The sequence below is a fragment of the Limanda limanda genome, chromosome 11, assembly GCF_963576545.1.
Source record: "Limanda limanda chromosome 11, fLimLim1.1, whole genome shotgun sequence".
In the NCBI taxonomy this organism is placed as follows: Eukaryota; Metazoa; Chordata; class Actinopteri; order Pleuronectiformes; family Pleuronectidae; genus Limanda; species Limanda limanda.
The window spans coordinates 23,098,237-23,170,325 of record NC_083646.1 but is presented as its reverse complement, the minus strand read 5'-3'; the positions used below and the strand labels follow the sequence as shown (position 1 = coordinate 23,170,325).

Below are 72,089 nucleotides of genomic sequence, written 5' to 3'. Positions count from 1 at the left end.
TGAATGAAGAGGCAAACATATTTGTTATATATATATGTGTGTATATGATTCGTATTATCAAACTCCATGATAAGATCTAGTGATTTATAATTGATTAGGAGGTGCTTTATGTTGAAAATGGCATTTCCATCCATCTGAATATTTTCCACACCCCCTGTGTATCGATGATTCCAGCTGAAATCTCATCACAGGATGTTTCTACTCACTGGGGGAAAATAACAGCTTGTCGTTACACTCTTCGTCGGTACAGGAGCAAAGGTGAGCCATCCCACTTGTTGTGTTCTTCTCCTTCATCACACAGGTGGAGCTGTTGTAGTCATCCAGCATCACGCCATACAGCGGCTTCGAAGGATTGTGGCAGAGAGTTTCGATAGAGAAACCTGTGTCGTTCTTCCTCCTTTAAGAGACACAGACAGAGTAGAAATGTCATTATTTAACAGTGTCTCCATCAAGAGCTGATCCTTTATCTAATCTATTACATTGAAGAGACAGTCATTTGCAGCTGTTAAGTACCTACCAGATAGGGACACAGACCTCGTTGGTTTCTGTGCAGATGGACGTGATGGAGCAGTTGGACATGCAGGTCCCTGTTCCACTACACACAGACAGCTCCAGGTCACAGAACTTACAGAGCTGACTGAAGGGGTAAAAATGCGACATATCTGCAGGACACACACAGAAGTATCCGTCAGGTTGGTTTCATGTCAGGACAGTTATCACAGTGAAAACCAAACAACCCCTAATACCTCTTTTCTCAAATATGTAATTCGACCTGATGCGGAAAAATGATGGTTAACTAATAAGTAAATGATGCAACAAATTAAATCTCAGTTCAGTTCTGCCGACGGGGTCCACTCGGCAAACAAACTTGGAAGTACGTGGCCCCTGGATTGAGACACAGCTAAAGGCTCAGACTTAGAAATGGCAGAGACTTAACATGACCTCATTGAGTGGAAGTTGTTGTTGACATGGCTGCTACTTGCTGCCATGTCTTCATTCACACGTCATAAAGAAAGCACACTCGGTCCTGGGGTAGAGTTGTTTGATCTCATCACTCTGGCAAGTTGGAAAGTATTACATGGGGTTAAATGGATGCATGCTACCTGTGCTGACTCATAATCAAATCTCATCTCCTCATTCTTGATAGAATGACTTGAGCCGCCTACGCCTCCAACCCACATTCTGCAGACTTTATCTTGATCGGCTGGCCGGGGAAAGTCCGCAGAAAGTCCGGAGGCTCTCACTTGGACATTTGTGTTTCACACATGCAACCCCCCCCCCCCGGTGAATGTCCACTGGATCCTGTTAGAAAGCAGCCTAACAGACACCACTTCACCATGATGAAAGTGGCCTCTCTCTTACAAACAGCACGCCACACAAGATAAATCCAAGACCTAGACAAAACAACTACTAGCAGTGCAGTCTGTGTTATCCTTAAATCACCTGACAGAGAAGCACGTCTGCAGACCTGACCTGTGAAACCCAACTGGGGGAGGACATCATGTTTAACATGCATGAATCTTCATTACCCTCCCTACATGTCATCAAACTCAACCTCCCTGCTACAGTCTGTGTTTATATGGGTGTGTGTGCATAGTCTGCATAGGCCAGGTTATTCATTTAACAGGAAGCACGGTAACTGGAGTGTGCTTTCAAAACCCATTCTGTCACACTGTGTCTAAGGAGTGAGTATGAATGAGCAGAAAGCTGAAACCCACAAATGACAAATCAGACCTGCTGATTGAGTGCAGCAAAGGGCCAAAGAGACCGAAAGAATCTGAATGAGCAGCAGGAGTATATAATGAAACAAATTGAATTAGACTTGAGTCTGATTATATTCATGGTAAAAAAGCAAAATCCTATATTCCCTATAAGTAAATTAATATATTTAATTTCGGATTTCAGGCTCCCCAGAAATGCCATTAAGTAGCATGTCACTGGTTTGTAGGTGTCTTAGGACAATTTATAAATCGCTGCAGTGCCGTTAAGTTTGAGTGCCTTGTCAAAAGAAAACATCACTCCAAAAATGCCAGGTGAATTTTCTTGATTTATAATAAAATAACAGTGCTGTTGATCGTAGAGGCCGCAGCTTTACAACCTACTTCACTTTGAAGTTTGGGCGTATTGTGCCGGTTCACAAAGTCAGAGGTAACTGTGCACGCAGGTCTGCGGTGGTATGTGGGTCATAATTCCAGATGCTAAAGCACTTTGACTTTCTCTTTTATTACTGCTGCACTTTTTCCTGCTGATGGTCCATGAGGAGAAATTACCGTATGAAAACAGCAGTGACCTGTGTGCGTCACAGGAAAGTGTGGACTGTCATTAACTCGACTCTTGATGGCTCCTGAAGGGGCTATAATTGAAATTTGATATTTCTTTCTGCTGCTGTTGCTGCAAAGGTGAAATCACACTACAGTGACCTGTGGCCAACTGGCACAACAACCGATGGATAACCTCGATAAATACCAATGTTTGAATTGTTGCACGAGAAAAGGTGCAGTGTCTAGACCGAGATGATTAATGGTGTATTAAACTCCAATAAAAATCCTCCAAATAGCCATAAAATCTGATTTTCTGACATGACAAAGGAAATTAGAAGCTCAGATACACAGCTCAGTCTAACATACATCCAGCAAACAGTTGATTCATATGTCATATCAATTTGTTAATGTTAACTATCTGTCATTGCAAGAACATGAATAGTCTTTCCTCAAAATGCAAAACCATTCCTCCCATATTCCCCCAAAAAACATTCAAAATATCATTATATTTTATCCCATCCAACTTCTGGAAAGCAAAACTTTGTATTATCAGCACTGAAACTAAAGACACCCTTCCCGTCAGCGCATATATCCCCCTCTATGTCCTGTCCCCTCCTCCTCTCTTCCCCCCTTTCCTCTTTTCAAACCATGGAGGATGTGAGCTCACAGTGGGCAGAAGGACAGACAGGAAACTTGACTCTAATTTATCACCAACATACAGGAAAGACTGCTCCACACTGCTCAAATGTGAATGGAAAAAATGAAAAATCTACACACCAGATCCATATAAAGCATAGTGTCATTAAACACAGGAGGTTGAGTTTTAAAATCCATGTGTCTGCATTTTAAAAGTATAGTAAGTTTAATAAGCATCATTTCCGATGTGAGGATTCCTCCAAATTAGGCTGGAAAAACCCTGCAAAGATGATTTTTTTCTGAAGCACTGCAACATTGACACTACATTGAAAATAAGAATCCTTTTTGATCACTGAAACAAGGGGAGAAAACTGGAGAGAGGCAGCACAGGGCCACATAACTGCCCCAGCAGGAGGTTGATCTCTCTGCCTCTGCTCCTGAAAGTTATCCTCCTACTTTTCTAACTCCGACTTAATCCACCTCGTTCAGTCTTGGCCCTAATCCTCTCATTCCTCCCGTCTTTATCCTCCTCCTTTGACTTTCTCAGGTTCCATCCTCCATCCCTCCTTCCTCCCTTTGACCCGGAGATGCAGCGAAGTGAGTCGCAAAAGGAGAAGTTGACTAATATGGTGAAAAATCAAAGGGAGTCCCATCTGAGTGGTTAAGGTGAACAACCTCTTCTCTTCTCTTCTCTTCTCTTCATTGATCCCAGTAAAGATCATTAACAAAGTAGGAATCAGGGATCTGCAGGACTGCACTGGGCCCACACACACATCACAAAGTTACAAGGGCTCATCAACATACTGACTTCTAATCTAATTTACAGTTAAATAAACACATGGTGAAATTTGATTTAAGGCTGCTTCACTAAGAGGATAATCAGGACGATTATAGAACTGATTTAGACCTTCTAACAATCGCAGGGTGTTCCCAACCGGCGGTTACTCTGTGCCGAATATCTAATCAAATAATCCTGAAGTGTGGGGTCTTTACATAATAATCTTAATGCTTCCGATTGAGTCGGAGTCTCCCCATTCTCAAATCAGTTTGGAGAGAAACACACAAGCTGACTGGGAAACATCACCAACCGGTAGTTGCGTACTTGTACAGCTGTGACTAAAAACCAACTCAACTCCAGCGCACCTAGCAAAATATATAGCTACGCCTTCTCAGCCACGACTTCATCCATGTTTTTTTTTTAATTTACTGCTAAACAGAGCACACAACTCTCGGTCCTCATCCATATTTGTTTTTCTTCTTTAGACACTTTTAATCCCACGAGTGCTACGAACTCCAGTTCAGAAGATGGTGGTAAAGTGCCTAAAAGTTGTGCCAACCACCATAAAGAGCTGAAGAGGAAGAAGAAGATAGGCACGTTTCTGTGAGATCTCAAGTCTTTGGAAACTCAATTTTTTTTCCTACAAACGGCAAGTGCTTGGTCTGACGTTGTGGCCAAATCATCCAGTGTGTGTGTTCATGAAGATTATAGGATTAAAAACTGATTCAATCTGTCATTATGTCTGTGGTCTCCCACATTTTAAAATCAGTCAAGAGGACTCCCCCTCAAGAATGCTTGTGCTTATTCGATGTTTGTCTTGAAACAGGAGGGAGGTGGAGGCACTGGAAGGTGAGCAGCAGTACTGTCATTACACACTGGGGTGCATCACACCGACTATGTTCCTACTTTATACATTGCTGTGAGAAGATAGTTTCAGATTTGTATCAATGGATGATAGATGGATGGACGGATTTATTAATTTATTGATCCCAGACTGGGTAATTCCTGAACATTTACTCAAAATGTACGATTAGATCAAGGGACCACATGATTACAGTTTCTTAAAACAACACCAAGCCTACATCACCCTTGTGAAAAACAGTTTTCCCCTTTTGTTGTTTTCGATAAAGTTATACCTGAGGTAGTATGTCAGCCATAGTAGTACATCACTGAGAGTACTCATGTGTTGAAAGACAGTAAAGCCGTTGATGATGTTTTTTGTAGTGGAACTGAATTCGGAGCATGCTCAGAAGGTGGCGGAACTGGAGCAGACCATGTGCCAAAAACTGCGAGACCGACAGAAGGTCTATGAAGAAGCCTTTAACCAAGACATGGAGCAATACCTGTCCACTGGACAGATACAACAGAGAGGTAAGGTATTCCAGGCAAGTTCAAGTGACAGGGACCATTTACACACAAAATTTTTCATTCGCACTAAGCTGATGATTTCAGATCAAATCTCCAGATTGGAGGACAACAGTCATGCATTGCAGTCAGAGATGGGTAAATGTATACTTTTAATGTTTTAAACGTGGTCTCATCTATTGTAATGTGATATATTAGGATTATTTTATTGTTCAGGAAAATAAATCGGTGTTCTTGAAATCTGTTAATTCCAGTTCCTGATACTAACAGGGATAGTTCAACCAAAAATTAAAATTCACTATCTACTCACAACTATGCTGATGGGGGGGTGGGGGAAGTGTTTGAGTCCGCAAAACACTTTTGGATTATCAGGGGTAAAGAGAGTTGCAGCCAAATCCACGAAATTGAAGTAAATGGTAAACAAATCTTCTTCTTTAATTATGTGAAGAACACTATTATTGGGTTAAACTTTTTTAAATGTGTGTGTTATGCCTGTGTTTGTATTTGTAGAACCATCCAAACCTGATGTGGGTGTTCTGGATCACATGACGGTGACCAACATGTCAGACCAGGAGGCTTTGGATGACTTCCTTAACTCCAGCGGCGATGACATTAGTACTGGATCATCACTGACCTCAGGTAACCCCGACTTACTTATTCTACAACCTCAGGAAAGTAAAAGACAAACAGGAGCTGCTTAGATATTGCACGTTATCAATGTTTAACAAGTGTATCAATCATCTTTTGATCTATACACCCGTCAGTGTTTCAGTAGCAGTACTGGCTAATGTGTGTGTTCAAACCTTGTAAACATGGAGCAACTAGCAAGTATTTGTTTTGGTGTTACGCTCCCTGTAATGACTGTAAGAATAGCCCTGTAGCTTTGTTTTGTTCACACACATCCTTGGTTGTTCTGATCCCTCAGTAACCTCTGAATCTTTCTGGAGTGCGTTGAAAAACGGCAGGTTAAGGGCTCTGAAGATACAACTGGGGACAGTGGGGGGAACACACTTAAATTTTTTTCTGACGATGATTTTAATATCAAAATCTCACCACCTTCCCAGGAGAAGTGAATTTACTCACCGCTGATCTATCCCCAATTTTATCTTACCACACAACTTAGATGGGACAGGTTGATCTAGATCTCAGGACTCAGGTAATACTAGTCCATATATAATCGGAACACCACTTTATGAAATAAACAAAGTCTTCCATACAGGTCCAGACCTCGAGTCCTGCTCCTCTGAGTCTACAAGAAGCCAAATGAACCAAGCCCCTCCCACTAACAACAAACCATCCAACCAGGATGCAGTATGGGGGTGAGAAGAGGAAGTAGCCAGTGAGGACAGTGATGAACCTGTGGTGCAGTCAGATGAGGACGAGGTTCAGCCGGACATGTCCTTGGTTGGCCTGCAGGATGTCGAGAGGGCCTCTGTTAAGTTGTGGTGCACTATTGCTGCAGCTACCGTTGCATTCGGAGGAAAGAATAAATGATGGCGTTATCTTTAGCCGTTGTTGGCGTATTTATTAACAGGCTGCTGACACATCAGTCTCACGGTCAGAGCTACTTTAACTGAAGCACTAACATATAGCAAGTTGGCTCTTATAGCCTGTACCTTAGCGCCATCCTGTGGCGTAACCATATATACATATTACAATACAGCATTACATATACATCTGAGTACATAATGAATATATCTCAACACCCCCACTTGTACTCAGGTTGCTATACTTCAAGCAAAAGAAACACAGGAAAACAGAATGAATGTGAACCTCTGTCATACACATATCAATCTCCAAAAAGAGCAGTTGCAAACTTCTTCAGTTTCAACTTATTTACAGGTTTGGTCATTACATCAGCAACCATGTCATCAGTAGAACAATACATCCAAATCACCCTTCCCTCAATCACAGTTGACCTGATAAAGTGGTACTTTATGTCAAAGTGTTTACACCTCTGTCTGTGTACAGGGTTTTTGGCAAGAGCTATTGTCCCCTGATTGTCCTCATGTACAATAGTTTGTGTGTAATTGTAGTTATCTATACCCCCCAGTAACTGCTCCAGGTATAGACACTCCTGTATGGTTGAAGCCAGTGCCATGTATTCTGCCTCGCAGGTTGATAGCGCAACTGTGGGTTGTTTTCTAGTCTTCCACGAGACTAGAGAGCTGTTCTGATTAAGACTGACACAGTATCCTGTGGTACTGCGTCTGTCACTGGTATCAGCCGCCCAGTCAGCATCACTGTAGGCTTGTATACCTAGCTCCTCACTGTCGTTTCTCTTAAAGCTTAACCCTTTCTCTGCAGTGCCTTTGAGATACCTTAAAACATGCTTCACAGTGACCCACTGCTCCTCTGTAGGCTCAGCAAAGTACTGTGATAATCTGCTCACCACAAAACTTAAATCCGGTCTGGTACAAGTAGTCAAGTATATAAGACTACCAACAGCCTCCCTGTACATCCTGACATCTTCCATTTTTACTGCATCTTCAGTATACTCTAGCTTCTGCTCACAGGGTGTTTCTCTGGTCCTACAATCTTGCATATTAAAACGCTGTAGTATCTTGTTAGTGTATCTTTCCTGTGACATCTTTACACATCCATCTGATTGACTGAAATCAATACCCAGGAAATGTTTGAGTTTGCCTAAATCTTTCATCTTAAACTTTTCTGCGAGCATCTCTTTCACCTTTTTCAGTCTCTCTTCATTGCTTGCTGCAATGATCAAGTCATCGACCCATGTGATTATGATCACCTTCCCTTCATTTGACTCTTTGGCATAAACACAGTGGTCGGCTGGGTTTTGTGTGAATCCATCCTCAGTTAGGCAATTGTGCAAAACCCTATTCCAATTTCGGCCGGACTGTTTAAGACCGTAAAGGGATTTCTCTAGCTTATAAACTATACCCTCTTTTTCTTCATAACCCTCTGGTGGATTGATGTAGATCTCATAATCTATGGGCGCGTGCAAGTACGCAGTTTTCACGTCCATTTGGTGGAGGAGTAAATTCTCCTGTGCAGCTTTTTGTAGCACCACCCTTATACTCGTCATGTCTGCCGTGGGTGAAAACGTCTCCCCATAGTCTACTCCCATTCTTTGGCTGTAACCCTTGGCCACAAACCTTGCTTTGTCTTTGTCTCTCCCATCTACATCAGTCTTGATGGCGTAAACCCATCTACCCCCCACTGTTTCCTTGCCTATTGGCAGTGCTGTCGGGGTAAAGGTCTTGTTCTCGTCTAAGGATTGGATTTCCTCATCCATGGCTTTTGCCCATTCTTTTGAGTTATCTGACTCCATTGCCTCCCCAAATGTCTGTGGAATGCCACACACCGCTCTACAGCAGTAGTCTACTGTGATATGAACCGCATCACTAACACAGTTTTCAGTTATGAAGTCATTTAAGTGACTCGGCTTCCTTCTTTCTCTAGTTGGATACCTTCTACTCTCTGGTTCACCACTTGTCACACTTGACTCTGGAGCATTTTCTGTACTCCTACTGACCCCCTGCGTGGTTCCACTAGTCCTGGGTCTCACAGTGTCATCATAGCTATCACTTGGATCTGGCTCACCTGTCTGTGTTGGTTTTTCCACAGCTGACTCACAAACTTTACTAGTCTGTGTTTTTGTACTTTGTTTGTATCTGGATGATACACCAAATACGCTGGGCTGTTCTTGTCGTGACCTACAAAATGCCCCTGATCACATCTGGAATCAAGCTTCCCTTTGCTCTGTTTGTACGTGTAACATACAGACCCAAACTTTTGCATTTTGGATACATTGGGCTTTTTGTCTGTTAGCAGCTCATAAGGAGTCTGCCCTGTACGTCTGTTAAAACATCTGTTCCGTACCATTGCTGCTGTTTGTACAGCGTAGGGCCATAGCTGCTTTGGTAGTGCACTTTCAACTATCATGCACCTACCCATCTCAAAAAGAGTACGCCAACCCCTCTCTGCTGTTCCGTTCTGGTGTGGGGAATAAGGAGCTGACGTTTCATGTCTGATCTTATTCTTCATCAACAGTGCTTGGAAATCACTGCATGTAAACTCTGTTCCATTGTCGGATCTGATGCACCTCACCTTCCCATAAGGGGATATATCTGCTAGGAACTTTTCTGTAGCCTATACTGTGTCACTTTTCTTCTTTAGAAAATAAACAAACACTGCACTTGAGTAGTCATCAGTAAATGATTGCACATATTTGTAACCATCTCTCGACTCAGTGGCTACGGGACCTGCAAGATCTGTGTGTACCATCTGTAAGGGAGCCTTTGCTCTGGTATCAGGGTCCCTATTTCTGGTTTGAGCAAACTTTCCCTGAATACACACCTCACACTCTTGTTCCGGCCTACTCGTTTTGCCTTTGATCTGCATACCTACAACAACATTTTGCAACTTAAGAACATCGTCATAGTTACAGTGGCCTAATATTTCATGCCATGTCTGTATGTCGTGACAGGCATTACACTTATCATTAGATTCAGATTCAGTATGCAAATAATACAGCTTTCCATACACATGAATGTTAAATCTGTTATGTTGTGTTAAATTGCTGCAGCTACCGTTGCATTCGGAGGAAAGAATAAATGATGGCGTTATCTTTAGCCGTTGTTGGCGTATTTATTAACAGGCTGCTGACACATCAGTCTCACGGTCAGAGCTACTTTAACTGACGCACTTACATATAGCAAGTTGGCTCTTATAGCCTGTACCTTAGCGCCATCCTGTGGCGTAACCATATATACATATTACAATACAGCATTACATATACATCTGAGTACATAATGAATATATCTCAACAGCCTCTGATGAGAGTGACTCTGCAGGGGACCTGGCCTCTGGGTAACTAAACAACCTGGACTTTGAAACTCACTGAACACTGGAACACTGACTGCTGTTGCTCTGGTGCCCTGTGCTTTGCCTGGCTCTCGTCTTCGGCAAACATGTGCCACTTTTCTGCTTTGAGGTCAAACTGCTCTTTTCTGATTTGACTTGAAAACATGCCTCCAACACAAATGCTGGATTTTCATATCGAACACTTGTGATTGGAGAAAATGTGGTCAGTCAGTAATGCCAACTAACCGTTGATGATTCATAGTTTTCCCAATAAAATATAGTAGCATGTGATCCCTGACAGGAAACCTTGATCATAGATGGTGACAAATCCATGCCAATCAGAGGTAGTTCCTGACATGCATTAGCGGAGGAGAAGGCAGTTGCCACAGTGACAGGAGTTTTTTTAACTTGTGTAAGGCTTGGAGCACCCAGGCATTCACAAGATAGAGGAAGGTCAAGTCTTTTTAGTTGGGAGCACATATATCACTTATACATGCTGGGTGTATAGAAAGCTAACTTTTGCAATGCTCACTGTTAAAAGTCCTCAAGACGTTTGTTGTTTTTCCCCCAAAAAACATATTTGCCACCATAACTCTGCCTGGGTAACAGCTCCAGTGCCTGAGCCCATACTGCAGATGGAACAGCTGGAGCCACTGTCAGATCAAATCTAGATAAGACGTTTGGATCAAGTTTCCTTAGTTCTGACAGAAACTGTCCAACAATGACAGGACTTAAAGTATCGTGGTGATGGATGCAGTATGTTATCCTCTATTGTGGCAAAATACAGGTAAACAGTAGAGTACATTGTTCACCATTGAAGAGAATGCATGGTTGGGTTTTGTTCTTTTCATTGAATCTGTTGAAACACCAGAAGTATGCTTTAACATGTCTGTCAAGTTTTTTGGTTCAAACCGGACCATCTGCTCCAGGTTTTTGTTTGACAATCAGGTGTGTTTTTGTGTCCTCCTCATTCAATAAAGTGTCAATATGTCTGTATCGTATATTTGTGTCTTGTGAGGATTATTGCAAAAAATACTGTCCAGTGTGTAAGATTCACGTGAAAGGGATCTATTGGCAGAAAGTGAATATAAAATAATTCTAGTGATGTCTTCACTGGTGTGCTTCATCTAAATTGTACGAATTGTTGTTTTCTTTACTCTAGAATGGGTCCGTTATATTGAAATATTTTATATTTAGGTCTAAAGCAGGTCCTCTCTACGAAGGCTGCCATGTTTTTAACAGTAGCCCAAACTGGACAAACCAAAAACCTTTTGTGTTTGATAGACTGGCTGCTCAGACCTAGTCAGTTGGATAATGATCGGAGCTTAGGTGGGAATTTATGCCATAGAACTCTCAGGGGCTGAATGTTTTGGAGGACGTGGTCTATGGTCCACAGGGACCTCCTCCTTTGTGGGCTGTGTAGACTATAACGGTTGACCTGAAATGAGACGGGTTTTTTTTCTTACTACTGTTGCCCACAAACAGATATGAAGTTGGACACGCCGAAAAAGGTTTTATGCCCCTTGATTTTTAAATGTTTACCATTATCTGCTCTGTTGAGCTGAAGACTGATTGTCAGGTGTTGGACATCTCATTGCTTTCAGTTGCCATTACCTCTTTGAAAAACGGATACATTTCTCAGGGATGGAAGGACGCATTGGTCATCTTCATTTGAAGGAACTCTCGAAATGTGACAGTCTAGTTGCGCCGCTGTGATGCAATCGGTATTCAAATGCAACCTTCAAAGGACGCAGCTCTCTATTGAGACACAACTACTGAGTGATTTTGACTCTGAATCTGCACTGAAAGTCATGACTGTAGCAGTCAGAATATAATGGAGTTAGTAAAACTTTAAAGTAACAAGTTGTCCAGCACTGCAGATTTCTTTATCCTAACTCGTATGCATGTACAAAATTGTATTCCGGTTTCTTCTCATCTTCACATGGTCATTAGTCAGCATGCATGTCTACAATGAATACTGATTCCTACCCTGATTATGGTTTATATTCTCACAACCAGAATTTCTGTGTTAAATTTTGAAGATACAGAAACTATTTCATATGTGTTTTTTACTTGTGCATCTTATTTCTGCGAAGCTCTTTGTAACTTTGTTTTTAGAAGTGCTATATAAAAAAAGACATTGCTATGTCAGTGAAATTGTACAACAAACTATACATAGATATGTACATCAATCACAGACACAACAGATACTGCATTAGCCAAAACTGAAATGCAATGTAGAGTTTATTATATATGTGAGAGGAACAAGCAGAAGGACAATCATTAATATAATCCTCCACATTTACAGGAGAGTAGTGACAGCAGTTCCATTTTTCCAGTAGGTGTGTGTTGCGGTTACACAGGGAGCTGTTTGTGTTATTTAGCCTGTTTTGAATAATGTCAGTACAGTATCATGCAGTTCAGCTCAACAGCTTCAAAAAGGTCCATTCAACAAAATGAATGTCTCTCTGTTCCCACTAAAATATGATTAAAAACCCCATATAGAGAGTTGTTATTGCACGGCTGTAGTATCAGGCCGCATTCGTTTGAACTTCTCATGATTAGTTGTATATACCTTAGTGTACATAGTAGGTTATATAGGGTACATTATGTAACCTGGAGTAAATTATGTTTGATTTACGAATCGATAAGGAGGAGACCTTAGAAATGGACAGTCACCACAGAAGAACATCTGATTAGAATTGATTGCATACACAATTAACAGAATATGTGTTTGTGTCCTGTTCTATCCCTTTTTCTGACAACTCCTCACTCCCTTCCTCACTTCACATTTTTTGTTCTTATTGCAGGGTTTGATCTTACAGGTCATCACCCCTCCGTGACACACACATCGGCGCTGGCAGTCAGAGTCTGCGTAGAATGTCAGTCCAGACTTAACGTACTGACCCTCGAAGAAGCAGCCGCACTTAGCCTTTGGCACACAGCGATCCTAGAGGGTCAGAGTCATCATTAACCAGCAGTTACATCTTTCTGACTGACAATACTCACTAAAGCACTTACATGTACACTGAATACAACGTTGGAATAAATGTTTTCCGGTGTAAACACTATAGCTCTAAGGCAATAAGTGTCCCTCAGAATCAAGCCTTTCCATGTCAGGCTAACAAGAAATACCAAGGACCTGCATGATCATTTTAATGTATTAAATAGTTTATGACTGTAAATGACCTTTACTTTGTAGTAAACCGAATGTACTACTGATGTAGTTACTGAACAAATTTGATCACTCTGTTTAACTTCCAAAAACGAGTCTTCACATCTTCTAACAAGATGGCTCAGCTCCCACTGAGAACAAAGCACACATGATCACCTCTTCCTTAGTTTCACGAAATTTGGATTTCAAAAACTCGTGATTTTTACACAAATTATGCTAGATCTAAAAATACAGGGATTTATTATTTGTCCGTTAGAGTTAGATTCCTCACATTTGTGACAGGACTTTAAAACAGCTTTAGAACAGTGACGAAGTTCACAGAAAGTAGAAGCAAGAATAAAGCTGTATGTTAGTTGAGGAGGGCAGGTAGTGTTGAGGATTACCTTACTGAGCAGGAAACCAGGGTTACACACACAACCCTCACTGGGTTTGGCTTTACAATTCTGTGGAGAAGACCGAGAGGAGCAGCTGCGTGGACAGCCAGGAGCTGTTACACTGTACTTGCTGTTGTCTGGACACTGCATCCCTGACACACACAAACACACACACACACACACACACACACACACACACACACACACACACACACACACACACACACACACACACACACACACACGCACACAGAGAAATACACATATGATTGATACTTTTTATGACACTCACAGTGACTGGTCAGGTAATGAGGGTTTGAACTTCTCCCTTAAGGTTTCCATTTTCAGTCATTACTCAACTAGATTAAATGAGTGCAACACCACATCTATGAGAGACTGTCTCCACTCTCCATATGGCTGTCAGCTTCCAATCAATGAATTCCAGGACCAGCACAAGTGTTTTATAGGTAAACCATAGGGCCTGGCTAGGTAGACTAGAATGTCTTAAGTAAATATCCATGCACCTTGACAGCAGGGGGATCATTCCTCAAACATATATGTAACAAATGGATGGATTCATAGAGAAGAGAGGACCAGACCGTCTTATAAACACACAAGCATCATACTTACAACACAGCTTCTTCGTCCTCCATGGCTTCACGGGGCCGCCTTTTCTCTGACACTCCTCCACATAGTCACTGATGATGTCACATTCTGACCCCTTTTTCCCCTTATTAAACACCATGTCACGTATGCAGTCGTCATGGAACTGCCTGGAATCTATGCGGCCTACAAAGTCCGCCAGGGGCCCATCCTCTGCTGTTATGACCTTGCAGGCTGATGTGTAGCTGGGTGGTTTGTAGTCAGGGGCGAAGGGGGGAGCACAGTCTTTACCTGGGAGCAGAAAACCATCAACATTATTAACAAAAGTATTAGACACTTGTTCGCCCACATATGACTAAAAGTGAATGTACTGTGAATGACAATATGTCTGAATGTTCTAAATCTCTGTGTAGAAGCTTATGTTAGATGTGACGTAAAAGCACTCTACCTCCTGAGCCACAGCAGTCGCAGGTATCCCACACTATAAGAAGTCCTAACTCATTACAAACTAATCTGGCTCTTTTAGGCTGTGATGTGAGAGGGCTCATTTACGGTGATTCACAGAACGTTTCGTTTTTTTGAGCGTAAGTGTCACAAAAATGTCATAAGGTCCAGCTTAGGATTTCACCCAAAATGGACAGACTCTAGACGTGAGACTCATCTATGTAAAAAGGGGCATATCTAAAAGGGAGTTATGATGCAAGGTCCAGTAGGGAAGATGAATTAAACTGCATCGGCTGCTTACACTCAAGAGAGCAGCCTTTCACGTTGGCCAGCCATTGGCTCACTCCAAACTCATTGGCGTTGGAAGCCATGTTCCCATTGGGCAGCATCAGGTCATCAGCAGGGTCATTGTTAAAGTTTCCGCAAAGACCACAGGTTGCACCTTGATAACTGGTAGCCAGCTCCACCCTCACTGCACTCGCAAAGTCAAAGGAGACCTAAAACAATGTGGGAGATAAAGAAAAAGTTTTGTAAGTTGTGTACAGTTCAACAACATATTGGCATTATTGCATTACAGTCATGGCATGGTGTAGCTGTGTGTGTTGTACCTCAAGAAAGTCTGTCTCAATGACAGTGTGTCTGTATCTGTGATAAACTTGGATCAGTGATTGATTGAGTGAGAACGGTAGAGACTGTTCAACCCCGTCCACCTGTGGAAAATAGGAAAAATGAGAAAAGATTAGTCCTGTCGTCCACTAAGACAGATGAGGCAAAAAACTGAAGTGTATAGGACTTTGAGTAGTGATCAAGACTAGAACAAAGCAATATGAATACAGACCACTTACCATTATTTAACATAAATAGAAATTAAGATAATGTTTTAGCCAAGCTGTTTAACAACACATACAGATATTCTGAGTAACTCTTGGTAGATTTTAGAGAAATTATATGGATCGGGGCTACAAATGATAAAGAGTACGTTATCTGGATGATTATTTGTGTGTGTGTGTGTGTGTGTGTGCATGTCTCTCACCAGTACTCCACCTGGGTGGTCCTGTGAAAGTGTGTATGTGACACCATAGACTTTGACGGTCACCACTTTAGCATATGACGCTCTTTTTTTGCCACGGTGGTTGTTCCCCAGGTTGACCTTCAGTTCCCCAAAAGAAGAGGAGAGAAGAAGACAGGTGGAAGGAAGTCAATGGAACAGCACGAGGAAATAAGGGACAGTAGACAGGACAGTGCAGGCATAAAGGAGACACATAGATCAGATAATGGCATCGGGATGAATTCTTAGTTGTTTACAGGTGCAGGATGAGATTCTTCTTTGTTTTTCGGCTCACTGACTGACTGAAGTAAAAGGCCTTGACTTACATATCACTGAAGTGACAGCACAAAACTATTTTCAGCAAAATGTACCTTAAGTAATGATAACACACATTCACATTGGATTTAATAATGTGGTGTGTATATATTCTTTGTGCAGAAGACAAGCGGTTTCTGGCTGGACAACATCACCTGCTACATTACTGTTCTGTGTTGTTCTACCGTCAGCTCACCTCGAAGGGCTGCAGACCTTTCGTGTCTCCACACACACTTGCCAACTTGAAGACACAGTCGCCCCTGAAATCGAACGTGCGTCCATCGAAGGTGTTGAAGTGGTGATCTCCATGTGCGGAGCAAGTTTGAAAGCTGACTGGATAACAGTCTTGCACTCCCTCCACAATGCCGCATTTCTCCCCGGAAGGACACTTAGTCTTCTTACATTGCACCTTTTGTGTTGTTGCATCACACACACACCTCTCCTCACACTGTGAGTCAGCCCAGAACACCACCCCTGGCTGGTAGTACTTGTCAAGATAGTTACAGCCACAGCCCGTCTCCTTGACAACACACCTGACAAAAAAAAAGCCGCCCCAGTCAGCAGGTATACACTGTTACAGTTGTTGCCAAGATGTCAAGAGGTAATGATGTCACCAAGCGACGAGACGCCAAATGCTTGAACTCAACCAAACATCTGAGGGTACACATGCTAAAAAACTAAGGGGTATTAAAACTTTCTTGTCATGTCATGGGCCGGGTAGACCACACCCTCTGAATGATGCACCCCCTGAATTGAGACGCAGCAAAATGTACAATCAAAACTTACAGAATTCAATTTACTAAATGAGATGAAGAGAAAACAAAATGATGCTCATCTGATCGCAGGAAGATGATGTGAAAGGAAGACAATTGTTACATGAATAATATACATGGGTGAAAATGTACTGACTTAGTTCCACTGCGGACATATCCAGGGTCACAGGAGCAGCCTTCCACACATTTCTGGGGGCACACCACTTGCTGAGGACCACAGCTGGGTGGACAGGCTGAACCACACACCTCGTAGTGGCTGTGGGCCGGACATTTAACAGCTGGAGGCACAGACAAGTGTTATGCACAACAGACAGAGGGCAGGGGGTGGGGTATGGAAGAAGCTACTGCTGAACAGTACAGGGGTATAGTCGGCAAATAAATCACCTGCCTTTATGTCTCGAAACTGAAAATCTGAGTTCTACCTCGATCAACCTTGGAATACACATTCACATACGTAATTACCCTCAGAACTTGAATTTAGACACTGACACCACTATGAAGTTATCTGACAAGAGGGTGCACTATGGCAGATCTAAATAAGTGTCTGTCTGTATGTAACTCACAACAGCTGGCCAGTTGTCTCCACTGTTTAATGGATGCTCCAGCTTCCTGGCACTCTGTGAAGTAACCGTTCAAGGCGTTACACAACACTTCAGGTCGTCCTTTGTTGATGCAGACGTCATACAAACAGTCAGACACAAACTCTGCTACTGGCACTTTATTGTGACAGCCAGAGAAAGGCCCCTGCTTATCACTCAGAATGCCGCAGTACTTTGGACCAGTGAACCTGGAGGGGACGGAACAAAGGAAAAGATGTTGATCGATTGAGTTGATGCCTGACTGCAATGCATGAAACTGAATTTTCAAATAGTTACTTTATATTGCTGTATTCACTTATGAATGAATGTATTGATTGTACTTGTTGACGAACCGCTCTTTAATTTGAACTATTTATCCTTGATTTATATTTGAATATTTATATTATTGCCCATTAAATGTTACAATCTACTTAGCAATTTATCTAGTTATTGTTTATAAATTAATTTGTTAAAACATTTATCAATGCCTGTTTTTACTGTAGAATTATTCTATAATTCATTAATTGCTTTATTTTGGTTTCTGTGACACTTGTGGTCCCTCCCTACCTTCCCCTGTTATTCTGCCTATCTTAAATTATCTGTATCCTGGAAATTGACATTCAGCCCTTATCAGCTGGATCCATTTTTGGGAAAACTCTTTCTGTGTCTAACATGTAACAGAAAATGTAAGCACTGATTGAACATTTCAAGCCGGTTTTATATGTGAGCACACAACATCACTGCTGGGTGTGAGTGGGTCTGTTCAGGCATGTGCTCTGTTGTATCTGGAACCACAAGGGCCGAAATACACACTGTTAAACCAATGGAATTCATATTATACAGCAACCCTCCAACGATTTTCATTATATAATTAGAATCAGTTAAATATCTTTGTTAATATTATAGTCAACATTACCTGACACGGTCCTCCTCAGAGCACTGAGGACACACCCCTTTGCAGTAATGGTAACAGAATGGGTCACCATCAGCGACACTCAATGTCTTGGCCCAGTCGGTCACATTAACAGCCGTGACTCTGGCCGCCGTCAGCTCATCCTCCTTTTTGCCATTAAAGTTTCCACAGAGTCCAACGACGTTACCATAGTAACTGCTGCTTAGGGATACCATGATAAGTGTGGACCAATCAAAAGTGACTTCAACACCAATATCACTCTGGATTATTCCTCTGATTCCCGACTGTATTATGGAGAGGCTGCCGTCTTCAAGAATAACAGGAAGTTCTGTCTTAATGCCGTCCACCTTAAAAGTGAAGGAAGTGACAGTGAGCCATTCTAAAATGTGAAGTTTAGCTATTTTCCATTAATTAAAATATTGAATGAAATTATAAACTTGTTGTGAAACAAACAGATCAGTTCAGAAAAGTGAAAAAGTTGAGGCAGTTTTAATCAACATATATAATTTGAAGAAAGACCCACCAACATGTTGCCTTTGTTATTATTTGGGATGGATATAATGTGGCCCATCATCTCCACAGTGAGTAAACGCACATAGGAGTATTTAGAGTTCCCACGCAACTCGTTCTTGGTGGTCACAGTTACCTCTGGCAGGGATGGATCGAGACCTGAGTTGGTCAGAATAATTCATGTGAATGTTAGGCATATGTGAATGTGAGTTTGGGCTGATTTGTAGATTAAATGAAATGCCTCATAGCAGGTATTTACGAACCTGTAGTGTTGACGAGGACATAGGTGCAGGTTCCCTGGAATGAATAACTCCATCCATCAAATGTGATGTAGTGTGGGTCACCGAAGGCCGAGCATGAGGCCTTAAAATCAGGGAAGCAGCCTGCTTGGCCTTCTGATACCTCACAGTGCTCCTTCACCCTGCACTTAATCTCAGCACAGGGGTCTAGAAAACACACACACGCACACACACACACACACACACACACACACACACACACACACAAACACATACGGTCAGATTTCCACATGCAGTTAAGTTGCTCTACAAAGCTCTAAATAATAAAACAATGGGAAATCCCATTAGTAGAAGCACAGTACAAATTATGCATAAGGACTAATTTCTGCACAAAGGCAGAAAAAATGTAAAGGTACAGTTTGGACAAGGTAAGCTAACATTTAAATAACATTTTCTGGCAGTAAGTATATGACCTGTGGGGTAGCAGCCAATTGTTCCATTCACATTGCGACACTCCTTCCCCTCCTGGCAACTTGTTGAGCTGCAGCTGAATTGTCCAGACTGACAGAGACAGAGCTCTGAACAGTCCTCCTGATATTCAGATTTACCCGACTGAAAAGAATCAGTTAAGTTTTAGAACACATTTACACACACTCATACATATATAATGTAATATTGCCATAGTAAGATTGTAGTATGCTTTTAGCAGAAATCAATGATTGCCTTTCATTATTTCATGACGTATTTCTGCTGTTCTGTGGATTTTCCGTTCAAGAGCAATGTTGGTCCAGACTAATATTGACCAGAATGATTACGTAAATGCCGATAGTTACCTGATAGTAAAGTCCATCCACTACACAGCCACATTCCTCCACAGGGACACAGCGGACTCCATCAGACATGAGGCCCTCGTCACACTGGCAGCCCTCCTGGCACACTGGGCAGGGCTCTGGCTGCTCCAGAGAGAAGCAGGTGGAGGAGCAGGAAGAGGAGCACAGCTCATAGTGACTTCTTGTTGGACATGTCACAGCTGCAAGGACAAACAAGGCCAGGAGATGCAGGAATAAGATGTTTTCTATAGTGTAAAATTAATACTTTTATAATGGCAACTTTTCAGATTTTGGTCGTGAGAAAATCACAACTTGCTGGTTTTAGTTTGGCCCATTTAATCACAATCAGGAACAGAACCCAGAATCTGCACTAGTGAAAAAATGTCACACATTTTCATTTTTTTTAACATGAGACAAGAAATCTACAGAAAGTAAGCTGGGCTACAACCGTTTCACCATGCTGCGAGTTGTTCCGTCTGCAGGGTGTAGATGCCACAGCTGTGGTGCTGGACTCAGGTGGAGTCTCATTGAGACAGAGACCTCGAGATAATTTTTTCTTCTGCCCTATAGTCTTAGACTTTGCTGGATATCTCGGGTCGGCTAAATGTGTTGTCACATATTCTTAAGATAAGATAAGATAATACATGATAATCCTTTGTATGTCCCACAACGGGGAAAATTTGTGACGTTACTGCAGAATGAGGGCAGTCCAAAATAGACCTCAGCAAGTAATTGCAAATAAACAAGCACTTTTGCATACTTGCAATAATTGCAGGGGAATGTAAAACATTTTTTTACATATAAATAATGACAAATATATACAGTGTATTACAGCAAACATCAGTCAGTCAGATCAGACTCACGACAGAAGTCCTTGCTCCTCCATTTGCTTATCTTTGTGCCAGCTAGTTGACAGGCAGTGACATAACTCTGGATGTGACGGCACAGGACGTGCATACCCCCTTCGCCTGTGGACATCTCCCTGCAAGCAAAATGTCATTCAATTACAGGAAACACCAAATATGGTCGTCACACAGAAAATCCAGTTTTCTTAAGAGCTGTTGCATTTTATTACAATTTATTCATTATCAAAACAAACAAACAAACAACTTTGTTGAACAAGTCATGATTGTCTACTGTGTATGTTATTACGGCTGGTCCAAATTTCAAGCAAGATTGAATGTGTTCAGGATTAAATAATAAAGAAAATACACTTTGAAATGAAAAAGTCCATTTGTTAAATTATATAAATAATAACTTATTTTATTAAATATTTCATAGTTCTAGATTTATGGAAATATCTTTATGTGGACCAAACTGAAATAAACTGAAATTCCCTATTGAACCATTGACCAGATTTTGCCAGACCTTTCAGGGACCTGGAATCTCAAGAGAATCTAGAACTACATTTGTGCCAATTCTTCTGTTTTTGTCTGTCCTACTGCATACCTTAGTTGTATACCAAACACAACAAAAAAGTTAAATAAATGGAAGAACTGTGGACATTTTGGTCATAGGAAGCTGCAGTTTATAGGTTGCCGAGTTTGTGCAGTGGAAAAGGCTTCAGACTATAGACCATAAACAAGATAACATATTTGTATCTCCTTAATATAAGGTATATCCTGACCTGACACAAGCATCGTAGTCTGGGGTTGGGGGCACTGTGGAATGGCACCCTGCAAATGGACCGTTTTGGGCTTTGATGATGTCACAGGCCTTTTTGGCTTCTGGGACCTTCTCTTCATCAGGACCAGGGCAAGAACTGGCACCACAGCCTGTCTCACAGGGCGTTCCGTCACTCATCTCTACCCAAGCTGCCACCATATCTGCTGGCTTCTTTTCTGCTGATCCCAGGTCATCAGAAACTTTGCCATTATAGTTGCCACAGAGACCGACTGGTGAGCTGTGATAGGTGGATGGGATTTGCAAGAACACGCCTGCCATACAGTCATAGGTCAGCTTCAGATCAAAGTCGGTCTCGATGATGATGCTGATGCCATTTTGATAAGCTCGCACTTTTCCGTCAACCAATGACACAGGAAGGGGAACTCTGACGTCATTTACCTGAGACAAAGAGAAGAGAATAGACACAGATACATAAAGTATTTTAAGATGAGCTGGGTTATGATAGTGCTGTATCCATCACTCGAGGCTAGTGCTCTTCTGAAAAATGACCATCACCACCCAGTCCATCTCTGACAAAAGAGCTACAGCACATTGACATAAATGTTTAATTGAGAGAAATTTGGATGGGTAATTTTTCATTTAAGGTAGAACACTATTTTTCACGAAAATTGCCATGTGAATTTCCGTGTTAGGGTTAGACACATAAATAGACAGATGCAGTGTCTTGGTCGATTGTTGTATGATTTGACCTTAAGTTTCAGCGTGTGGATGTGGGCCACTTCATGTAATGATGCTCTACTTCTGACCTTCTTGTTGCCCAGACAAAATGGATGTGAGCCTTAAGTTTCCCACTTGTAAAAGAGACATTTTTGGCCCAAATATCCCTAAACAATTGTGGGCCTTTTTGCCGAAATGCAATGCTTTTGAAAAGATGTAATCTGAATGTGAACCTACAGTGACCCATGTGGTAAATGTTAAATACGGACCAAATAGCACAAAGCGAATTACACCACCGTTGGCACATTTGGTATTGCTGTGGCTTAATTGGAGCCCAGATCTGGCAAACAGGAGCAAAGCAACCAAATGCCATCATTCCATGCAGTATGTGGGCCAGATGTGGGATGTGTAAGATGTGGGATGTATGCCAATCTGGCAAAAAAATCATTATCACTGCATAGTTTTAATTCTGTTCTACTGAAAATGGTTATCACTCTTTGTGGGAATACAAAAAAAATCGTTCAAGTCATACAAAAAGGTCAGACATACCTTGACTTCCCATTGAACCCCAGTCTCCATTGTGATATCAATATTGTAAACCTTGAGCTCCACACTGCGACTGACACTGCCACCCTTATAGGTTTGCTGTTGTACCAACACAGAGAAGGCTGTCAACCCTCCTTCCGTCTTCTCCACCTCTGATAACTTGAACACACAGTTTCCCCACAGAGGATATGCCTGGAGGGAGGATGGAGGGGGTAGAGACGTGGAGAGATTAGAAGATGTGTAGCATTATGCCTGAACTTGCACTGCTTGTCTTAAAACCTAACCAAGAAGGGTCAATGATGTAACAAAGTAATTTGTTTTTGTTAACAATTCATTGACATTGTCATCACCAAAAACGCTCTCGACATCTTCATCTATGTGTTCGAGTGTGTGCACCGCTTCTTCATCCTGAGATTTTTGATTTCTTTTTGTTATATTTCTGACTCTTGCGTGTTAAGAAACGTGCAGAGGATCGAACATTTACAGTCAAAATGATCATTTGGACACTTTACTGGCTCATGGGCCAGAGGATGACAGTTCTGAAGAACACGTGTAATGTAGGTGTGCTCCCTTTAGGGGCTAAGTGGGAATCAAGTGGATGTTGAGGAGGTAATTAAAACGTATAAGTACAAGTGTTGACATCAAAAGTACTGCTCATCTGTGTTTTTCTTAAAAACAAAATGTTTACCACATTAGGTGTGAAAGAATTATAACATTATATTAATGAAAAGGATTATTATTACATCCTATGACAAGCTGTAATGACGGAGAGCAAATCAGAAAATGACAATCATTAACTTACGTTACATGATTCTGAATGAGAAACAATTCATGTTGATACAGGACACATGTAGCATCGAATTCAGATGCTCTGATCTGACAAGTCACTATTGATATAGATAATAATATAAATATAAAATTAACCTGTACAATTCAATAAAATTGTCACACATTGTCCTGGATAACATAATTACTCTTGTCTTACAAATAAAATATTACCTGTCCATCAAATGACCTGACTGTCCTGACTCCACTCACAGAACAGGAACCAACCCCTTTGGGATAACAGGATGCTAAACCGTCTTTCACAACACACTTCTCATTGACTGAACACTGGAATTCAGGATCACACTCTACTTCTCCACTGTCCGAACAGACACAACGAGTTTTACAGGACTCTCCTGGATAAAACACCTGAGAAAACAGGAGGGAGCAGAGAATCAATAGCAGTAGTAGTGAGAAGTGGCAGAAGAGAAGGGGACATCAGTAAAATAAGCTGCAGTTGTAGCAGCAGTGAGTGCAGCAGCTCACCTGTCCGCTTTGATAATACTGTCCTTCGTACTGACAGCCACACTCTGCCAGAGGTACACACTTATCATGACTCATCATGAAGCCATCGTCACACACACAGCCTTCTGTGCAGGGCGAGCTGTCGTCACAGCCCTCAGGGGGCACGAGACCACTGCAGGTCAGCTGGCAGGGGGGGGCACACATCTCGTAATGACTGTCTGCACCACATGTGGGAGCTGGAGGAGAGACACATGGAAATCAGTCAAAAATAAAAGCTTCCAGAAGTGACTTATTTGTGCAACAGAAAAACTGACATTTTGGTTAAGGGAGTATTTCTTTATCACCAACATCTGGACGTAGTACACAACACTAGCAACAACAATCCTGCTCTCATTCTGCTGTTCCCAGGTTGGTGAATTGTCTAAAAAAGTTACTCTTGAATGGATGGATTAATGAATGGATAAATAAATGGAATGGAATGGAATGGAATGAATGGATGAATGGATGAATAGATGCATAGACAATGTGACTCTCAGTTTAGAGTGATATGATTGTCAGTGTGTGGATGTCTTACGACAAAACTGCTCGGTTCGCCAACTTTCCACTGTAGCTCCTGCATCTTGACAAGCAGTGCTGAAAGCTGATAGGCTGTTGCATAGAGCGGATGCATGGCCTTGGTACATACACAGATCAAAAACACACTCTGTGAGGAAGGGCGTGTGATCTAGTTTACCGTGACAGTGTCTGTACCAGCAGAGAGAGAGAGAGAGAGAGAGAGAAAGAGGGCACAGTCGGTTCACACAACTCCATCAAACAGAGAAATAGAATGTAAATGTTTACCAACCCTTGAGTTCGGATGATTCGTATATTTGATTTCATCTATTTGTTTTCTTTTGAACTGTGTAACCTTATCAGGTAACAAAGGTACTGTATGTTTTGTAATTGTCTAATCCACACCTACTTACGCAACAAAACACTGTGACAATTAATTACACACGTAACACCAGTTTGTCAATGTATATGTGGATATGAATATTTCTTATATCGTTATTTAAAATGTTTTTATGGTCTGGGTATAACTTACATAATTCCCCACACCAGAACCTACCTGAACGGCCCTTTCTTGGAAGCTATGACACCACAGTAGCGCTCCTGTTTGTAACGTTGCAGCAGAGCAGGCTTGCACTCCGGACATTTACCATCAGGACAGTCACTAGTGCATCCAGGGTCTTCTCCTATCTTTGTACAATGACATTTATAGGTAAAACGGTTAAAATATGTATAAACGATTTAACTTGCAAATCAACAAAACAATTTATGTAAAGATGTCGACTGCAACATGCCTTAAAGTAAAATGAAGGAATTTTGGTCACGTGCAAGCATATTTCAAGTCGGATCCAGTATGAGTTTCTACAATTTGCAGTGTGACTCAGTGGAGTTTTCATGTTTTTTTTTTTCTGCTCGATTTCAGGTTTATGCAAGATTCTCCAGAGTCCTCCAGTCTCAGCTAATACACACCTTCCAGCTGTGTCCAAAGGCATTAATTTGTTCAGCCTGGGTACCATCAGGTTTCAGTAAATCATCGTCACCTTTCCCGTTATAATTTCCACACAAGCCTGATAAGGAGAAACAGGCAATAAGCACAGCAGTTACATGGAGATTTAACAGTTCAGTTGCATGAGGCATGAAAATAATAAATGATTAATAAAATAATTTGAATCAGGACAGATGGTGAGTTGGTTGCGCACTGAATTATTTCTTAGTGCCTTCACTTTTAGTCCTTCATTGCTTGTAGATTTAAAGCAAAGACAGAAGGGATCTCTATAGTTTCTGAATTCTCTAGTCGGGAAATAAATATCCTGTCTGTAAGTTAAATACGAGGAGTAGAACTGATTTCCACCTATAAACACAAAGTTACCTCATGCTTGCCTGAACTGCCTTGATGGACGAAGTGTGTAAATGTTTCACATATTTGAGAATGGCGAATATCACCCAAAGAGTAAAAACCTAATTCAGGTCACCTCATGCACCGTTGGTTAAAATGCAGTATTGCTATGGCTTACTTGTGGCCCAGATCTTGCAATGATTCCACTTGGTACATGGCCCAGATGTGTGATGTACGGGACATGGACCAAATCTGGGCCCAAACTATTTTGCTATGTGGGATATGATTAGGTATAAAAGCTTTGCTTTGCTTGTGTTTGGCTTATACAACCACAGTCACATGCTCATTACATACACTCAACTTACCAGATGTTGCAGCAGAGTATGAACTGGGCAATGTCAAGCTGACATGGCTGTTCCAGTTGAACTTGAGCGTCAAGCCAAAATATGTTGTCACGATGCCAAAGTAGCCACGCCGGAACAGGGAAAGCTTGCCATCCTCCATGGAGTAGGGCAGATTCACCGACTGACTGTTTACCTGGGTAGGGTGGGAGGGGGTTTCAATGTAATATTACTATAACCACATTATCCGCAATTTGGCGCTTTGCCGTTGCAGAAACACAACAAGTCATTCCACAGTAGCATTGACAGTAAGCTACATTAACTTCTATAATAATTACCCAGTTCTAGTTACATGAAAATCAATTTTTTTTGTTTTTGTTTTTAGGTTGATCGTGACAACACAAACAACAGCACCCTCACTATTAGAACATAAATGAAGAAGTCTTTCTCTGTTCTTTCCCCACTGGTTGAACAAACCATAGTGATGGAGTAATGTATTTACTGAAGGCAGCCTGATCTTACCAGTATTTTCCTTGGGCTGGCACGACTCATGCTGATGGTGACATTTCCAAACACATGAAGTGACACCGACTTGGTGAAGGAAACAGCCTTGTTACGACCCCTGTTTCCATTTTGGACCAGCACCTGAAATGGGACCAGATCCTGGTCTGATCCCTTGGTGAGTTGGGACAGAATATATGTACAAGTCCCCTGGAAATCGAACCGGCGACTGTCAAAGGTTCGGTAGTGGGGGTCACCAGTGGCCTTGCATGTTTCATAGGATGTTGAGTAGCAGTCCCTCACTCCCCCCTTCATGACACAGTGCTCCTTCTTCTTACAAGTATGTGATGCACACTTCACCAGAAAGACAGAAGACAGCAGGAAAGAATATCAGTGAAAACATTTATCCACAACATTTAGTTGATTGTGTGCACACCAACAGAGGTGATGCCTCACAGGTGATTTCACACAGTATGACAGATATAGCACACACAGTCAAACAAACCAACCTTGGCTTTCCCATTATGGCATTTACACCTGCTGGTGCAACTGTTGTCACCCCAAAAAGTGGTGTCTGATGGGATATATTTTCCCTCATACTGACATCCACAGCTGGACTTGGGAACACATCTGAAACACACACATGCACACATATGAATGAGCTCTAACAGTGCGTAAAGCTGCTAGCTGTGACCACAGTATGATGGTGTAGTGGTTGTTAAAATTTCTTTATGATAGGACCACTGTAGATCACTCTCTGCAGTCGTCAGTAGCATTGTAATGGGCGAAACACAGGGGGATGTGCAGGTTATTTACTATAGTAAAGACTGTTTTTTTTAAGTATAATGTTTTGCTCAATTTGTTTTCCTACTTTTCAAGTACTTACCTCTCTACGACAGAGTTTAAGGTCACTTACAATGTGACACCAAAACCAGACATGAAACTATATAAACCAATGACTTTGCTGTATGGATATGGGACATATAACATAAATATGGCAAAAATGTATTTAATTTCTAATGGCTGTCTTTGCAAAACTATTATAAAGCATTTCCAAGAACCAGCAATAGTAATAACATCATTAATATGTTACCTGTTTCCACTAAGCACCAGTCCTTCATTACACTGGCACCCCTCCACACAGGGGGCTTTACATTGCTTCTCACTGTTCAGGGACACACAGGAGGCCGGGCAGGCTGAACCACAGGCCTCATAGTGGCTGCCTTTTGGACACGGAAGGGCTGGGGAGGGGAGAGTGGATATCATCATCCTAATTATCTGTGAGAACCAATACTGTAAATCTAATTAAAAAACATACGTCATACACATACGAATCAGTGTGGTAAATTTATATTGATCTGAACACCATAATTAGACAACAGACTTATATTCACTCACATTTTCCCCATCCTATAGTGTCTATTTCCATAGGAACATAAGTGGGGACAGCCAGCACAGTAACTGTTTACAGGGTGAATTTGTTTTAACCTAGATCTTCACCACACACAGCTGCATGGCTATTGGCTAAACAGAGTTTCATGAAAACAACTAATTTGAGATTTCTCTCCAGCACCATCCTCATATGATAGGCATTGAATTGGCTTCATGCAATAGTTACATATGGTGTTGAGGCCCTGCCTAATGTATTGGATCTATAGGGTCTTGACTGGCGGTTCTCTTTCTGCCTATTCTTCTGCGCCAGTAGCAGCGAAACTTTCTCATCCCCATCATCTTCTGGCACAAGCTAATTTTAAAGAAGCTGCTGGCACATGGGATGATAGAGGCAAAGGCTTTCCTCCTTCTTCTCTTAACTCCATATCTTGTCCTTTTAATGTTCCCTTTTTGTGGGTGTATGGTCTTTGGGTGTAATTTAAATTGTTTGTGATGTCAAACGGAGTTCAGAATTGTCCAGCCCACAGGGAAATCTCCCCTGTCCTTATTAGCTTCTCCAGGCCTGCTGCCAGACCCAACATGGCGTGCATTGTGGGTTTTTATAGATAGCACTTACAGATGTATCCATATTTTTTCTTAGTTACTTACGACACTTGGAAACCATTCTCCACTGTGGGCTGACTTGGGCTCCTTCTGTCAGACAGGTGTCTGTATAACTCTTCAGGTTATCACACAATACCTGTCTTGCACCTGCAAACAAAAACATGACCATATCATAATTTACAGGAAGATAATTATTTATTTTTGCAGAAAAGAAGGCCAATCTTCAATCAATCATCAAACTTAAGCAAAGTGCAAACATCTAACAACCAGATGACAAGAAAACAGATTCATGACTAACATCCAGAAGTTAAAATCCATTAAATGCACGGAAGGCAAAATACAAATTTATCTTTTAATCAGTGACAATGTGGCACCTCACAACTACATATCACAGTTGCCTGTTGCAGTGCGAAGTTATGACGTAATGTCCATGTAGTGAAAAAATGCCCTAAAGTTTTCAATAATTGGCTTACCTTTGTTGACACAGACATCATAGACACAATTGTCCAGATACAAATTTGGGTCAACTTGTTTGTGGCAGGCTGAAAATGGTCCATCTTTCTTATTCAGAATCCCACAGAATTTGTGCTGGCTGAAGTGGGCCTGGTCCTTTTTTGAACAGTATGGACAGCTACCAATACAGTTATCATGACAGAACTTATCAGAATCTTTCACCTTCCACTGCTGGATCATCTTCAACACAGCAGGGAGACCGGAGCCTGAAAGAGACACAAAGAAAACTAAGATTACTATTTAGTCACATCTGGGTGTTTGAGAAGTGCACTAGGTGGTAAGCACATCACAAATCACAACAGCCATTGGGGATATTAACTTCAAATTGGAAATCATGATTTTCAACATAGGTGGAAAAGGCCACACACTTATCAAGATATATATATATATATATATATATATATATAGGCTAAGACACTTGCATTGCGCTTAGCATCATAAGACAGCCCCCCCTCAACTGCCAGCACCTAACCCTAACCTGACCATATCTCCTCCTACTATCGTTTTATGTCCCCTCCTCACCTTCAGGCAGGTCATCCTTCCTGTCTCCATTGTAGTTTCCACAGAGGCCACCCAGGTTTTGGTAGTAGGAGGATGGCACTGTGATGTACAGCCTGATGTTCCAATCATATTTTAAAGTCAGGCCAAAGTCAGTGTTGAGTACTGCATAGATTCCACTCTGCTTCACAGTGACCAGGCCTCCCAACAAGCTGATAGGTAAGTTCTGAAGTTCTCCATTAACCTACAGGTAAAAGCAGAACAATAATAAAAAAAAATGATAAATTGTGTCAATGTCATTTTACAGTATTTTGTATAAAATAAAAAAATACAGGAATCTTCTGTAAAAATTATTTAGTTATTGTCTATAAAATTAGGATTCCTTTTGCAGTGTAGTAGACAGAGTATACAGTAATAGTACATCTACTATTATTTACTATCATTTAATGGTTTTAGAATAGGAAAGCTCTAGAGGGGCTGCAACCATCACCAAGGCTCACCATTTGCTGCATGTGCAACCTATAATAGTATCAAGCAGAAACACTGCTATTTCCGTCCTGTTCTAATTGCATGAAAACCTCATTCAAAATTATAGTTATGCAAATTCCTAAAAGTACAGTTCTGGAACATTGTGGAATTTAAACTGTGGTGTGTAGCTTATTATAAATTGTATTGATAGGTATTTCTCACAATCTTACTAAATGTAAGTCACATCTGCATGATCATTATTGAAGGGCAATTTCAATTAAATTTGAGGAAGGTTTGCTCGTCTCGGTTTATTACTCTCACTGCTTGTCACGGTCGGGAATTGCAACATGAACTTGTGAGGGAATCTGTTACCTGTGCTCGTCCTCTGTGCTTGCCGATGATAATTGTCTGCTGGTGAACACTGACAGTTACAGTCCTGACAAATGAAACTTTCCCTCTGCCTCTGTGGTCATTCTTGGTCATCACAGTGAAAGGCACAAGGTCGGCCGCCATCTTTGTAACATTTGCCATAATGTAAGTACAGGTACCCTGGAAGACATGTTATTGTTCAGGATTTGTGGCAAATCATCTCATACAGACATCACACAAACTGAGCTCTAAATATGATACTTTTCTTACACTTATGTAATAACTGAACTCCTGAACGTTGCTTGAATTATACATCTTAATTTATCACACTATCAATTTTGTGAATTGTAAATTTTAGTTATCAATACCCTGAATAAAAACTGCCGGATGTGTCTTTTAGGACATGTTGTCCTAAGCCTTCAACGACAAAGGATGGAATTAAATGGATAACCATGTTTTTAATATGGTCATCCCCTATCCTAGGATTCATTTGACTTCAGTGACAAACCTTTTCAAAGCAGTAATGGTAATTGGGACTTTAAATGCTTGAGTATTATGCTGCAACTCAAGAGAACAGCTAAAGCTGCACTTGTATAAAAACCAAGGGGAATTTTGACTTTCTCAGCGTGTCCAACCTCAGCTCTGATGCAAGGCAACAGCAGTAAGGGCTGGGTATGCCGATTAAAGAGATTCTCTAAAGACTTTGTGGCCCAAAGAGACCAACCCTTTGTAGGCCATGTAGACTGCGTCCTCCGTAGGATGCAGCCCCTGAATTGAGACACAGCTATGGTTAACACTCTAACAGTTGAGCTAACGGGGCCCCCCCATGACTGCACATTCAGTTCATTAGTGTCAGTATTAGCATGTCTCAGTTCAGGGTGTCCTGAGTGTATAAATTAGATATACTCAATGGCTGGGGATGGCCGGTCAAGCTTAAGTCCATTCCAATAAGACAAGTTCCAACCTTACCTGAAAGTTATAGCGCTGACCATCAAATGTCAAGTAGTGGGGGTCACCAACCGCATGGCAAGTTGCTGTGGAAACGTGGACGCATTTACCATTCACACAACGTTCCTTTACTCGACATTTCACCTCTTCACAGGGATCCGTGGGTGGTGTAGGCGGAGGGGCACCTATAGGAAATACAGATGACACATGCTACTCATTTACAGTATATACACGTGGCACCTTGGTGGTTACCAAGTTAATCATGTCATGATTAACTGTATTACTTTAGTATTTACTTAATACACACTACATGGACAAAAGTATCGGAACACACCTCTTTATCATCAAATTCAGGTCCTTTACTTTCAGTTAAAGGGAAATCTTAATGCTTCAGTTTACCAAGACATTGTTGGTTCAATTGGATGCTTCCAATTTTGTGGGAACAGTTTGGGCAAGGCCCTCTTCTGTTCCAGCATGACTCAGCAAGGTCCATAAAAGCCTCGTTGGCTGAGTTTGGTGTGGAAGAACTTAACTGGCCTGTACAGAGCCCTGACCTCAACCCCATCAAACATCTTTCTGATGAACTAGAACAGAGATTGCGAGCCTGGCCCTCTAGTCCAACATCAGTGTCTGACCTCACAAATGCTTTTCTGGCTGAATGGGCAAAAATTCCCCCAGACACTTAAAATCTTTTAGAAAGCCTTCTTGGAAGAATGGAAGCTGTTATAGCTGCAAAGGTGGACCAACTCCATATTTATGCTTCAGAATAGGGTGTCATAAAAGCCCCTGTAGGTGTAATGTGGAGGTGTCCCAGTACTTGTGTCCATATATAAGAATATCAACATAAATTGTTGCATAGACATTTGGATATGCTGTTGCTGAGTGTGTGTGTGTGTGTGTGTGTAAAGGAATCTAGATATGTAAGTTTGTGTGTGTACCTTCAGAACAGATTCCAGCAGTTCCATACGATCTTCTGTGCTTCCCACCGTAGACGTAAACTGCCATCTGGGCGTCACCTTTCACTGTCACATGACTCCGCTTATTCCCCACATCTACATTAGACCACACCCAATGCTTTTGGTTCAGGAAATGACGCCACTTGGGTGGGGAACACTTTCCACTTACACACACCTTTACACTGCCTGACCCCTCACTCTCTGAAATAATAGCGACAGTAGTTGGAAGCCCATCCTCAGTCTCCACTGCCCAATCAGTGCCAAGCCTGTGCGTTGGGATCAGTCTTATTAGTAAAGGGTCATGTGGTACATTGTCACTGAGAAGCAGCACCATAACTTTCTTGTCGCTCTTTACAGACAGTGGATGTTCAGAGGTATATTTCTCGAAGGCGACGTCCCCAGCATTTAGATTCCTGTTGGCATTAGTTGAATATATCCATTGGTTAGATACAGTACAGGTAGATCAGAAAATAATATTTTCATAGTTACATTTATAGTAAATTATTAGTATAGTTATTAACAAATTTACATAGATTTTAGAGCATGGCCAGTCAAGGAGATAGTATACAGATGTGGGCCACTTCAATGGTACCATGATATGTAAATTCTTTCCAACTTTCGCCCAAACGAAACGGATGTGTAATGGCCCAAATATCCCAAAACAATATTGCTATGGCTAACTTGTGGCTATGGCCAGATGAGGGTTGTGTGGGATGTGGAATGTAGGACAAATCTGGGCGAAAACATTTCACCTCCCCCATTCTGTGATTCTGTTGGAGGTTTTCTTGCATCTTAAAGTTTGTTGCCACCTGCCATTAAACCAAAGATTAAAGAAGAAGAGGTTTCTTCCTTTACATGGAATGTTTTCTCTCCATTCATCAAGTGCCTATTGTGGGAACTGTTGAGTTTCTCTATAATATTGTACGGTCTCGACCTTACTATGTTAACTGCTTTGAGATAATGTATGCTGTGATTTGACATTATACGAATAAAAATGTAACTGAATCGAGTTGATCAATCTGGAGCGTTTGATTCAAAAATTTAAGGGCAACTTAAAAACAAATTTTCCTGTGGAATTCATGGATTCATAATGGATAAATTATGCTCAGTTGTCATGGAGTTAACCCAACTGTTGTTTGGAATATGGACTCCTTTCTTACTTGTCCACATTCAAGCCTGCACATCAGTGTGTTTACTGTAGACTAGACTGCGCTTCTGGTTAACTCAAACCACGCCAACTCTCTTGCTCATACATCTGAGCTGCAACTAAAAAGTAAGCCCCTCTTGTATAAACAGACTCTTTCAATCGCCCTAGACTCTTTCAGATCATGGTTCACCTTTGCATTAGAAACGCCTTGGCTGACCTCGCTGCCTTTTAATCTTGGAAAATGTGTTACCCAGCCTAAACTAAAACTTTGGGGACTGATATGAGTGTGTGCAATTTGGTGCGGATCAAAAGGGAAAGTGGATAAGATCTGGTAATAGTGACCCTTTCTTCTCGAAATTATGTGTGCATATAAGAAATTTGCCAGAGCTAATACGTTCATGAGGAAACATCTTGACTACTTTAGATTTTCTAGCATTATATTTGAAAAGCCACTTAACGGAATGCATCAGTAAAATGTTTACTGACAATATATTATTTTTTTTATTCCCCTATTTAATCTTCAAACACAAAATCTGTTTGATGTGTCTGCATTATTATTAAGTTTGGTTATGTTGAGGCATTTTTAGCACTTGGTTAAGGTTAGGAAAAGTTTATAGATGTCATGATGTCAGATAATGTGTGCTTATTGACATTACAATTCTCTTTAACACTAACCGAATTGTTTTTGTTGCCTCAACCTAAAAATAGATCAGTATGAACCCTGGACTCTGCGAAGAGTGGTGGGCAGAAGTCAATAATGTGCACTATAGTTTTTTGTGCCACAATCAGAGTTCCTGCAGTATCGACCAACTCCTAGCCTTAAGGATCACTCTATATATAGTTTCCACACATTGAAAATTACTGTATGTGTCTGAATAAGAGCAAATAAGTTATGTCAGAAAATGTTTCTAATATAATCTGGAAGAAAATACTGAATGACTGACAGAGCTCAATGCAACTCAATTTAAGAAAAAACATGTAAAACTCGATCATCATTTAGACAACACAGAATTTAAAAGACTTGCTGCTCTGCAGATAACAAACAGGAATAAAGAGGAGAGCAGAGGTTTCATTCTTTAATTTTCTTCTAGAAAACTGTTATAACTTTAAAATGTTTTAATATTTACCTTAACTTTCGGGTGAAATGTTGTCCCCTTTGTACTGTCACCACAGTGTTGTCTTCAGTAGCTACTATTACTGCCACGTTTTTGGCCTTAGAGTTGCTGATTGGTAAAACATATTCTTTCCCCAGGCTTGCCACTGGAGGGAGCTGTTCATACACATGATCACAGCGTTGACTAATCGCCAAACATTGGTGGCCTGCTAAGACAGCAACAGGCTGCTGAGATCGAATCTGTGTGCCGGTCAAACTGCTATCACTGCGCACAAGGTAGGATGCATATGGTTTCAGGGTAATGGTCACTGCCTTCTTCTTCTTCCACCTAGTCTTGTCACGTAAAAACACATCACCACCAGGTATGATCGTGATCTGGTTGTGGCTATCGCCATTTACAATGGCGAATAGCTTGTCTCGTTGGCCTGAGGGTGTGAAGACAAAGTAATTAGTGCCCAGTCCTTCTTTTGGAGAAACCACGGTGCTGTCTCCTGTAAAGTGGCCATGATTGAAAGAGACCACAGAGATCTCAGCACTAGATGAGATTCGAACAGCAGAGTTTTCATTATTAAACAGCTTCTGCAGCTCTGATCCAATTGGTAGAAGAACCCAACGGCTTGTGCTTGCAGGAAGTGTCAGCCGCTTGGAGAAACCCTTTGAGGCCACCTGCAGAGCAATACAGACAAATCTTTTAAATGTTTATTAGCTACATTAAAACAAACTGGACCTTCTTGGAAATGCCAAATGAGACAAATACTAACACTCGAAATGAACTCAGAGAACGCATACCTCCGACAAGGCCACTTTATTCTCCAGGAATGCGTTCCAGAGACAGACAGACAAACAGATATACAATAAGTAGGTATTCTCACCTGGATGGTAACATTGGCTTCAGAGCCCTGAGTCGTCACAGCCACATGGAGCTCGTGGTGATGAGTTGGCAAGTAGTTAGGAAGAAATGTTGTTATGAACTCCTTTCCTGTTGAACAACCATGACATACTGGAGAAGAGAAGAGATTTTTCAATTACAGGATTTATACTTAATACTTACTATACTATTTACTTTATATATGTCTGACCTCCTCAAGTAATACCTGACAAGAGTGCAGCAGCCAAACACATCAGGATATTCGTTATTTCCATAGCTGATGGCGAGAGAGTCATACACAGTATTAAAAACTAATTTTAATGCAATGGGTTTCAGAATAAAAGGTAAAGGTAAACTATGTTATACAATCAAGCTTGATTATCAGATTACTTGGAGATACATCGATCTTTGAATCCTTTTGATGACAATGTTGCCCATTTGATGCGTTGCATGTAATCACAGCTTGTCTAGGAATACCTTTCTCAATCGTGATTTGAATGGATACCAATTACAATTTTGTAGCAGTTTGTAAAAGATCATTTAGAATTACAGTAAATGATGAAAAAAACAAACTGAAATGACTTAGTCTTAGCAATAGCCGCACCAAGAAGAAATAAACTGTAGCAATTGTATTACTGACATTGACACAACCATGAGCAAAAGCTGTGATTTTAATGATTTACACAATTCATGTTATTAGCAACGTATGCACTGTATATTGTTAATGCAAGAGTAATATTATGTATTAATGTGCTAATGTTATGTATTAGTGCAGAAAAAAATCTTAGTTATAATATATAACTATACTTACAATACATTGAAAAAAGAAAAGATGTAGAACTCTGCACAAACATATATATGCTAAAACATATCATAAAAAGAAAACAATACAATTTTAAATAATGCTTAGGCTCCGATTTTCAGACCAAGTGCTATATGCAATAGCATATTAATATATATGTTTATATATATATTTACACACACTTTTATCTTTTCCATGCTTTGGAAACTAAATTAGCACTTAAAAGTAAACAAATGTTGCATTTTTAGCCCTATTATACAAATAGTTTTCCAGCCACCACAATAATCCCTAGAGGCATGCATACAGTACCTGCAGTTGACCATGACAGGAGGCTTGGTGAATGGCAAGATGGAGAGATACTTATACTGGGGAGAGTGTTTGGGAGAGACATTGACTGCCAATCATTTTAATTGTAGGCGTGTTTGTTTGTTGTACAATTATTGCGGGAAGACACAGGTGAAACGTCTGACAGGAGTGTGCCAACATAATCACTAAATCAAACATCATAAATAGTGTTCTAAAGAATAGCACCGATGTCTTCGGTCATTCCGATCTTTTCATTTCTTTTTTGCTACTTCCTCCATACTAATAATTAAATTGGTGTTTTTGCTCTATTAGCTGAGTAGAACAAACAAGAAATTTGACAGAAATGTGCTATTGTTACCCCCCCCCCCCCCCCCCTCAATATAGGTCAAATATAGGCTCTTCATGAATATCATTTTCAAATCGTGATGTTGGCTCACAAGGGCATGTTAAAAGTAAAATAAATTCTGTATATATGTATATGTATATATATGTGGTGAACAATGATGAAGCAGTTTTTTCTGGATGTCTTATTCTTACTGTTATATTTTTCTTGTTTTGTCTCAAATTCATCTATATATTTTTCCGTTATTTAACTACGTATTTATTATTGTCTGTATTGTTCTTTAGTGAATACAAACATGGACCCTTCAAAACCATGACATGACAGATGACCTTGCTTTTCTCTGTGTATAAGTGTATTAAATACAGTCATAGCCATTCAGAACAGACACACTGGCAATAAAATGCCAATGTAACAAATAGATTTTCAACACTTCATTATTGTAGCTAAGTGATTAGATCTTTGTTTGACTGAACTGTTTGCTCTGTAAATACATTGTCTCTAGGTTTTTAATGAATCAAGTCACGACCTGCCTTTGTTCTCTCCATTAATGACCCTGTTAATCCATAACATCACAAAGAAATGTGACTGCCTGTTAAACTAATATGTAATAAAGGTGAAGTTGGGAAAGCCCAGTGCATAGTGTACACAAGAAGAGGCTTACTATCCCAACAAGATACTTTTCACAAACCTAAAGACAACTTTGTCTGTCATTGTGACGTTACTACAATAGTCATTGTTGACAATCCAGGCCCTTGAATAGGATGTGGTGTCGTGGTGAGTTTCCTTTACAGGAACTGATATGAGTCAAATACTGCAGGATGAATTATATTGTATAATATGTGATGCGTTATTGAATGAATTGCACTCCAAACATCAATAGATCTTAATTTACCTGTTGAAACACTGAGCCAGCACTTCTCAGTTAAAATCAATGTGTGGTTTAAAGAGTAAAAACTAAACATTTTGCTCCACCAGTGGGCAGATGATATCTTTGTCTCACCATGACAGCTCTGAGCCAGTGGGAAGCTGATATTATAGTTATTTAAGAAAGGAGAACATTTTTTCCATGTAGCTGCATTAAAATAATAACCAATGATAATAATTATTACATTTGTTACAATTGTTACATTTGTTAAACATGGGCTAGAATCCTCATATTTGAGGAAGGCAGGTTTCTCACCTGGAGGTAATCCATAAATGCACCAACCGTAGGAGGACGACTGAACTGTCTGGTGATTCCAACACAGACCAGATAGAGAAAATACATAGGCACTTAACCACTGAGGCCTTAAAGAGTGAAAGAGAGGTCAGGAGTTAATTCTGGACACAGGATGTTGGTCACTGATGCCAGGAACACACCAGCAAGGACTGGGATTTTAAAATGTAAAGAACAAGAGAGAGCCAGGGCACAGGAGGGGAAGGTGTGTGTGTGTGTGTGTGTGTGTGTGTGTGTGTGTGTGTGTGTGTGTGTGTGTGTGTGCCCTCCTTCAGGAGGCCTTTCATTACATTTCTGGTACAAATGTTGGTCTGCAGAGGAATTTGTCTGCACACATACGCACACGTACACACACACAAACATTTTTTATCCTGATGATAAACCATGGGTCAACAAAACGGTAAAATCTGCATTACAGAGAAAAAACTTGCTTTTAAAATCGCTACCAAAGTGCTTAACATAGGAATTTTAAGAGCAAAACTAAACTAATTAAATTTTAAATCAGATATGGAAAGGAAAATGGCTGCAAACAACCTTGGCTCAGCATTGCCGTGCATGAAAACCATTGCAGGCCTCCAGAATAAAACAAAAAAGTTATTTTATATGGTTTGAATTCAGACTCTACATTTGCCAATGTTCTTAACTGATTTTATAATCGTTTTGACATTGTTTGATTTTTTTTTTAGAAGATTTAAAAGATTTTAACCAAAGTTTTAATATTGTGGACTGGATTTTAGATTTTCTAATGAACAGGTCACAAGGAGTGAGAGTGAATGGATTTTTATGAGATAAAGATTGCCCTTCCACTAGCTCACCACAAGGGTGTGTGCTCTCTCTTTTGTTTTGTATCCATTATACAAATATGTGTCAGAGCTCTTTTAAAGATAGGATCATTTTAAAGTACGCACTGTGAGTCTGCTTCAAGCAAATAAAAACAACCAGTTGTTGAGCACTTTGTTAAGTGGTGGAGGAGTCATTCCTCCAACTTAACATTTCAAAAAACAAGGATATGCTCATCAATTTCAGAAAACTTACCTACTAACACAGAGACACTTTTATCGAAGGCCAAACTGTTGAATGTGTGGAATCGTATAATTACCTTAGGACTATTGTTGACTCCAAACTGAACTTTGAAGCAAACAGTGAAGCTTTGTGTAAAAAGGGTCACCAGCGTTTCTACTGTTTAAGGAAAATATCCTATTTTCCTGTTGACAAAACCACGCTGGCACTATTGTATCATGCTTTTAATAAGTCTGTTTTATCTTTTTCTTTGGTGTCATGGTTTGGTATTGTGTCTATAATTCACAGAAACAGACTGAGTCAGATAGTGAAATGGTCCAGTCGACTGATTGGTGAGCCTCAGATGAGCCTAGAGTCCCTGTACACCAGACAGTTACAGAAGAAAGCCAGCTCCATTACCAATGATGACTCGCATCCTCTACATGGGGAATTTCAACTTCTACCCTCTGGTCGAAGGTTTACAGCCCCAAGGGGTAAAGCGAAACACTACAGAAATATTATTTTATACATAAATATATTTGTTCTATCTGCAATTGTTCACTTGAACGGGTTATGGCCAAATTTGTATATTGTCCCTAATCAGTTTTCTATTGATAGCAATGAATTTGAGCACATTTTGTCATGGTTTTTGTGGTCTTGCCTTCTGTCTTTGTGTTCATAATTTTGTACTGTTTTGGATCAATGCCTTCTCTTTTTATTGCTGCAAAACAAATCTACCTACGGGTAAGATTAAAGTAACCTTAACCTTAACCTTAATTTTAACCTTAACCTTAACCTTAACCTTAACACACTATGTGTGTGAACTATGTCAATCATCTCTTATCTGACATCTGTAAATAAATATAGATACAGTATTACAGCAGCACGTTTAGGGGCACAGGCATAGAAGCTTGTTTGTGTCTGATTGCAATCACAGTAATTGCTCCTGGAGATATTTAATATTTCAATTATTAAACACTCTAAGAAAAACTGGCTCTTCACAAGTTCTCTGGAGCCCCGCTGAGTGCTCTGGGGAACATTTTCTCGCTAAAGAACCGTTATTTTTGCTGCATATGGTTCTTTTGGAAACTGAATTCAAAAGAAGAGTTCTTCAAAACACACCTAACTTCTTTGAGTGCTTTGAAGAACCTTTTCATGTTAAATCATCTTTCTTAGAGAGAAGAAGAATGTCGCCATTGGACAGTCAACAGTCACGGTAAATTCAGTCAAACATTGTGATGAAATAATTTATCTGTGGTGGAATCTTAGTTAACTGTGATTTACAGAGAATCACAGTTTTACCTCATTGTAATGTTTTTTTTATCTCACATTGTTTGATTAAAGAGCGAACTATGCATTAGCTTGCTAGTTATAGTTAGCCACATTAGCTTAACTGATATTATCACTGATTTGCTATTTATTTAGGGTTTGGGCAGATTTAAAAGGTTAAACTTATGTGTGATAACAGCAAATGCATATTTTAAAATAATAACATAACTTCTAATGTTTTTTTTTACAATTACATTGTTTATAATAATTATCAGTGGGATTTCTTGCCTGATTTGCTCAACCTGCAATGAACTAGTCAGGAATTGAAACTACCACTGCAGATCACGGAGGAGCAGGAAGCTCTGCACTGCTGTTTGACCTGCAGTCTGCTCTGCTCTGTGATCTTTCCTTTATTCTGTCAAACTTGTTCTTCTGCTCTCTTTACCCTCATTCCAGTCTTTTCCTCCTCCTTTTTCGGCCTCTTTTTTCCCTTTCCCTGCATCCTATTCTATTTATTTGTTCAGATTGGCCTCTGTAGGATTGCCATAGGAAGTGCACCCGCCCGGTCTGTTGTCGGCATACTAGCAATGATGGAGGAATCATTCAGTGGTAAGAAATACAACTTTATTTTAAAGTTCTGTGTGGTTGAGGTCAGTGGAAAGAAGGAGAAACAGTTTGCAGCAGTGTGATGAAAATGTTCATGTGCTTACTCCTGTGGAATCATACATGATCCTCTTTAGAGTTTATACTTTTTTCAGACCTTCTTTGGATCAAGAGTTTTAATGGAAATATGATTGCCATTTGTACAATAATTAAATTCAAGATGTTACTTCGATCGTCCTCTTGCATTATAAAATACATAACAATTTCAAAAACATGTAATTTTAAATATTTTAATATTAAGGCTGTTTGCATCTTGTTCAAAGTGCTGCTGCTCCTATTTAATCTAAAACAAACCATAGGTCTCATACAACGCCAATCCTTGCATCCCTTTACTGGTTGCCAATTAGATTCAGGATTGATTTTAAGATTCTTTTATTATCTTTTAAAGCTCAGCATGGGCATTCCCAGTCACAACCTGAGATCGGTCAGCCTGTCGCTGTTGGCTGTCCCTAGGTCAAGGCTGGTTACCCAAGGTGACCAGGCTTTCTCTGTCAGGGCCCCAAGGCTCTGGTACTCCCTGCCTGACGAGATTAGAATCGCAATTCCACTACCTATCTTTAAATCACTACTCAAAACATATTTTTTATTAGGACAGCATTTTTAAAATGCAATTTGTAATTCCGGTACTACTGTATTGTTTTATCTCCTTTATTCCTTTTTTCTTTTATTGCAACCACAATTATGTAGTTTCTCAAATATGACAGCCTCAGACTCTGCTGCCTTTGATAGTAGGTTTTTAGTTTAGCTTAAAATAGGCGTAGTGGTAATGACGTCTGATCTACTGAGCGGGCCATATGTTTTTCATAGCCCTGCCATACACGCCATTAGCCCATCGGATTTACCTTCAGCCTCAGCTTACCCTCAAGTTCGGATTCTTACTTTTGGCGATTAAAAGACTGAAACGCCTAATGACGCCAAAGTACAATTAAAAGCTACAACCAGTCTTACAGAGTTCAAATGGGATGTTCCTGATCTCTTTGATTGAACTGAACTGAATACCTTTTGTCATAATTCATTCTTCATTTTCCCATGGATTTTTTTGTGTGAAGCACTTTGTAACCTAGTTTAGATAAGTGTTATACAAATCAAGTTATTATTAGGGGCCGAGCACCTCCTGATATGTTTTTCCCTTTTGGGGCTTTTTCAGGGCTTAGACACGCTCGAATTATTACCAAAGTTTGCAAAGGGGTAACTGGAAAAAATAATCGGCAGCCCGCCATTTTGACTTTAGTGGCCATATTGGCCATTTTCCACATTTTTACTTTGACAAACTTGTCGTAGGGCTTTTATAAGATCAACTTCAATTTCTGGGAATGTCATCTCAGATGACATTCTGAGATGACTTTTCCTCAGACCGTGTTAACATTGAGGTGCGGCGAAGGTTCATCCTTCGCCAAAGGAGACGATGTTGTCATAACTCCAGTGTGCATAATCCTATCACGCGAAACGTCTGTCTCACGATCAGAGACCAAGCCTGAACAGCTCTATGTGTCAATATTTCCTCAGTGTCATAGCGCCACCCACTGATTTGCCATGAAACAGGAAGTACTTTGTTAATGCAACGCAGAGACTTGCGCTTGGTCATTGATCGCTCTCTCCACTAACCGCAACAGACTGAAAAATGCCTGTGCTCGGGCCCGGTGCTACAACTTAGCCCTAGTTATCATTATTATATGAGGCAGTGGAAAGTGACTGTGCTTGTAACCAAAAGAAATCTGGCTTGAAATCAGGGGTTCACTATTTCACTGATGTTATTGTGCGCTTTAACTTTAAACAGGAGCAGATATGTTTCCTACAGGGAAACGTTTTTTCTTACAACCTGGAAAATCAATCACCTCTTACTCTTTTTTGATCATTTTTAAAATGAGGAGTTGAGCATTTGGTTCACAGCTGGTTTCAATATTAGGGGTCATAGATAATGCAAGCAACCTACCTCTTACGGATATGATGATAAGAATTTGCTTTGTATAATGTGGGAAGATTTCAACGGCAACCACATAATTACTACAAAAAAGATATGAGATAGGTTAAGATCAAATGACCAAATTAACTTTTTAATCGTGACTGTGTGTGTGTGCGTGATGAGCGAGTCACGATATGTATTTGTTGTGCTTAGATAGGTTAGTGTGTAAATAAAGGAGTCGTGCACTCTGTATACTCAGTTTTAATATTTACATCCCAACTGTATTTCAGTGTTTACCTTGGGCAGCAGTTTGCTTTCATAAGCCAGGCTTCTGACAAACACAACATTTCCCACCAGTTATTGCTTCCACAATTAAACATTTTATTGACGACTTTAAAATCCCTTCAATGTCTTACTTCCAGCTCAACATCAGATTGACTGAGTCGGTGACACTTTTTAAATTAAAGTATTAATATAGCGCTTTGCAGTCGTATCGACCAGAGCTTTACAGTACAGGAAGCATTCACCCATTCAAACACATACTTACAGTATATCTAAGGGCAGTTCTTTACGCAATATTCATTCTGTCTGTGCAATACTATGGCTTATGTGCTTCTCTGATCAGACGTGTTCACAACAACACAGAAAACTCCGGGGTGTTTAGGTGAGTGCTGGAGCAGCAGACAGAGTCAGGATGAAACATACGACTTCTGCTGCGGGAATCCCGTGTTTTTGTTTACATCACATCGACACCGGTGTAGATGGTTTCACCAAAAGCTCTCTCGACATCTTCCTCAGGGTTTCCTACGTGTGTAGCTCCTCTTTTTCATCCTGATCCATATATCATCCATATTTATGTTTGTATCTGTGGCATGCTAGAAACATCATCAGCACACCCACTTGCTCGAGGTGAATCGCGTGGAGAATCTCCTGCTGTGTTCTCACATCAGCTCCTCTGTATTCGGTGCAGACTTAATGCTCGGAGGCTGTCTGCAGAAAGTCTGGTGGCTCTCAGTCGGACATTTGCCCTCACAGATTTGGCCCCTTAGGATAAAGCCTGGAGGATCTCCTGAGTTCACTGCATGTCTGAAAACAGCTGCACAGACATGAAGCTGGAAGAGCTAATATCATTTTGAGATTGCTCCTTTTATTTGACCAAAAATACATAATGGTAAGAGTTTGAAAGAGTAAGAATTGGATGTAGCCATAACACTGAATTTGTATCTTGTGTAATTAACAAAAGAAACAAACAAAATCTCAGTATGCAGAAATATCTTTATTCAATAGAGTTTACAATATTTTACATGTGACATACTGTATGTAAAGAAGTGTAAAAGATCTTTGGCACACTCCTAAGTTTCATGTTGCTATAAACAGAAAACATACAAAATGTTTTAGAAAATACATCTCTATTAATTTGTTTTTTAAATCTCTGCATTCAAAGACAAGTAGAAGGATTACTTTCCCTTTTGGCTGAATCATCTCTTATTTACAGTTATTGTCACTATATACATTGTGCTTGTTTATTTGTCAAACAAGGTTTAAGTATAGCTGTGTAAAGACAACTTTGTTTTACACACACAAACACACACACACATTCCTGCTTGAGGGATGGAGTCCACAGCATTGTTAGTGTTAAGGCGACATCTCTGCCAAGTTTTTTGCTCAAAGTCAGACACACACACACACACACACACAAAGGCACTTTTATGCAAAAGCGTTCATAACTCCAACATGTCCGAGTAACAGAGATATCAAAATGGAACATCCATAATGCATGAGTATCAAATGGTAAAGTGCACATTAAATGTCTTTGGTTTACTACTTATTGCCCTGTTCATTTCTCAAACAGAAAGTGACCTTTCAACTCAGATAGGCACCTGTCTCACTTGGTAAAAACACTGTATCCATGCCCTGCACATCTTTGGAAGCTTCCAGTTAACTCTCGCTTTTTGGCTCTTCAGCTTTTTGGCTGATTAGGGTGAGTTGATACAGTTTATGAACGGTGAAGTCCGAAACCATCCCCCAGGGTTTATCTTTGCTGGGTTAGAATCAGATATGAGACTGGGACTCGACTCATCCTGGCTCCAAGTCCTACAAGAGCTCAGCTCCTGAATATCACTTATGAGAGTTCTCATCGCAGTAGTGCCTTTGTTAAAAAAATGTCCACAAACCTCTGCTCACTTCTCGTCGGTTACGGAGCAGTCCATAGCGATGATGTTCTGTATTTCTGTGATTTTCACCTCTTTCTCCGGGATCTCCAGCTCTACAGGGATCTTCAGCTCCTCCGGGATCTTCTCCGCTGAGGAGCTGCGGCTGGAAAGTTTGTCAATCTCGTCCTCCATTATTGAGATGCGTTCGGCGACGCAATGCGCTGTGAGTCGGGCCTCGGGGTCGTGGTCCCAGCATTCGTTTATTGTGGCGCAAATCACAGCCACACCCTGCAATGACAGGAAGATAGATGAAGTAACATGTTCATATGGTGCTGACCTAATATGGAAAGGGTCGGTAAGCAGACCACCTGAAAACTCAGCCATAGGTTAAAGAAATGGACGGTATCCCCTTTTACGGGGGTGCCACTGAAAGCATCGTCATCATTGGTCTCAGTTCATGGTTTGGTAAGAAGCAACTGTGCTGAACCCAGTACAATGTTTTAAACTACAGAGTCTGATAAACAAGACAAATTGTGCAGCTAGCTGGTGAACTAGAGAGGGAATAGTGATACTAAAATTGTCAGTTGGACAGGAACAATGTTGTCCTCAGACTCTGGGTGAATACAGAGGTGCCTTTTTGCTCACACATTTTTGTCATACAGACTTGATTAGGTCTGAAAAAGACAATATTGTGTGTTGCCACCCACGTGGCCAAACGCAGCTTCATGCAGATTCAATTAGGAAAAAAAGTCTTGAACATTCTTCCAAACACGTGGTCTAAACACTCAATCTCTGAATACACGCAATATATCTCTCTACTAATTCAACAAATCTCAGCATGTCTGACTGTGACTCGCACATCTTAAGAACCGTTTATCTTATTGGCCTCACATGTGGCATTTGTATTGGAAGTGCAATGTTGAATTTGGTCTGATTGGGACACGCAATACTTTCAATATTAAAAAAACTTTTGAATAAACAGGTGACCAGTGCTCTGTAGCAGCAGTGACTGGCACTTGAGTGATGATGTCGTCTATCGCGAATTACGGGCATGATCACCACAGGACAAGTGAACAGACCATGCAACACAGGCAGGTTACGAACAAGCACAGCACAAGTAATACAAAGATTTATTGTCAAAAACAATCTTCTTAACATGTATTTTAATCACACGTTAACTTTAAAAAAAAAAATTTGTGGGTACTTTTTTCACAGCAGTCCTTTTTACAAGAAATACAGATGGTTCTAGTCCCATGAAATAAGGCTGATTCCCGTAACATGTGATTAGTAACATGAATAACCTTAATAAATACATGCCTATGTGCAATTATTGCTCCAGTATATAAACATATTGAGCAGTATATCTGACCTGATGCCTGAGCCAGGTGTTGGGGATCTCAGGTCGTCCTCTGTCTCGCAGCACATTGTCCTTCATGCTCTCCACACAGGGGTGCTCTCGTACTTTAGAGCCATACGCAGGCTCATAGTCTTTCACCTCTGCAAACACAAACACAAGCAATCGTAAATCATTAGCTCAGTCTGAAGAGAAGAACAACACCTTCTCTTCTTGTCATTTACAACATTTTCAACATGTTCACTTATCAACTAGACATATGCAGAGTTTATGACAGGATGAGAGTGAAACAGGTGGCCCGTGGGGTTAATGTGATTAGATTGTGTAAACGCATCCTTGAATGAGGTCATTCCTCCACAAACCACGGAACTGGTTTTCACTGAAGCTGCCAGCTTCGTAAACTGGCACCAATAATGCTGACAGAGGGAAATAAACCTTTTTTTATGATGTCTCCATGAGAAGGGAAATGCTCAATTTGGCACTTGTATGTTGATTATTTCTAGAAACAACCAATCAGCTTCTGCTAAAACACAAGTACTCACAACATCATACTATAGAGAAAAACTCTGCTTTTTCTTTAACATTTGGTTTTGGATGAACTAGCAGAGCAGACAAAACAGAGTGAATAACGTTGAAACCATAAAAAATGAAAAACAAAGTTCTGGGAATGGGTCCAAATATCATGAAGCTGAACTCACAACAGCTGCAGTCAGTCTCCAGCCCCAAAGACAAGAATCTCAGGATCTCACAATTGCTATGAAAGGAGACACTACTTGCTGCAAAGTTAAAAAAACAATTAAAAAAAAAAAGTAAGATAAAATGAAAAAAAATATTCTTGATTGTGGAAATAGGAGCTGAGAACAGTCTGAAAATAAAGAATAAAATATTTTATTTTGTACGTAGCTACAGATCTGTGTGACTATGTTACTTTGTGAACTGTGTAAAAAATAACTACAACAAAAACTAAAAACCCATATCAATTGTTTTGTAACATCAGTCATGCTAACCGTCTTGTTGCACTGACGCCAGAGATCCTTGCGAAAAAGCATTTTAAACATTTTTAAGGGAAAAATCACATTTGACTCATGATTATATATCCAGTTTTTATTTGCCATGTCCACTGAAAGTACAGTTACAACTCTCGCCCTATTTATTTAAAAAGGGCCTTGGTCCTGTTAGCCTGAAATAACTGCCTGGGGTATTACAAAAATATTGTAACGGACTGGTAGTTAAGTTTATGCTCCGTTTGACTGCTATGTGGTTGTTATGACTTATGTTCAGCTAAGTACACTGTTTTAAATAATTACTGAAATGTCCTGAGCGTCAGTGAACCGGTCGGGGTGGGGCATGTGACAGTTGTAGGGGTTGTGGGATGGCAGGCTCTCATTGGCTGGTTTGTTGGCAGGTCAGGGGTGAATGAGGATAGTGTGAAGAAGACAAGTGTTGATGTTAGGAGTGTTGGAGTTATGAACAAGAAGTGTGACATGTTCGTTTGGCTTTAATAAAGTTACATATAAGGAGAAAAGTTCCCTGTCGTCTCTGAAGCGGGCACGTAACAATATAAATCTACTAGTGAAACTTTGCTATAACAACTTTGTTAGCAATCAAAGACTGTATATAAAGATAAACGACATGACATCTCCAAAGGCCAAATCCTTTTAATTGCTCCCCGGTGGCTGGCTGCAGTATGGGTCATAAACCATGCTTCCCCCATGTTAATGTATGACATAACTAACTAAAAAGCTAAGTTACTTGTTCGTTCAATATTTGTCAACAATGGTTTCTGACAGTTCTTAAAACGCTGATGTGTGTCCAAGTGTTCATTTTTCTAGAAAGTTGGTTTTAGTAAAAATATTGCAAAATGTCCTGATTGACGGTTAAGACAGACACATGATTGGTCAGATGTGTGTAACCATCATTGCTCACGTCCCGATCAATACTCTATGGTAGCTATCAAGTGCATTGTTTTTGAAAATAACATCTAAGCACTTCAGGGATATCTCTGGCCATCCAAAATCTGCATATCTAATACATCTGAGTAAACTCCACCTGCAGATGAAGATGAAGTGATATGACCAGAAGGACCTAAGAACTAGGTCTACTAAACAAATCTTTGGATCAAGAATCCTGACGTCTACAAATGTCGGTTGAACTACTCTGTATCGTTGGTGTCAGGGTCGTTTGATGAAATTTAGGAGAAGCTGCTAGTTTCATATAAATGAGGTCACTGTGGTGCTGCTGACTCCTCAAACACAGGAAGTGGGAAGGTTGGAGTGGAACCCCCCGGACAGGAAGTTTGAGGGCTGGGATTTAGACTGTGTGCAGAGTAGCTGACTCTACAGGCCCACACTTCCTGTTTTTGACATGTGGAACTTCCCCACTTTTTAGTGTTTTAAAACAGGACCCAGCTGGACCCAGTCGGACCCAGCCCATTCCCCTGGAGCTTATTAATGCCCAGGCTGGTATTGTCCACAGCTCTCTGTTGTTTCCATCTCCTGCAGAGGAGCTGGTATAGGTACCAAACAGAGAGAAAACTGAAAGTTAAAACTGGAATAAAAAGATGTGAAGTGCTTTTTAAACATTAAAACATGACTGAGTGGAAAATATCTAATTTCCTGCCTGGATGTTGATTTGGCACCTATTTTCTTTTCCTATCTTGAGAAACAGACAGACAAATACTATCACTGCAGTGTATGAAAGAGGTGCGGCCTGTTTTTCCCTCTCCTGACATTTGAAAGCTATGAGAAGAATTTCGTCCATGGTTTGAGAACAGATTACACAAGAGACTGCAACCAGACCCTCAGCCACAATTTTCCCTCGCTGTCTGGGGCCCATGGTTAAAACCCTGGTATATCCAATCTGAGGGGCGGAGAGTGGTTTAGGACAGTTTCCTTTTTAGATTATCTGTCTGAAACCTTTGTGGCCTGGAGGTTAGCAAAAAAATCTCTGTGGTCCCAGACAGCTGTACTGTCTGGGACGCACTATCTTAAGAGAAACCCAGCTCCATCTTTGAGACTTTCAATTGGCATGTAACGAGACACTGATCCGACATCTCTGCCGAATACTACATCAGAACAAATTAACCTGCACAGCCTCTGATAAACCACGCTCTCATCCAAACTAAACCTCTCTCCATCTAAAGCATCCACCCCCCACCCATCACACTAGAGAAAGTTGTGGGCTGAATTCCTGTGGCAGGTTTGTGGGCAGCACATTAGCGAGCTGAAAGTGAAACGTCAGTACCACTGTGGTGTTTTAATGGGGCTTTAAGAGTCTAAACTAAGAGAAGGAAACGCCTTTTACAACTAGCAGGTGAATCTAGTTTCATGCACATATGGGCCTGAAACCGTTGCTGGTTGAAAAACTTGAAAGTTACTTCACCACTTGCATTTGTGCATGATCGTCAAAGTGAAATGATAAGCTAATCAACTTAGTATCTTTAGGCTTGTATTGTCAGATTTCTGTGAGTAAAAGAGTCTTGACCAAAGAAACTCCTGCTGCTTTTTTTAATGTATGAAAGGCAAACTCTGGGGAAAGTCTGGACCCAATTCTGCAGACATCCTCCAGAGGTCATGTCTGAAAACTGCCGTTGTGAGTGAAGTGAACATGCCTGGTAATATTTTTGTTTCCAGTGGTAAAAAATGAAGTGCATTTGGAAATAGAAATGCAAAAGGTGCAATATGTAGTTTTACAGGGGGCTGAGTGACAGTTTATTCATCCGACTGCACTTCTGTGTAGTTTCTATGCTAGCTGACAACATGACTTAAGAAGGCCATTGAGCTCTTTGCTGATAAAAAGGTTAAATATATAACTTCTGTTAAGACCATAAATGTTGTATTTCCATATCCTGTTTGTGTAAACAAATAAGATGTGTTAATTAATGTTTTATAGATGCTATTTGGCATATTTCTTGAGCATTTCACAAAGCAAGCCTGGCTGGAACCCTTGCTTAGAGTTTGCAAATTAAGTCAATCATCTTCTGTCAACAGCTCAATATGTAACACATTCCTTTGATTATTTAACTTTTTGACTAAATGCCCTCTATCCCTAAGCCTTTGCCCCAGTGGAGTATAAACATCATCCCCTCACCAGCTGTTGCTCATGGCCGTCTCCCTCCATGGACCACAAGGTCTTTGGCACAGCCCTCACCCTTTGCCTCGCTCCATTACCCAGTATAACCCTCAGCTCCCTGCCGCGCCCGGCAAGCTAAATCAGGATACGTAAATAAAATGCTCAGAGACACACAGAGAATTTGCTATAACTGACCACCACAACAATACCAGCGCTGGGTAGTATTTCTTTACCCACCATTCTGTCCCCTGTTGTTGGAGGGCAGACAGAGGAAACTGTCCAGTAGCTCACTCCGAAATAAACACACAAAGACAAACCAATGTTGGAATGTGACTGTCTAGTTCCGAAATGTCTCAGACTGTCTAAAAAAAGTCCACTGGAGAACAACTGGAGTGAGGAGATGGGAGGAAACAGGAAAATTTGCGACTGCTTTTAAGATTGACTGCAATTTAACTTATATAAGAGTGAAGATGTTTTTGGAAAGTCAAGATTTTTTGTTTAGTGCAAAGTAGCATTTGAGTGCTGAGGTTTGGATATTTTTTAAATCATAGGATAAAAGCATATTACATCAAATTAACAATGCAAAACTAGAAGGTTAAACATCTATTACGATTGTCAACTGTTATGTTTTTAAACTTTAAAGAAAGTATTTAAAATAATTATGTAATATTCTTAATTCATGCAAAATTATAAAATAATATTGTGTATTTGTTAAAAGTTCAATGTAATTGTAATATAGTATCAATGTTAAAAAATGACTATAAATGTAAATGCACATGTAAAGATTCAAATTCTATGTAAGACTTATTCTTATGTTTAAATAAAAACTAATTGCATGACTAGCTTGGAGGAAAGTCCTGCTCTTGAAATAAAAAAAATATTTGTCCAAACTTGGGTTTACAGAAATTCATCATGATAAATTATTGTACTCTTCTAACATTACATACTGAAAATACATAATCAGAACAGCCAACAGTCTTTCTTTCTTTTTTGTATCTTGTTTTAAATAAATGTAAAGTCTCAATGTAATGAACCAGGAATGCCCCCTGTACTAGCTGCATTCAAATGATGACCATGGACACACTCATTCTCACTCACACATGCAGAGCCAGCTAAATCAGGTAAGGAGTCCCATCCCGTTCTCACGTATTGATTTCCTGCCCAAAGAAGGGCAACAGCAGAGTCCAGATTGCCTCCCTCACATTTCTGTCATTCCTCAGCTTCCTGCTGCAGCCCTGGAGCTGAGGTCTGAGTGAATTCTGACGGACAAGACTATCAGCTTCCTTGTTGACCCACAAGCCCTCACTCACTGTAAGAAACCTGAACATATTGTGTGCATGTAGGTCACAACCACACACAGACACACAGTTCACCCTATTAGCATAGATGTACATAAACTCAGATTACAGTGTATTCTATCTAATACGTGTACATGCATTGGAACATTACAGGCAGAGGCACTGGATGAAAATGCTACTTGAAATTTGTGGAAGAGTAAATAATTCAAATTTAAATTGTAAACGTTGCACTGTCATACAGTGATCATCCTGATGAAGTAACCCGACATTTACATCCTGTAGCCGCAGTTTGTAATCACACATGCACAACGCAGCAGGAGATTCTCTGCAAAGACGCCTTCACAGAGGCAAAAAAATCCTCCTCATTATTCAGGCGAGAGGTGGAGGCTGCAACAGGCAGAGGCAGGAAGTGACGGAGATCACGTGATTGTCTTGACAACACACAGACATTGGTGTCGGCTCTTATCACCTCAAACTCTCTTGACATCTTTTCTCTGTGTCATCTAAGTGTAAGACCCCACCTCTTTCTCCAGGAAGACAACAATTATTTAGAATAGGTTTTTAAACTGCTCTGAAAGATATGACATTGGTTAAGGCAACTCTTAACTTTTTTTAATAATTTTTTTTGGGCAGTACGTTACAAAAGGAATGCAAGCTGACAACATCTGATCCTTATGTGACAGATGTAAGGAGAGATATAGCTTCCACTTTGGTATCATCTAATTAATATATGCTTTTACCTTCAACAGGTCAAGCATTGCTTGCTTTGCATCTGGATGACACTTATTCACCTCAGCAGGAGTTGCTTTGCTACCGATGTGAGTGTGTGTTCATGTATTCCATGTCTGTGGGTGGACTGACCTCCGATAGCTTCACACCTCGATGTTATCTCCCACAGCACCAGCGCCATGGAATAAATGTCAGTCTGTTTGAAGGACTCAGTGTTCTCCAGATTGAGTCGGGCCTCCAGAACCTCTGGAGCCATGTAACGGGCTGTACCCACCTGCAATGCAGAGACACAAGGGAGAGGGTTAATACACACAAAACTCCCGCACACACGCACGCACGCACGCACGCACACACACACACATACACACACACACACACACACAGACAACTTCCTCCCACAGCTCATGTAGGCCAGGTTAAGTGGAGACTTCTGTTTTCTTTGGTTCAATAGAAATTAGGAAGTGGTTTGTGTTGTGTTTTCCAACATTGTGTTTACTTTTATTCATTCCTAAAAAGTTGTTTGGTGTTGTGCAGTTACACTCATGTTTAAACGATCCCATTTTAATCAGAAGACAAATTAAACACACAGAATATGTCAATAAATCAAGTCTATATTTAATTATTTTCGTACATCTAACAAAATGTATTTTTATACATAAGTTGGCTGAGTGATCCAGTGAGTAATGTGGGCAGGCTGGTGCCGCCCAGGCCCATTACTATCTGTAAGCATTATGTAACCCTGTTGTAAAAGAAGGAAACAGCTGCTGGTTTAGCACATTGCTGAAGAGAGGAGGTCTGTAGCATCTAATGATGCACAAATCTGTATTCATTTGGATAATGGTGAAGAATGCTTGCGTTCCATCAGCATTTTACAAAAAGGGAAACTTTACTAAGTGACAAAATGATCCCTCATCTTAGAATTTGGAAAGTCAGAAAAATGGTTTTCACCATTGCATAACATCTAATCTACCAAAAATACCATAGTTTATTACTTTATTTGTTTATTACTGACATAATATCTACTGTTGCCTGTGGAAGACATTTTTTATGCATTAAAAAAAAAGTTAATGTCAGTTCATGTCTCTTCGCAGATTGTTGCTGAATCACATGAACAAACACATGCACATACAAAAGTCATAATTACACCCAACCAGCTGGGAATTTCGAGCCTCCATTTGTAAATGGAACATCCGGTATTGACAATCCGGGATCATGATGTGAACATTTTAATGAATTACTAGGAACAGGAGCAGAGTGTTCCGCTCTGCATGATGCGTGTCAGCGAATTCTTGGACAGAAGGAGGCAAAACAAACAAGCACAAGTAAGATCTCCCCTTAAACCAAAGCGGTTGTCCTACAGGGCGTTGGTGGTAAATAGCGGCATCATTACTGTAGACAATAAACTAACTCTGCACAACCTATAATTTGTATCAGCTTATAAAACAACAGCACAAACCACTATTTGTAAACGGACGTTTAACAGGACCTAACAAGTACTATAGTCTTATTCAGTTATGGAAGGTATAATATCCTTCTGCTCCATAACATATGTATTTTAAAGCTTTAGATTGAGCCCACAACTTTGATCTATAGTGATATAATCAAGTTGCTTTTAATCTTTACTTTTAATTTCAGTATTTAAAATGTAATATTTATTAAGTTGAGTTGAAGTTATCTTGGGTGAAATATGTAAGTACTTCTGCCACCACTGCTTGTATCTCTATTTAACACAGGCAGACATTAAAGGACTTGCTGACATACAGTGTCCTCTTTCAAATCAGCCTCTGGTCTTAATAAAGTCTTTAAAAAAGGAACTATGCTTCGTCACAATACAAAGATGAAATCTGACCTGTCCACTGTTGGCGAGGTCATCCACAGTCAGGCTGCTGTCCATGCAGAGTGCCAGGCCAAAGTCACACAAGCAGCATGTCAGGTCATTCTTCACCAGGATGTTGGAGCTCTTCAGGTCACGGTGGATGATGGGCACCTTCAGGCACAATAGAAATATGGGTGTCAATCTCAAAATAAAAGCTTTCAAGTAGACAATGGCCAACCGTGAAAAATCAAAAGAGTAAATAGAGTTTACATTTGCAAACAAATAGATAGGTATTTTAACTCGTAACATATTTTATAATGAACAATGACAAGGTCTCCTTTCAATGTAATTAGTTATAAATATTTATTGTGAGACCCCCTGACCTGTTCTCTAGCACAACCATCAGACAAAAATTTAGTTTGCAGTGAAAAAAATCCTAATCTAACAATCATATTTATATAACCTTACATTTTGGACACATTTTGTTCCCATGAGGACACTTGGTGTATCCCCCATTCAGGCAACTGTGCACACAATTTTGAAATTCCTTCAACTATCATCAGATTTTCTGATGAGTATATTCATTAATTCACAGTATGCTACCTTAGGGCGTCCACAGGCGAGGCGGTCACTGTGGAGATGGGCAACACCCCGAGCAATAGAGCTGCCCAAAACCTGCAGCTCCTCCCAGCTGATCACATGACGTGTTAGATACTCCTGGGGGGGCAGAGAATGAAAAGAGAGAATGAAAAGACAATCTCCAATCTGAAACATCTGAAACATATCAGTCTTTAATGCTGGGCAACCTGAGTGGTGACCTCACCTGTAGATTTCCTCTGGGGTGGAACGCAGTGATGAGCCAGTACTGCTTCTCCACCTTCTTCTCCTCCGCTGTCAGGAAGTGGAGGATGTTCTCGTGCCTGAGGTCTGTGTTGGAGTAAACGTCCTTCTCGTTCTTCCAGGAAGCGTACTCCTCATAGGGGAAAATCTTCACAGCCACAGTTTCAAACTGATCTGAGGTTGTCTGCTTCAGCTTCGCCTTGAATACCTGAGCAAAGCGACCTTTGCCAACCTGCCAGGGAGAAGTTATCATTTTAGTCAGAAGGGCAAAGTGCAGAATATGTTCACTAAACAAGTGAAATAAGTTTGTATACCAGCGCATCCAGCTCTATGGGCAGTGGATCAGTGTTGTGGTTCAGGTTGTTGGCATGGGTCGAGCTGCTTTCTGACCTGTCATCATCCATCATAATGGCACAGGCGTCGCTGCAGTCCAGCCTTAGCTTGCGCTTCTTACTGTTACTCTCCCATTCTTGGTTGAGCAGGCGTTTACGGTAAGTTCGGTACCAGTAGAGCATTCCTGCTAAAATGATCCCCATCACCAGCAGGGGCAGCAGGCTCACCAGGATCACAGACACTAAGGTATCCTCTGGAGTTGGATCCACAACTGGAAAAGAGCATAGAAGATGGAGATGAATAAACATGCGTAGAGAACATATATTTTACCAGGTGCTGCTTTGAGGAATAAGAATCATAAGGGTCTGCTATGAAGAGATTCTCAACGAGTCAGGATTGTTTGCTGTTACATTTTTTAGGGTTGGGGGCAAGATGCCTGAATGTGTGAGGGATTTCTCTGCCTCTGAAACTAAGGTGGGTTGTTGAAGAAAAGGAGTGTCAGTCATTTTGAACAACATTTCAAGTGGAAGCTTTCAGGACATTGATTGTGACATTACTGTGAAGTAATGTTGATGCTGTTGGTTCACGTTTACCAGAAAGATAACCATTCATTTATTTACTGTTTTATTTTTGTAGGTCAATTAGTTTTGCAGGCTCAGGAAAAGAGTTGGATGTGTTTATGAGGGGGCTGCGGTTCAAGAGGTCTCCAGAGGGTTGGTTGTTCTATTAGCTGTAGTTTAATAGAAGAAACACTGCTATATAAATACAGTGCATTTCACATTTGTATGATTTATTGCTAAACTTTACACAACACAAGATTGGGCTGTCAGGTTCTATCATTAATTCTAACTTGGGGGGGAGTTGGTATTCAACCTGTAATAAACCGTTCAAATTAAAAATAATCAGACAGTCTGAGATAACTTTGTCCACCAGCAGAGGGCGATCACTGTCGGCTTGACCTACTGCATGCCCTCCTGACCTTTCAGTTAAGTAAGCAAGTTATGTTTCGTTGTTTACCTATAAAAACGGACCCTCAGAAACAAAGCCGTCCTGAGCAGAACATCACGACACCAGATCATCTGAGTAGCAGCAAGTATTTTAATGATCAAAGGTGATGCTGTTTGTCATCATTGTACCATGAAGCTGTCTTGTTACAAATGTGTGGGCTCACCTGAGGAGGCGCTACAGATAAACGGACAAACTGTCGGCAGGAAAACTAGTTAATAGTAACAATGAATTTAATACTACAGCAACACAAACTGAGCAGCTATATGGTCAGGAATACAAAAGTTGCATGACCTGGCAGCAGAGGGAAGTGTTTGCTTTATGTGAGCTGCAACTTAATATTGCTCTGATTGTGTTTTAGAGATATAGATACAGAGATATAGACACTAACAATTGATTACATGCTTCACTGTTTGCTGTGAATCCCTCTACCTACATATGAGGGCAATTTGAATCTAGCACGGAGGCACTGACAATAAAAACATCTGTTATATAATACTCTGGTATAGACTGTCATCTTAACAGTGTCTGCATTCCTATTTTACCTATTTTACCATATCCAGCATAGCCGAGCAACATCTAATCATCCCACAGACAACTAAATAAAAGGGATGGCAGTGGAGTAAAGGCAGGTCTTTCGAAGACAGTCTAATGTGTGTGTGTGTGTGTGTGTGTGTGTGTGTGTGTGTGTGTGTGTGTGTGTGTGTGTGTGTGTGTGTGTGTGTGTGTGTGTGTGTGTGTGTTTTGGGTGCTGCTGCAGCAGTAGCAACCTCCTCAGTCATTTCCTCTCATGCTCTCCCCTGCTCCACAGAGTACTGTAAATATTGTCCTTTCCATCACCACAGTGGTCACTACCAGTAGCCAGGGCTGCCCTCAAAGCTTAATGAGATAGTACTGGTTTTCAAAATATTTTCTTGCATGTTCTACTTCAGAAACCGAAAAAGCTCAAAAGGCCCGAAACCCAATTTTTTTTATCAATCATTAATTAGGACAGAATCTGTACATAACTCGATACATAAATTATTTTCCCTCCATACTCTCCTCTGGACATCAATGCCCACCCTGGAGTAGCTCAATGCCCCCCCCCCCAAAAGAACCCTGAACTCAAGCATTAACTACCTCCTCGGACTGCGACTGCCAACCCTGACAGAACGCTAGCCAACCCTCAGAGCACAGAAAACAGTGGAGAGCCTGTCTGCCTTGGCTTGGTCCAGCCCGTCCTGGTCTGCTCTGGTCAGGGCGCCGTTTAAAAGAGTCTCACTCTGTCTCTCGGGGGAACAATACCCTCCTGAGCGAAGCTGCCACTTTGGCGTGCTGGAGTCATACCAAGGACTGACCTCTGAAAAGGTTGCACCAGCCTACATCTATTTTGCATTTCAGAGTTATATACACACATAATGACTGAGCACTGAAATGAATGTAAAAGTCTAACCTGTGATTGAATACATTATTAAGTAACAGTGTTGGAATGCAAAATCAAATTAAAACGTCTGGTAAAGAGAGAAGATTTGCACGTGATCTCAACTTTGAAAGAAAAAAGTGAATTTCCTCCTAACACACCGTGTCACCTAGACAGCAAAAACAAAACTGCTGTTTTAAATGTAAAGACCATAAATACGTTATGCCAATTATTCTGCTACGTGCTGTGGCTGATATTTGTAACTACAAGTATTTTGACTTTATGAGTCTGACACATCAACTGACAGTTCATTATAATATATGTTAAACTTCTCTTTATAGAAGTGAGTGTCTTTGAATCCATCATGTAGCTGGATGTACTGTGAAGCAAGATAAAAAACGCTCTCAGCAAGATGAATAATATCTTCATTTGTGGTTGTAATTTTGTCATTGTAAAGTAGTAAATCTTTCAAAAACAGCTCAGGGCAGAGCTGCGGATACAATGAATCAGAACGCTCTGGACACAAACACACGTGCATATTTTTAGATTTGACACAACTTCAAGAGTCTGGTAGTAAAGTGGGTTGTGAAATAAGACCTCCAGACGGTCAGACGGTACTTCTCACATTCCATGCGCCTGTACAAGTGTGTATGCTTTAAGGATTTGAAAATTGCTTGGAGGTTTCGGAGGTTTTAGGTTTGTTTCCTTGCTTTCCTCATGCTACGACTGGAGTGTGTAGTTGAGGTAACACACTGGCAAAGCCAAACTGCCAAAACAAACTGGTAATGAGACTATTGTTGCCTTTTCCAAACATGATGCCAGAGTGCTCATGCACCGTTCAATGAAGTTTGACACGTCATTTGGAATAGTAGAGGGAGCGTGTGTGTGTGTTTCAGGATGTGAATGGTAAGGTTTCAAATGCTGCCGTCTCTGACTCACGTCTTTAATGCTCTTATTAGTTTCTAATTTCTCAGTGTTTTGTTGTGACATTATAGGAACTACAGTGTTTTCTTTGGAAAATCACAGAGCCAGACATGAGTTCATGTTTGAAAAAGGTGATGGGTGGCATTATAAAAACAGAGGAGGTAGAAGCACACTTTCAGCAGACCTACGATGTGCGTCATAGATTTTGTGTATAGATTTTAGTTTATTGAGCCATCTACAAGAAATATAACTCAAACCTCTGCTCAGTGCACAAAAGAGAACACACTTTTTTAAAGGTTATTTCTGCATTACATGAATTTTGTTACCTTACCAAAACCAAGTTATGTCCTAAATGTATATAAATAACTAGCCACCCAGACTTTTATCGTATTATGGTGATGTGAAGAAAAAACCAGGATGCTCACTATTTACTTGTTATGGTAACAGTGCGGCCTCTGCAACCCGACTGCTGCATGAATATGGCTCATAGTTCTGCAGGTCTGCGTTCTCTCCCTCCATCATCTCTCTGTTGGTCTGTTCCTATCATTCCATCTGCTTCTTTTTTTTTAAAGCTGCCCTTCTTCTTTTCCTGCTATTTCTGCAGCTTTAAATCATCCTGCTTGAGTCATATCTCTATGAAGCAGTCTGCTGTGTGACAGAATGAATGATATACTCACTGATGACAAGCCAAGATTTCACAGTTAAGGGGGAACTGTAAAATATAAGAATAAAAAATAGATCTTGGATGAGGCACAGAGCCATTTTTTCCCTTTATTATTCCATATCCATCTTCATCTCCTCTTCCCCTTTGCAGGCTACATCGAGAAGTCATCCTAATTAATTTTCCACTCTACATATTTTTATATCTTTTCCTTTGTCTTTACCACCAAAATAGAAACATCCCTTGGCATTCAAAATCCCCACTTCCTTTCACGAGGAACATTTTATTCATCAAGAGGGATGTCAAAATAACCCACCAGATCAGGTGACATCAGTGCAAAAACACAGACTGAGTCAAGGAATTTGTGTCAGAAATGAATTAGTTCTACTGTTGTTTCATTCCTCACATAGTGTGCCTCCAAGCACATAAAACTGACTTTCACCACAGCACAGCCCTAAATACACCACTTATAACATCAGCATGTTACTACAACAAGGCAGTATTTACTACCACTGCCTCCCTTCTCATTGAAACTAGTTCATAAGCTCAAAAACACATGTTGCATTGACACTGTCAGAGGCGACGTTAGTCTGCTGGAAATCATCTTTACAGGATCTTGAGTAGAAACGTCTGCTGTGTCTCTCAGTGAGAGGGATAATCGTCGATGAGAAAGTCAATAGTAGTTAAACTTTACTAGTTTAGAAAAAACATGTTAAAATGGGGGTTTTCCTGTATTGTATTTAAACTTTAAAACTACCGTCAATGCTGAATGAACAAGAAATTCGAGCCAGAGTTAGTTATGATGCTCAGTTATGATCAATTCAACCAATATTGTTGCAGTAGCACTATTTGCATCAGGAGCCATTATTGATCGGGATTGAATCTGGCAATGCTACACCGCAGTGGATAATGTGCCAACTTTGATGGTCCAGTGTGTAAGATTTATGTGAAGGGGATCTAATGGAAGAAATCGAATAAGAACTAATCCTAAAGTGATGTTTTCACTAGTTTGTAATTATCTAAATCTACTAATTGATATTTTCTCTAACCTATAATGAGCCTTTCCATCAGGAGCGAGTCCTCTCTACCGCAGGTTATTTTTCATGTTAGGAAAGGGAGGGTGAGGTGAGGAGTATTAAGCTGCAACATCCAACTTTACCACTAGATGTCACCAAATTCTACACACTGAACCTTTAATGGTGAATAAATTGAGAAATAAAACCAAAATTGAGTGCAAACGATTTGTTCGAAATGATTTATATCAATGAATAATAGTATGTGGACTCACTGTCACTGAGTTAACACACTGTCTTGATAAATGATGACGGATGTCGGCCTACTTCCTCACATTTTTTTCACAAGCAAACAAAACATCAATCAATCTGACAACCAACTAACCAACCAGGAGGGCTGAGATAATCCCCACTGACATTGGATGAGGCAGAATAAAACCTGGAAAGGTAGCCAGTCTATCACAGGACTTACATACAGAGACAACAACCATTCACACACACAGGCAATTTAAAGTCTACTATTAACCTAAACTGCATGACTTTGGACAGTGGGAGGAAGCCACAGCACCAGGAGAAAACCCACACAGACACAGGACATGCAAACTCTACACAGAGAGGCCTCTGATAATTGTCAGGTTCTAACTAAACTAATCCACCACCATGCTGCCTGCAAACAAAACTACCACCACTGCCTGGGGCTCGGAGAGATAGATCACATTCTCTGTTGGGTATCATCTTAAACTTGCTTTCATTAATTTGTTGGCCACTTGGGGGCAGCGCAACATGTAAACTACTTGTTCTTGTATTTACACACCCAGCACATGTAGAGCAGCATCAGCCTTCATTTGGCATCATGCATCAAGTTCAAAACCTTATTTAGTTTTGTCTACCACCTGACGTCAAACTGTTTATGGCATGTGCATGATTGTTTAGCAAGGCAACACTGGTTGAGAGAGATTAAATAATTTGTTCTCTCTCTCTTCTTATCTCGCAACTGAAAACAGCTGTTTGATCAATGAGCAGCTTTGATAAACAGCCACTCCAATTTACTATTTAATCATCTGATCACTTCTCCCTGATTTGTCCAACATAAGCTGGTAAGTGTTAACTGCCTCATAGTGACATTTTTCATACTTTTGACTGCACAGACACACACACCAGAATTCATAACTCCCCATGCAGAAACCGTATTACAAGCACGTCATGAGAATGTAATGCAGGGGGAAGACAATGTGAGGCATTTAAGCTCTGGCAGTGCTCCAAAATAACAGCCGAGGACTTCCTTCTACTTGTGACCTCAATGGGAGGAAGGAATCACAACCCTTATCCCAGGGATCTGATGTGTGTGTGTGTGTGTGTATGTGTAAAGGGGGGAGTACAGGATGACACAGGTTATGATGTATACAAACTACTGTCCACATCCTTGAACGAACCTCCTGCATTTTTTTGGAGGGCTTTTTCTGGTTGTCCCAGGCTAATTAATAACTGTAAGGAACGACAACAAGATGAACAGACGGCGACAGAGAGCATCAGCTACAGACCACCAATCAAAATTCCAGCTTGTTTCGAAACTGTGTGCAGTGGATAGAAGAACCTGCCTAACAGAGCTGGTCATTGTTATGGAAGTTTACTGGAAGCTGGTGAAAGGAGAACTCAGGCAGCAGCCGATGTCTTATGCAGAAGATTTGAATGTAGACTTGATGCATCAAGGAGACTAGAAGGTGAAACAATATACAAACGCTAACAGAGTAACATGAGCAAGTGTCACCCCTAAGTCTGAAGATGTCCTCCACAGCATCCCAGTATCTCCCTCTACTTGTGTTACCCATTCTAACAGCACATCCATGAATGGCTCGAATTGCTATCATTCTCTAAGTTACATGTTGGTGTTTGCATCCTATTGGACGGTTACATCCCAGTGAGAACGACAGGCAAACAAGAGCTTACAAATAGATAATTGATCTGAGTTTTCAATGAACTGGTGCAGTACCCATTAATTCTGAACCTGACTGTTTGGAATTGGCTGTTCTCATGTCCTGTGTTAAGAAACCGGATCTACTTCACAATTATTCCTTACTCATTAGTGAGTTCTCCTAAAACACTTCTACAATAAACTGTCACTTTCTATTGTTTTGCTGTTATAATTCCGCAAGACATATCCAATTTCCTCCCCAATAAAATAATAATCTGCCATGGGAAGTGTGCTGTAGAAACTGTACTTCATGCAACAGACGTGAGGAGGCCCCACCTGAGGTTTTTCACCCTAGAGCAAAAAAGCTAATTCAATTTAAGGATTGTCTGTTTCAACACCGGGCCTTCCATCAACCTCCCATATTATTTGCAGGAGATATACAAATCAGATAGAATGTTAGGGTTTAGTTTGAACACGAGGAATTCTATCTGCTTTACTAATGCTGTAACCGAGGAAGTGACTAACACTGAATTTACTGTCAGTCACCCCTTTGGCGTTCTGTGTCTTTAGGGCCTGTTCACCATGTGCTGGAGATGTTTCTGCTTCAAGTTAAACACAGACAGGAAACCATATGTCTGAGCTCTCCAGTGTGGCTGGCCTACACACACATTCACCCACACACACGCATTAGCAGGCCGAGACAGCTAGCAACCATAATGAAACGCTTAAACATGTGTATTGAACACATTCAGAGTAGCTGAATGAAGAGGCAAACATATTTGTTATATATATATGTGTGTATATGATTCGTATGATCAAACTCCATGATAAGATCTAGTGATTTATAATTGATTAGGAGGAGCTTTATTTTGAAAATGGCATTTCCATCCATCTGAATATTTTCCACACCCCCAATGTATCGATGATTCCAGCTTTAATCTCATCACAGGATGTTACTACTCACTGGGGGAAAATAACAGCTTGTCGTTACACTCTTCGTCGGTACAGGAGCAAAGGTGAGCCATCCCACTTGTTGTGTTCTTCTCCTTCATCACACAGGTGGAGCTGTTGTAGTCATCCAGCATCACGCCATACAGCGGCTTGGAAGGATTGTGGCAGAGAGTTTCGATAGAGAAGCCTGTGTCGTTCTTCCTCCTTTAAGAGACACAGACAGAGTAGAAATGTCATTATTTAACAGTGTCTCCATCAAGAGCTGATCCTTTATCTAATCTATTACATTGAAGAGACAGTCATTTGCAGCTGTTAAGTACCTACCAGATAGCGACACAGACCTCGTTGGTTTCTGTGCAGATGGACGTGATGGAGCAGTTGGACATGCAGGTCCCTGTTCCACTACACACAGACAGCTCCAGGTCACAGAACTTACAGAGCTGACTGAAGGGGTAAAAATGTGGCATATCTGTAGGACACACACAGAAGTATCCGTCAGGTTGGTTTAATGTCAGGACAGTTATCACAGTGAAAACCAAACAACCCCTAATACCACTTTTCTCAAATATTTCATTTGACCTGGTGCGAAAAAATGTCGGTTAACTAATAAGTACATGATGCAACAAATTAAATGTCATTTCAGTTCTGGTGACGGGGTCCAGTCGGCAATCATACTCCGAAGAACGTGGCCCCTGGATTGAGACACAGCTAAAGGCTCAGACTTAGAAATGGCAGAGACTTAACATGACCTCATTGAGTGGAAGTTGTTGTTGACATGGCTGCTACTTGTCATTTACACGTCATAAAGAAAGCACACTCGGTCCTGGGGTAGAGTTGTTTGATCTCATCACTCTGGCAAGTTGGAAAGTATTACATGGGGTTAAATGGATGCATGCTACCTGTGCTGACTCATAATCAAATCTCATCTCCTCATTCTTGATAGAATGACTTGAGCCGCCTACGCCTCCAACCCACATTCTGCAGACTTTATCTTGATCGGCTGGCCGGGGAAAGTCCGCAGAAAGTCCGGAGGCTCTCACTTGGACATTTGTGTTTCACACATGCAACCCCCCCCGGAGAATGTCCACTGGATCCTGTTAGAAAGCAGCCTAACAGACACCACTTCACCATGATGAAAGTGGCCTCTCTCTTACAAACAGCAGGCCACACAAGATAAATCCAAGACCTAGACAAAACAACTACTAGCAGTGCAGTCTGTGTTATCCTTAAATCACCTGACAGAGAAGCACGTCTGCAGACCTGACCTGTGAAACCCAGCTGGGGGAGGACATCATGTTTAACATGCATGAATCTTCATTACCCTCCCTACATGTCATCAAACTCAACCTCCCTGCTAGAGTATGTGTTTATATGGGTGTGTGTGCATAGTCTGCATAGGCCAGGTTATTCATTTAACAGGAAGCACGGTAACTGGAGTGTGCTTTCAAAACCCATTCTGTCACACTGTGTCTAAGGGGCAGGAGTGAGTGTGAATGAGCAGAAAGCTGAAACCCACAAATGACAAATCAGACCTGCTAATTGAGTGCAGCAAAGGGCCAAAGAGACCGAAAGAATCTGAATGAGCAGCAGGAGTATATAATGAAACAAATTGAATTAGACTTGAGTCTGATTATATTCATGGTAAAAAAGCAAAATCCTATATTCCCTATAAGTAAATTAATATATTTAATTTCGGATTTCAGGCTCCCAAGAAATGCCATTGAGTAGCATGTTACTGGACAATTAATAAATCGCTGCAGTGCCGTTAAGTTTGAGTGCCTTGTCAAAAGAAAACATCACTCCAAAAATGCCAGGTGAATTTTCTTGATTTATAATAAAATAACAGTGCTGTTGATCGTAGAGGCCGCAGCTTTACAACCTACTTCACTTTGAAGTTTGGGCGTATTGTGCCGGTTCACAAAGTCAGAGGTAACTGTGCACGCAGGTCTGCGGTGGTATGTGGGTCATAATTCCAGATGCTAAAGCACTTTGACTTTCTCTTTTATTACTGCTGCACTTTTTCCTGCTGATGGTCCATGAGGAGAAATTACCGTATGAAAACAGCAGTGACCTGTGTGCGTCAGAGGAAAGTGTGGACTGTCATTAACTCGACTCTTGATGGCTCCTGAAGGGGCTATAATTGAAATTTGATATTTCTTTCTGCTGCTGTTGCTGCAGAGGTGAAATCACGCTACAGTGACCTGTGGCCAACTGGCACAACAACCGATGGATAACCTCGATAAATACCAATGTTTGAATGGTTGCACGAGAAAAGGTGCAGTGTCTAGACTGAGATGATTAATGGTGTATAAAACTCCAATAAAAATTCTCCAAATAGCCATAAAATCTGATTTTCTGATATGACAAAGAAAATTAGAAGCTCAGATACACAGCTCAGTCTAACATACATCCAGCAAACAGTTGATTCATATGTAATATCAATTTGTTAATGTTAACTATCTGTCACTGCAAGAACATGAATAGTCTTTCCTCAAAATGCAAAACCATTCCTCCCATATTCCCAAAAAAACTTTCAAAATATCATTATATTTTATCCCATCCAACATCTGGAAAGCAAAACTTTGCATTATCAGCACTGAAACTAAAGACACCCTTCCCGTCAGCGCAAATATCCCCCCCTATGTCCTGTCCCCTCCTCCTCTCTTCCCCCCTTTCCTCTTTCCAAACCATGGAGGATGTGAGCTCACAGTGGGCAGAAGGACAGACAGGAAACTTGACTCTAATTTATCACCAACATACAGGAAAGACTGCTCCACACTGCTCAAAAGTGAATGGAAAAAATGAAAAATCTACACACCAGATACATATAAAGCATAGTGTCATTAAACACAGGAGGTTGAGTTTTAAAATCCATGTGTCTGCATTTTAAAAGTATAGTAAGTTTAAAAAGCATTATTTCCGATGTGAAGATTCCTCCAAATTAGGCTGGAAAAACCCTGCAAAGATGACATTTTTCTGAAGCAATGCAACATTGACACTACATTGAAAGTAAGAATCCTTTTTGATCACTGAAACAAGGGGAGACAACTGGAGAGAGGCAGCACAGGGCCACATAACTGCCCCAGCAGGAGGTTGATCTCTCTGCATCTGCTCCTGAAAGTTATCCTCCTACTTTTGTAACTCTGACTTAATCCACCTCGCTCACAGTCTTGGCCCTAATCCTCTCATTCCTCCCGTCTTTATCCTCCTCCTTTGACTTTCTCAGGTTCCATCCTCCATCCCTCCTTCCTCCCTTTGACCCGGAGATGCAGCGAAGTGAGTCGCAAAAGGGGAAGTTGACTAATATGGTGAAAAATCAAAGGGAGGCCTATCTGAGTGGTTAAGGTGAACAACCTCTTCTCTTCTCTTGTCTTCACTGATCCCAGTAAAGATCATGTTAACAAAGTAGGAAACAGGGATCTGCAGGACTGCACGGGGCCCGCACACACATCACAAAGTTACAAGGGCTCATCAACGAACTGACTTCTAATCTAATTTACATTAAAATAAACACATGGTGACATTTGATTAAAGGCTACTTCACTAATACGATTATAGAACTGATTTACCCCTTCTAACAATCGCAGCGCGTTCCCAAACGGTGGTTACTCTGTGCCGAATATCTAACCAAATAATCCTGAAGTGTGGGGTACTTTCAAAATAATCTTAATGCTATCGATTGAGTCGGAGCCTCCCCGATCTCAAATCGGTTTGGAGAGAAACACACGAGCTGACTGGGACCGGAAGGTGCGTACTTGTACAGCTGTGACTAAAAACCAACTCAATTCCAGCTCGTGCAGCAAAATATATAGCTACGCCTTCTCAGCCACGACTTCATCCATGTTTTGTTTTTTTATTTACTGCCAAACAGAGCACACGACCTTGGTCCTCATCCATGTTTGTATTTCTTCTTAGACACGTTTAATCCCACGAGTGCTACGAACTCCAGTTCAGAAGGTGGCGGTAATGTGCCTAAAAGTTGTGCCAACCACCATAAAGAATTGAAGAGGAAGAAGAAGAGAGGCAAGTTTCTGTGAGATCTCAAGTGTTTGGAAACGCCACTGTGAATTTTTTTCCTACAAGCGGCAAGTGCTTGGTCTGACGTTGTGGCCAAATCATCCAGTGTGTGTGTTCATGAAGATTATAGGATTAAAAACTGATTAAATCTGTCATTATGTCTGTGGTCTGCCACATTTTTAAAATCAGTCAAGAGTTGAAAATCCTCTTGTGTGCAGCAGCCCCAAGTCAGTGAATCACAATTCCCCTGTTGTAAATCAAAGGCATGTACCTATTCAAAGTCAAAGTCCTCTCAGTGATTTTTCCCTTTCAACTCTCATTTAAAGTTTTCATCCTCAAATCAACTTTTGTCCTGGCACCGTCTTGGCTAAGCACAAGGATTAGGAAATGCACAAGCACACGGTGGCCTCTGCCCTGACAAGATGAAGATTCCCTGGAAAGGAAACATGAGGAAAGTAAAAAAAAGAAAGAAAAGATAGAAGCAACAAATTCAGGCCCTGCTGCCCAAAAGGTCGAGCTGCTCTGGTCCTGGTGGTGAGCTGCCTCCTCCAGCCTGAGGAGCTCTCTACAATGTGTATTGATGGAGGAAAATTGGGGATGTGGGTGAAAGTCTATATGTCTTTAAGTGAGTGTGTGTGTGGTGTGTCTGTGTGTTGTGTTTGTGTGTGTGTGTGTGTGTGTCTATTTGTGACACATACAATGCAGCATGACCACACAGTCCTTCTGGTATGTGGGATTTCCAGGTTCAAAATAGACCCCTCTGTGGAAGAAGGGGGGGGGGGGGGGCAGGAACAGACAGCAGAGAGGCGGGTAGAATAAGAGGAGGAAGGAGGAGGGAGAAGGGAAGGAGACAAGTGCCAACACATAACATGAGTTTCCACAGCTAAAGCTTGTTTGCATCTGAAGGTGGTATCCGATCTACCCACCTGTCAAACTGGAGGTGTTACAGTATGAGAGGTGGAGTCAAGTCTTAACCCACGGTTTAAGTTACAGCAAGGTTCAATGTAGAACTACAACCATGCAAATACCTTATGATAAAGCTTAAAAGCGTTAGCCCCAACACTAGCATCATAAGGAACTGAGGAATAGATAACTCGAGCAATGCATTGTTTAAAACCCCAGAGTTTAATTCTAAACCAAAGTGGTGATCAATTCAATCAAAGATAACAAATGTGTTTGTCTAAATGTCCGGGAAATGTGTATAAAATGATGCCCAGTAGATGTGGAATGTGTCCTTTAGATTGAACGATGCATGACTGGGTTTGAATATTTCATAAAAAATGAACATGAAACATAACTTTAGTAAATAACTCGGGGGGGAAGCCAGGACCACAAATCTGCTGAAGAGTACAGACAAATAGTGTCAAATAAGTTGTATTTATTTATAATTTTATTTTTAATATTTTTTTCAGGCATTAAAGGGGTAAACCCACAGTTTAGTATTATACAGTTGGATATTTTTTGATAATGTTGACCACAATGCGCCTATATACTCACTATAACACATCATTACAGTTGTCATTACTGCTCCCTTCATCTCTGTCAAACTTTTTCTTTTGAATAAAGCCTTTAAACATCGATACACCTCTTCATTTATGTTGGACACTGTCTTTTCTTATGAACGCTGCAAATACTGTTGTTTTATTGAAGAGCTCTGCTCCAGCAGCATCTTTTACACGTCTGTCCATTCTGCAGGGATGCTTCACATGTGGTTCTCTCTGAGGTTCAGTTTAATTCCTGTTTAAAGAGTTTTTTGGAGTTTCTCCTCACTACTGTTCAGGGTTATGGGCACTTTGTTAGGATCCATGAGACAAATTGTGATTTGTGAATAAGGGCTATATAATGATTGATTGATTGATTGATTGATTGATTGATTGATTGATTGATTGATTGATTGACTGACTGACTGAAGTGTAAGGCTAATACAATAATATGTCATAAGGAGTTTATCTTGCACTGAATATCAAAATCTGATGTTCGCTTTGAGATAAACACCACAAATGTTATTCAGCCTCACTGTTATAAAACTTATTCTATAAACCATGATCCGATTTCAGGAACACTGACAGGTCTTTCTGTTGCGAACAAATGATTCACCATGTAAGTCATGTCATGTTTGAACCATATAACCATACGTGTGCTGTTAGATACAAGGCTCCTGTACTTTGCTGTAGGAGCGGCCAGGAGAGAGCACAACAGAGCATGTGTCAGTCTGCTCTGAGTCACCTGTTGCGCCTCGGCTCTCAGCAGATCCATGCGTAACGCGCCGGAAGGAATGTTTCACATGCCGCGTAAAACTACAGAGACTGGGTTTGTTGTTAAACACACCGAGGCTGACATTAGCCGTGGTGAGGTCATGGCGCAGTGTTGTTAGAGTTCAGGATGTGCGTAACTCACCGACAGCCCCGGTCTCCAGCAGCGCAGCGAGGAAGAAGACAGATAAAGCTCCGCGGGAAGATAGAAAACTACGCTGTCCCTCCATCTTCCTGCGTCCCGCGTCCAGACACTGTCATCCAGACTCGATGTAAAGTGTGTGAGAGCCCGGGGGAGGAGCGGGTGTGCTGCGTGCGCTGCGCCGTGCGCTCCACTCCGCTCAGCAGCTGGAGGCTCACTGCTGAACCCACACATACACATACTTTACGCACACATGCTCTGCTATGTCAGGAAACCGGGGGAGGGAGGTCTCTCTCTCTCTCCCTCTCTCTCTCTCTCTCTCTCTCTCTCTCTCTCTCTCTCTCTCTCTCTCTCTCTCTCTCTCTCTCTCTCTCACACTCCTCTGTGTGTGTGTGTGTGTGTGTGTGTGTGTGTGTGTGTGTGTGTGTGTGTGTGTGTGTGTGTGAGACACTTTTCCAAATAGTGGAAATCAGAACAGTAAACACCTCTGTATACATTTACATAAACTCGGTGCTGCAAAATGTTGCCAGCAGCTCCACTGAAGTGAAGACTTATATCTGAGGGTTCCAGACTGCAGGGAGACCAGGGATGGTTGCACCGCTCCATCAGTAGCTCTAGAACGTTTGATACACGTTACCAATACTTGTTTACAACAAATAAAACTCACTTGGACATCTAATGCACATTCACAGATTGTGTGAGTTAACAACAAATGCAAAGAGTTTATGTTGTTAGTACAGCTCACACCCATATACAGTCTATGCTCACACCACAGTATAGACCCAGAGTGCAGCCTGTGTGGGCCAAGACCTGACAACATACACACTGAAACATGAACCCCAACATTTATAATTAACTGTCACAGCTATCCACAGCCCGAGCAGCCATTTGATTTATGGATGATAAAAGTAACATTCACCATATGGCTGTTCCGTTGCTATATTCTCATTAAATACGTATCACATTATGAAAGCTTTGAAATGAGGCACAAGTCATTTTATTTTATTTATCTCCAATTACATGTGTGTGACTGATGAGCTCTCAGACTGCTGAGTGGCATCGCTAGCAGTGATCTTGTTTTTCAATGGCAGCACAGAAACGGGGTCCAGTGACAGAGGGATGATAAAACTGAGCCTGTCTGTCTGGTCATATGACGCAGCATGTCTGGACTTGCTGCTCTCTACTGACACTGGAACTGAGCCACACACTCAGACTCTCTGGAGTCGTACAGCCCCCGTCAAGCCCTCTCCTCAACAGCAGTCCAGCTCCTCTAGCCTGGGGCCCGGAGGGTCAACGTTTGATTTGGGTTCCACTTGGCAGATCTAGTGTTTAATTTGGGGTTAAACGTAAACTATTTTTGGCTTCATGTCGTGAAAAGTAATGATTTGTTACTAAGTAGGAACTTGAAGTGCTTCTGTGGCCTTATCACTAACTACAGAATAATCAGTTACTAATTAGTATTAATCATTCATTCATTTTCTGTCGTCATTCTTTCACGACGAAAAAGTATTCACTGCTTTGTTATATGGCATCATTAATACTCAAAACACTTGCCAAGATCTGAGCTTTCAGAAATGTCAAGCTTACAACAGAACCCATACGTCTTTATCAACAGATTTAACCCTTCACGTTCAGTTCTTCCCTTTTATTTAACCTGAATTAGCTTCAGCAGTCAGACACTGGCAGCAGCAGCTAATTTACTAATCTCCTCACTGAAGCTAGATCAGTGCGCTGATGGATGACTTGTGCATAATTTCATACATATGCACCCAAAATGTAGTCACTTGTGCTTGATGTCTCTATGATGACGAATTTTAAATAAGGTTTTGCTGGTTTGAACATTATACTCTCCACAGAATGAGTATGAGTACTTTAATTACTGACCCTTCAGCACATTCTGGAGTTTTCCAAAGAAATGAATTAAGTCAAATTGGAGGTAAAACACAGCTGTTACTTCCATCATTTTAGTCCTATGAGTGTGCATAGATGGAGCGACACGAGCCAACTCAAGCTGCGCTGCTGCATGTGACTTGCCTCACTCTCCACAATCCTCTATAATACACACCCTTACAATTATGTGGTGTATGTAAAGGTCCAATGTGTAAGATTGAAATTGAATATAAAATTATCTTAGTGATGTTTCATCTAAATTGTACGAAATGTTATTTTCTTTACCCTACCATTGGGCCGTTATATTTAAATTATATTACATCGGGAGCTGGTCCTCTTCACGGAACCCACAATGCTGTCGTTCCAACTGG

At 40.8% G+C, this 72,089-nt stretch overlaps 4 protein-coding genes across 4 annotated transcripts in view; 1 reads left to right on the top strand and 3 right to left on the bottom strand.

The window, feature by feature from the left end:
* LOC133014601 (TGF-beta receptor type-2-like) overlaps positions 1-660 on the bottom strand; it is a 20,044-nt gene extending 19,384 nt beyond the window's left edge. Inside the window, 2 exon segments of the mRNA XM_061081865.1 lie at positions 207-397; positions 518-660. Coding sequence (XP_060937848.1) covers positions 207-397; positions 518-660 — 334 coding nt within the window.
* A 2,824-nt stretch (positions 661-3,484) lies between these two features.
* LOC133014600 (dysbindin-like) lies at positions 3,485-6,372 on the top strand. The gene is made up of 7 exons (XM_061081864.1): positions 3,485-3,494; positions 4,161-4,278; positions 4,502-4,524; positions 4,900-5,046; positions 5,128-5,178; positions 5,551-5,679; positions 6,260-6,372. Exons 1-7 carry the CDS (start codon positions 3,485-3,487, stop codon positions 6,361-6,363), a joined length of 582 nt encoding a protein of 193 aa, XP_060937847.1. The 3' UTR covers positions 6,364-6,372.
* A 5,727-nt stretch (positions 6,373-12,099) lies between these two features.
* LOC133014599 (IgGFc-binding protein-like) lies at positions 12,100-29,395 on the bottom strand. Its single transcript, XM_061081863.1, has 27 exons — positions 29,380-29,395; positions 29,050-29,295; positions 28,622-28,723; positions 27,675-27,822; positions 27,091-27,211; positions 26,603-26,935; positions 26,105-26,276; positions 25,417-25,470; positions 23,876-24,090; positions 23,618-23,758; positions 22,568-22,756; positions 21,303-21,739; positions 20,539-20,657; positions 19,679-19,875; positions 19,319-19,457; positions 18,870-19,052; positions 18,620-18,765; positions 18,100-18,443; positions 17,169-17,392; positions 16,742-16,883; positions 16,029-16,365; positions 15,503-15,619; positions 15,078-15,179; positions 14,771-14,966; positions 14,053-14,316; positions 13,432-13,574; positions 12,100-12,823 (listed from the first exon to the last, which is right to left on the bottom strand). The coding sequence occupies exons 1-27, from the start codon at positions 29,393-29,395 to the stop codon at positions 12,620-12,622; spliced, it is 5,031 nt and encodes a 1,676-aa protein (XP_060937846.1). The 3' UTR covers positions 12,100-12,619.
* Positions 29,396-44,215: 14,820 nt separating this feature from the next.
* Positions 44,216-70,019, bottom strand: LOC133013997 (TGF-beta receptor type-2-like). Its single transcript, XM_061081093.1, has 10 exons — positions 69,832-70,019; positions 63,742-63,886; positions 63,431-63,621; positions 55,534-55,823; positions 55,203-55,451; positions 54,983-55,096; positions 54,413-54,550; positions 52,696-52,837; positions 46,481-46,608; positions 44,216-45,399 (listed from the first exon to the last, which is right to left on the bottom strand). Exons 1-10 carry the CDS (start codon positions 69,914-69,916, stop codon positions 45,139-45,141), a joined length of 1,743 nt encoding a protein of 580 aa, XP_060937076.1. The 5' UTR covers positions 69,917-70,019; the 3' UTR covers positions 44,216-45,138.
* Positions 70,020-72,089: the final 2,070 nt, after the last annotated feature.

What these genes read in the sequence shown, in the direction of transcription:
- LOC133014599 (XM_061081863.1), bottom strand. An exon ending in GGGTTCAATGGGAAGTCAAG is followed by an intron (nt 21,740 to 22,567) that starts GTATGTCTGACC and finishes TCTTTGTCTCAG; the next exon opens with GTAAATGACGTCAGAGTTCC. An exon ending in TCTGAGGAGGACCGTGTCAG is followed by an intron (nt 17,393 to 18,099) that starts GTAATGTTGACT and finishes CGTCCCCTCCAG; the next exon opens with GTTCACTGGTCCAAAGTACT.
- LOC133013997 (XM_061081093.1), bottom strand. Translation starts at nt 69,916, where the DNA reads ATGGAGGGACAGCGTAGTTTTCTATCTTCCCGCGGAGCTTTATCTGTC. An exon ending in CCATAGAGCTGGATGCGCTG is followed by an intron (nt 55,452 to 55,533) that starts GTATACAAACTT and finishes TCTCCCTGGCAG; the next exon opens with GTTGGCAAAGGTCGCTTTGC. An exon ending in ACCCCAGAGGAAATCTACAG is followed by an intron (nt 55,097 to 55,202) that starts GTGAGGTCACCA and finishes CTGCCCCCCCAG; the next exon opens with GAGTATCTAACACGTCATGT.
- LOC133014600 (XM_061081864.1), top strand. An exon ending in AAGAAGATAGGCACGTTTCT is followed by an intron (nt 4,279 to 4,501) that starts GTGAGATCTCAA and finishes GTCTTGAAACAG; the next exon opens with GAGGGAGGTGGAGGCACTGG. An exon ending in TGCATTGCAGTCAGAGATGG is followed by an intron (nt 5,179 to 5,550) that starts GTAAATGTATAC and finishes TTGTATTTGTAG; the next exon opens with AACCATCCAAACCTGATGTG.